Raw genomic sequence first — 72089 nt, forward strand, 5'->3', positions numbered from 1 at the left:
CTAAATGCCTTGTAGTTAGGTTGCTCTTGATAGTGGATTTTCAGCTGATGATCCCGGATTAGTTAATCCAAGTCACCGAGTGTTGAAGCACTCCAAAGAGCTTAGTAGTCCAAGCAGATCCTAATACATAGACACCATAGGCATATATTTTTAAGGTTCAAGCTATTGGTGTCCAGCTTTGTTTCCTTTTTTTTTGTTTTCTTTGATTCTGCCATCTTTTGGCTATCTTTTTTTTCCTTCTTTCTTTTTATTTTTCTTTTGAACCAAGGATTTTCTTATTGAGATTCATAGACAGTAGATCACTCTATTCTTAGAAAAAGATATCCTAGCCCTTTATTCACTAAAAGTGAGTTTTTATACAATCACACACATACCACCACTTACTATTATTCTACTTCTTTCTAACAGAGAACTATCTCATTTCTCAATCAAACACTTCTTTTATTGAATTAAAGATGCAGGGGACAGAACATGCTCTTAGTCAAGTGAAAGTAAACACACAAGCACAACTTAAACTAGCTTACTTATTTTAAGATAAATTTGACTCTGTCTGAACTCAATGAACACTTTAGCAAGACACAAGTCAAAGCATTTTTCAACAGCAAGAGTTAAGTATAGATACAACCTATTGGTTTGCAGTTCTTTTGTCCTTCCTTCTGTTGTGCCCCTTTTGAGTTATGATGCATAATGTCTTTAAATGGTGGTTAGTTTCCTGCACAAATCTCAAAAGTTGCTTGCTTCTCAAGCCCTTAGGTGATTGGTTAGTATGCATGAATTGAATGTGGCTTTTGGATTTAATTTGGTGTGGGAACACCAAACTTAATTCCTTGCCACTTCCTTTGATGCAACAGATTAACTATATGTAAAATCTTGTGTCCTTGCTAAGGTTTATAAAACTAAAACTAGAAAGCAATTAAATGGTTGAATGATTTGTCTGATTGCTTAGAGCTAGCTTTGTGCAGGAAGTAAGAATGTGTTTTTAAGTGAGATTTTGGTGGAACACCAAACTTAGAATGCTTCATTCTCTCTTAATTTGTTTTGGTGTGGAACACCAAACTTAGCTCCTTGCGATACATGCCAATTATTCAACCTTTTTATTGAAAATGCTACGAAAAAGATAACTACCTCAGGTTGGGTTGCCTCCCAACAAGCGCTCTTTTATTGTCATTAGCTTGACCTCTTCTGTTTTTGCTTCAAGGAGGGTTTAGGCTCTGGACCTCTGTTTCTTTGTTCCATTGCCCCCCTAGGTACAGCTTAGCTCTATGGCCATTTGCTGTAAACCGATTCTTTGTTGCTTCATCTAGCAATTCAATACTCCCATAAGGAAACACCTTAGTCACCAAGTATGGACCTGTCCACTTAGACTTAAGCTTGCCAGGGAATATCTTGAGCCGTGAGTTATACAAGAGAACTTGTTGTCCAGGTTTGAACTCTTTCTTCAAAATCTTCCTGTCATGCCATCTTTTAGCTTTTTCCTTGTATATCTTGGCACTTTCATAGGCTTCTAGCCTAAACTCATCTAGCTCATTCAGCTGCAACAATCTTTTTTCTCCTGCTGCTTCAGAATCCAGATTTAGAAGTTTGGTGGCCCAAAAGGCTTTGTGCTCAAGCTCTACAGGGAGATGACAAGATTTGCCATATAGCAATTGAAATGGGGATTTCCCAATGGGAGTTTTGAAGGCTGTTCGGTATGCCCAAAGTGCATCTTCCAACTTCCTAGCCCAATCCTTTCTTGTGCTACCAACTGTCTTTTCTAGGATCTTCTTCAGTTCCCTATTTGCTAATTCTGCCTGTCCATTAGTTTGAGGATGATATGGTGTGGCTACTTTATGAATAACTCCATATTTGTGGAGAAGTTTCTCCATTTGTCTATTGCAAAAATGACCACCTCCATCACTGATGAGACTCTTGGGTACTCCAAATCTAGTAAAGATGTGCTTCTTTAGGAATTGAAGAACAATTTGTGCATCACAGGTAGTTGTGGCTATGGCTTCCACCCATTTTGAAACATATTCCACTGCTACCAAGATATATTTGAATGAATAAGAGGGGGGAAAGGGTCCCATGAAATCAATGCCCCATAGATCAAACAATTCTACTTCCAAAATGAAGTTCTGTGGCATCTCATTCCTTTTTGTGTATCCTCCTGCTCTTTGGCATTCATTACATTGGTGGACAAACTCCCTGGCATCTTTGAAGATGGTTGGCCAATAGAACCCACTTTGTAGTATCTTTGCTGCTGTTCTTTCTGGACCAAAGTGTCCGCCGTATGTAGAGCCATGGCAATGCCACAATATATCTTGCATTTCACTCTCAGGGACACATCTTCTAATTATTCCATCAGAACATCTTTTGAACAAATAAGGTTCATCCCACAAGAACTTCCTTGCTTCATTGATCAGCTTCTTCACTTGTTGCTTAGTGAATTCTTGAGGTATCTTCCTTCCCACTTTGTAGTTAGCTATATCGGCAAACCATGGTGTTTGTTGGATCAGCATAAGATGTTCATCTGGGAAGCTTTCATTCACAGGTAATGAAGCCTTTTGGATTGTTTCTCGTGGCAGCCTTGACAAATGATCAGCAACTAGATTTTCGGTACCTTTCCTGTCCCTTACCTCAATGTCAAATTCTTGTAAGAGTAGAATCCACCTGATGAGTCTTGGTTTGGCATCCTGTTTTGTCATCAAATACTTGAGAGCAGCATGATCAGTATAAACCACAACTTTAGATCCTATCAAGTATGATCTAAACTTATCAAATGCATAGACTACAGCCAACAATTCCTTCTCTGTTGTAGTGTAATTTTTTTGAGCTTCATTCAATACTTTACTTGCATAATATATGACATGATGCAAGTTTCCCTTCTTCTGTCCAAGTACAGCACCAATGGCAATCTCACTTGCATCACACATGAGTTCAAATGGCAAATTCCAATCCGGAGGTGTGATAATTGGTGCTGTTGTGAGTTTCTGTTTTAAAGTTTCAAAAGCATGCTGGCACTCTTTATCAAAAACAAAAGGTTGATCAATCATCAAAAGGTTGCTCAAAGGTTTGGCTATTTTAGAAAAATCTTTGATAAACCTTCTATAAAATCCTGCATGCCCCAAGAAACTTCTAACAGATTTCACATTAGTTGGTGGAGGGAGTTTTTCTATTATCTCAACCTTTGCCTTATCAACCTCTATCCCTTTTCTTGAAACTTTATGACCAAGAACAATCCCCTCGGGTACCATAAAATGGCACTTCTCCCAGTTTAAAACCAAATTAGTTTCTTGGCATCGTTTCAAGACAAGAGTTAGATGGTTTAAGCAAGTATTGAAACTATCACCAAAGACAGAGAAGTCATCCATAAAAACCTCTAAGAATTTTTCAACCATATCTGAGAAAATGGAAAGCATACACCTTTGAAAAGTAGCTGGGGCATTGCACAATCCGAATGGCATTCTTCTATAAGCAAAAACTCCAACTGGGCATGTGAATGAAGTCTTTTCTTGGTCCTTTGGGTCCACCACTATCTGATTATACCCAGAATATCCATCCAAGAAACAATAATAAGCATGGCCAGCCAACCTTTTGAGCATTTGATCAATGAATGGAAGTGGGAAATGATCTTTGCGTGTGGCATCATTCAGCCTTCTATAGTCAATACACATCCTCCACCCTGTCACAGTTCTAGTCGGAATGAGTTCACTTTTCTCATTAATAATGACTGTCATCCCTCCTTTCTTTGGTACCATTTGGACTGGGCTTATCCACGAGCTATCGGAAATAGGGTATATGATTCCTGCATTCCATAATTTCATCACTTCCTTCTGGACGACCTCCTTCATTGCAGGGTTGAGTCTTCTCTGAGGTTGAATCACTGCTTTGGAATTGTCCTCCAAAAGAATCTTATGCATGCATACTGTGGGGCTGATGCCTTTTAGGTCATCAATGGTCCATCCTAAGGCATCCTTGTGAGTTCTGAGAACATCAAGAAGCTCTCCTTCTTCTTTCTTTGTCAAAGACGAGTTGATGATCACTGGGAGGCTTTCTGAAGTGCCAAGAAATGCATATTTGAGATGAGAGGGTAATGGCTTCAGTTCTTGCTTTTGCACCTCTTCTTTCTTGCCGGGTTTCACCTCTTTGCTTATGACGATCTCGGCTACTTGTTCTTCTATTGCACTTTGATCTCCTTCTTGTTCTTGAGAACTTTCTTCCAGCATTTCTTCCACCAAACTCTCTATCATATCCACTTTTACATAATCCTCTTGCTCAGGGCTATTTTGCATTGACTTGAAAACATTTATGATCATTTGTTCATCATGGACCCTGAAGACCATTTCTCCTTTTTCTACATCGATGATGGCTCTTGCTGTGTATAAAAATGGCCTCCCCAAAATGATTGAGTCACTTCCTTCTTTTTCAGTATCCAAAACCACAAAATCTGCTGGGAAGATAAATTCCCCAATCTTTACCAACAGATTTTCCACAATTCCATTGGGTGTCTTAATGGATCTGTCAGCCATAACTAAAGACATCCTGGTGGGTTTAAGTTCTTCTATATCAAGTCTTCTCATCATTGAGAGAGGCATTAAATTGATGCTGGCACCAAGGTCACAGAGGGCTTTGTTGAGAATTATTTTTCCAATGGTGCATGACACTACAAAGCCCCCCGGATCCTTGAGTTTTGGGGGAATACCCCGCTGAATCACAGCACTGCATTCTTCGGTTAGTAATATGGTTTCCTTCTCAAGCCAACTTCTCTTCTTATTGATAAGGTCCTTCAAGAACTTGGCATACAAAGGCATTTGCTCAAGTGCTTCAGCTAGAGGGATATTGATTTCCAGCTTCTTGAAGGTCTCAAGGAATTTGTGAAAATGTTGATCCTTAACCTCTTTGTTGAATCTTTGAGGATATGGCAATGGAGGTGTGATGCTCTTTTCGATTTGCTGCTGTCCTTGAGTCTTTTCCTTTGAGCTATGTGGCTGGTTCTCCTGTTCTTTGAGTTTCTCATTGCTTTTGGTTGGCACCACAACTTGCTCCTTAGCTTGATCTGCTTTTGTTTGCTTCTCATCCTCTGTTGGTTCTTTGATGCTCTCTTTTTGTTTCTTTGTAGTTTCATTGTTGCTCATCAATATTCTCCCACTTCTCAATTGGATTGCCTTGCATTCCTCCTTGGGATTTGGGATTGTGTCACTAGGCAGTGAGCTTGAAGGTCTCTCAACAGACATTTGCTTAGAGATTTGCCCGATCTGCCTTTCTAGGTTCTTTATGGAGGCCTCATGGTTTTTGTTGGTCATTTCTTGGAGTTTCATCATTTTTTCTATCATGGTTTCCAAGTTGGTGATTCTGTGGGGTTCAGGTGGTGCTTGTGGTGGGTTATGAGCTGTGGTTGGTGGATGATAGGAATTTTGATTAGTGGATTGGTATTGGTTGAGGTTGGGGTAATTGTTTTGAGGTTTTCTATAGGTATTTTGGTTGGTTTGCTGCTGGTTGAAATTTTGATTGTGTCTTGGGTTGTTTTGGTTTGTGTTTCTCTGCCATGGTTGTTGGTTTTGGTTGTGAGTATCTCCCCATCTGAGGTTGGGGTGATTCTTCCATGAGGGGTTGTATGTATCACCATAGACTTCATTTGGATTAGAGTGCATGTACTGAACTTGTTCTTACTGTTGCTCTTCTTGAACTTCTTCATTTTGTCCCCATGTGCCTGATGGTTGGCTAGTGTTGACTGCTGCAACTTGAAGGTTGTCAATCCTCTTGGTCATTTGCTCAAATTGTTGTTGAATTTGCTGCTGCATTAATTTGTTTTGAGCCAGGATTGAATCTACTCCTTCTAGCTCCATTACTCCTCTTCTCTGTGATGGTTGGCGACTTCTTTGATGAGTAAAGAAGTATTGGTTGTTGGCCACCATATCAATAAGTTCTTGAGCCTCCTCTGCAGTTTTCATGAGTTGCAAGGAACCTCCAGCTGAGTGATCCAAGGATTCCTGAGACTTCAGTGTTAAGCCTTCATAGAAGTTTTGCAGCTTCTCCCATTCATTGAACATGTTGGAAGGGCACTTTCTGACTAGAGCCTTGTACCTCTCCCATGCCTCATAGATGGGCTCATTTTCCATTTGTGTGAATGTTTGTACCTCGGCCTTCAACCTTATAACTCTCTGTGGTGGATAAAACTTGGCAAGGAATTTGGTTACCAAGTCATCCCAATTGTTGATGCTGTCTCTTGGAAATGATTCCAACCATTGAGTAGCCTTATCCCTGAGAGAGAATGGGAATAGCATCAATTTGTAGCTGTCAGGAGGTACTCCATTAGTTTTGACAGTGTTGCATATCCTCAGGAAGGTGGATAAGTGTTGATGTGGGTCTTCAAGTGATCCTCCACCAAAAGAGCAATTATTCTGAACCAAAGTGATGAGTTGTGGCTTAAGTTCAAAATTGTTTGCATTGACATTTGGAGCCAAGATGCTGCTTCCACAATGTCTAGGATTGGCAAAGGTATAGGAAGCCAAAACTCTCCTCTGAGGTGGATTGCCATTGTTGTTCTCTGCTCCTCCTGGTGGATTAGTTGAATGTTCCTCCATCTCATGAAATTCTTCTTCTGATTCCTCTTCTCCAACAATATTTTTCCCTCTTTCAGCTCTCCTTAACCTCCTGAGGGTCCTCTCATCTTGTTCATGAAGGTTTAGTGTGGTTCTTCGTGTACCTGACATACAAGCATATCATAAGAAATGTACACACCAATGATACTTCAATCTACTGCTAAATTGAAGGTTTAGTTAGTTTAAGCAAAAAGTCAAACAGTTAGTGGGTTAATCAAAAATTAAGAAAAAGTGCTTGATCTAAATAACCACCTCACTTAATCATTGTCAATCTAATCAATCCCCGGCAACGGCGCCAAAAACTTGATGGGAATTATTTTGGTTGAGGAATTGAATCTCTCCCAAAAACAACACCAATCTAACCGGCAAGTGCACCGGGTCACATCAAGTAATAAAAACTCACGGGAGTGAGGTCGATCCCACAGGGATTGAAGGATTGAGCAATTTTAGTTTAGTGGTTGAATTAGTCAAGCGAATCAAGATTTGGTTGATTGAGTTGCAGAAGTTAAATTTGCATTGAAAGTAAAGAGAACAATAATTAAAGTGCCGAATCTTAAAGAACAAGAAATTAAATGGCAGAAACTTAGATTGCAAGAAATGTAAATTGCAAGAATCTTAAATGACAAGAAATTATAAATGGCTTGAAATGTAAAGGGGATTGGGACTTGGATTTGCAGGAATTGAACAAAGAAAAAGTAAATTGCATCAAACAGAAGAGTAAATGGGAATTGGAATTGAATTAAATTCAAACGGACAAGTAAATGAACAATTAAAGTAAGAAACAGAAAATTGAAATGGTAAATTTAGATCTCAGGTCCCAGAGACTAGAAAACTGAGTCTAGATCTCAATGCCTTCCTAGATCCAACAAGAACAATCGAAAAGGAATTGTAAATTGCAGGGAATTAAATGAGAAAGCAAGTAGCAGAAATGGAAATTCAATTTGCAGTGAAAGTAAACAAGATCCAAGGTGAGATTGAAACAGAATTCCTTCAATTCTCCTACCCAAGATCCAAGACAAGTGTAATTCAAATTGAAAGCAATTAAAACTAAGAGGAAGAGAATGGAATTCTCCTTCCCCAAACTAAGAAACTAAAGATCACTCTCTGTAAATGAAAAATAAAAGGAAAGCTCTATGAAAAATTCTAAAAAGGGAACTCTCTGAATAAATTGAATCTAAGCCTATTTATACACTTTCTTCAATTGATCTTCAAGCCTTGAATTGGGCCTTTACTCTTGATGGAATTGGGTTGAAAGAGGCCTTGGTTGATTGCTCTTGAAGCTTGGAGAGAAACCCAAGTGAACCAATTAAACCGGATGTGAGTTTTGCAAAGTTGGGTTTAAAGTTAGCCTCAAAGTTAGGGGGCTAACTTTGAGGCCAACTTTTTCTAGCAGCAAACATCTCCTCCTGCCATTCACGTTGGTGCCAACGTTAGGGGGCTAACTTTGACCCTAACGTTGGCCTTGCTTTGTGTTGGAGTGGCGCCAACGTTAGCCTCCAAGTTAGGGGGCTAACGTTGGCGCAAACGTTGCACACCCTGGAGAACAATTCAAATGCCAACGTTAGCCTCCAAGTTAGGGGGCTAACGTTGGCGCAAACGTTGGCATACCCTGGGGAGAATTTCTCATGCCAACGTTAGCCTCCAAGTTAGGGGGCTAACGTTGGCGCTAACTTGGTGCACCCTGGGAGGAATTTTTAGCTTCCAACGTTAGCCTCCATGTTAGGGGGCTAACGTTGAGGCTAACTTCAAGTCCAAAAGTTTGTGCCAACGTTTGAGGGCTAACTTCAACTCCAACTTCATTTATTCCTGGTTCAATTTCACTTGATTCATTGTCTTCTCTTAGCTTCTAGCCATTCCTTCTCACTTCAATCCTTTTCCAAGCTTTCTTCACCTATCATAAATCAACCAAACAAATCAAAGCTATGCTTGAAATCATGAGATGATCATTCTATCCTAATATGCACCAATTATGGCATCAAACCTCATGAAATTGCATTAATTTATCTATGGTTGATTCAATCAAAGGAAGCATGAAAATCTACCTAAATTGGCTTGCTTAAGCCTCAAGAAAGTGCATAATTCAAGTGAAAACAAAAGAAAAAGACTAGTGAAACTAGGCTAAGATGACTTGTCATCACCTGCCTACTTTACATTTTCTCTCTGCAAGCAAAGCTAAGCCCAATAAAGAGGATAACTGCTTCAAACTCAAGATTCAGAGGCCCACACCCAAGATTTGAAGAGCCAACTAGAAGATTAGAAGAATAGTATATATAGGAGTAGCTTTGAATTGATTGGGGGTTGGAAACTTTAGGAGCCTTGGGCATAGAACTACTCTCTGTATTTTACTTTCTCTGCAACTTTTAGTTTTACTTTCATGATGTATTCTCCATTTTTGTTTTCATTTTCCAGAGCTATGAACAACTAAACCCATTTCATTGGGTTAGGGAGCTCTGCTGCAATTTGATGGATCAATATTAGTTTTCATTCTTCTTCTTCTATCTTTTCTCTTGATTTTACTAGAAAGCTTTCAATCTTCATCCAATTGGGTAGTTATCTTGGAAAAGAAACTATTCATACTTGGATCTCTTCGGAGCCTTGGAAGAGGAATGAAGAGATCATGCTAGAAATGCTTTCTCATGCTGGACCAAATTGGGTTTGGATGGATATGTGACTATAATCCTACCAACACTTGATTTGGGAATGCATGTGGTATAATCAGTGACCATACTTTATCTCTTCTCATGAGCAATTGACCAAGGAATTGGCTATTGATCAAGATTTGAAAGACTGGATTACCAAGGAATTGGAATTCGATCACTTAAGATTGCCAAGGAGATCAATGAATGCATTGATTGAGGAAGAGATGAAAATGAATTTGATCTGGAGAATGCAACATCTCCTAAGCCCAATGAACTCCCCATTTCTGATCTTACCCATTCTCTTTAATTTTTTCCATTTACTTTTATGAGCATTTCTCCCATTCCCATTTAAGATTCTCCTATTTACCTTCCGCCATTTACATTCAGCTCTTTATTTCTAGCATTTACTTTTTCTGCTATTTACTTTTTCGTAATTTAAATTCTCTGCAAATCTCAAATCAAATTCTGGTTCGCTCAACTAGAACATTCCTCTAATTAAAGTTGCTTGATCAATCAATCTATGTGGGATTCGACCTCACTCTATAGTGAGTTTTTACTTGACGACAATTCGGTACACTTGCCATTGGGAAATTTGTTAAGAGACAAGTTTCCATGCATCATGAAGGTGTCAAGTGAAAACTTGAGACTGAGCGGTTAAAGTTGTGATCCAAAGCAAAAAGAGTGTGCTTAAAAACCCTGGACACCTCTAATTGGGGACTCTAGCAAAGCTGAGTCACAATCTGAAAAGGTTCACCCAGTTATGTGTCTGTGGCATGGATGTATCCGGTGGTAATATTGGAAAACAGAGTGCTTTGGGCCACGGCCAAGACTCATAAAGTAGCTGTGTTCAAGAATCAACATACTATACTAGGAGAATCAATAACACTATCTGAATTCTGAGTTCCTATAGATGCCAATCATTCTGAACCTCAAAGAATAAAGTGAGATGCCAAAACTGTTCAGAGGCAAAAAGCTACAAGTCCCGCTCATCTAATTGGAGCTAAGTTTCATTGATAGTCCGGAGTTTATAGTATATTATCTTCTTTTTATCCTATTTGATTTTCAGTTGCTTGGGGACAAGCAACAATTTAAGTTTGGTGTTGTGATGAGCGGATAATTTATACGCTTTTTGGCATCATTTTTAGTATATTTTTAGTATATTTTAGTTAGTTTTTATTATATTTTTATTAGTTTTTATTTAAAATTCACTTTTCTGGACTTTACTATAAGTTTGTGTGTTATTCTGTGATTTCAGGTATTTTCTGGCTGAAATTGAGGGACCTGAGCAAAAATCTGATCCAGAGGCTGAAAAAGGACTGCAGATACTGTTGGATTCTGACCTCCCCGCACTCGAAGTGGATTTTCTGGAGCTACAGACGTCCAATTGGCGCGCTCTCAATTGCGTTGGAAAGTAGACATCCAGGGCTTTCCAGCAATATATAATAGCTCATACTTTGCCCGAGCTTTGATGGCCCAAACCGGCATTCTCAATCCGCTCAAGAATTCCCGGCGTTTACCGCCGGAACTGGCACAGAAGTGGGAGTTAAACGCCCAAACTAGCACAAAAGCTGGCGTTTAACTCCAAGAAAAGTCTCTACACATGGAAGCTTCAATGCTCAGCCCAAGCACACACCAAGTGGGCCCAGAAGTGGATTTTTACGTCATTTACTCATTTTTGTAAACCCTAAGCTACTAGTTCTCTATAAATAGGACCTCATGATAAATGTATGCATGCATTGAATAGGTGTTGATTGTTAGAAGAAAATCAAATTTTGGAAAGCATGATTAGAAGAGAATTGAGTGAATTAACCCTTAAACACTTGAGTGAATAGAGCGGATACACATCCGGTGAGGGTTCAAAAGTTCAATTACATGTGTTCACCCATATTATCTATATTCTTGCAAGCTTGAACTCTTTTTTGATAATTCAATACAATTGTAGTTTGGCTTTGATTCCTATTGCCCTAGCTCTTGTGCTTACACATGTTCTCTTGGGAGTTGATTTGTTTGAACTAAGCATTTGCATTCACTTTAGGTAGTTGCATTTAGATAGGTTCATATAGTTTAGTGCATTTAAATAAATGTCATACCCCTTAGTTCCTTCTTATTTTAGCATGAGGACATGCTAAGGTTTAAGTGTGGGGAGGTTGATAAACCCTATTTTTAGGGTTTATCTTGTATTGAAATTAGAGTATTTTGATGACCTTTTCTCGCATTTAGCCTATGAATTAGCATGGTTTTGTAATCTCTCCCGTATTTGTGCTTAAGTGTAAAAATATGCTTTTTAAGCCTTATTTTGATGAATTCTAATTCCTCCTTGATTCCATAAGATACCTTGATGTGTTTGCTAGTGATTCCAGGATTGAAATAGGCTAGGCATGGATCAAAGGGAGCAAGGAAGGAAGCATACAAGTGGAGAGAAGCATAAAAAGTCAAAGAAGTGAAATTAGCCAAGCACGCGCACGCGCACATTGCAAAATCGGCCAGGGACGCGCACGCGTACCGTGCACGCACCCGTCGAAGTCTGCACATGACTTCATTAAAGCAACACGTGCCTGGCGATTTGGAAGGGTTTCTGAACCCATTTTGGCGCCAATTGCTGATAGAAAGGAATAAAAGGATCAAGGATTGAAGGGGGAAGGGGGCTATCAATCAATCTATCATAGAGCATCATTAGTTTTAGTTTAGAGTAGTTTTAGAGAGAGAAGCTCTCACTTCTCTCTAGAATTAGGATTAGGTTTAAGTTAATCTCTCTTCTTAGATCTAGGTTTAATTCATGCTTTAATTCACTTCTCTTTTATCAAGTCTTAATCTTCTCCTCTTCCTCTTTCTAGTTATGTGCTTTAATAATTGTAATTCTTCACTTTGTTTTGGATAGATTGTTGCTCCTTTGTTTTCTTTCAATAATGCAATTTGAGGTAATTCATGATAATTGTGGTTTCCTTGAATTGTTGTTGTTAATTTCTTTGCAATAATTGTTGTTAGATTTTGTTCTTGTTGTTGATTTACTATGCTTTCCTTTTATGCCTTCCAAGTGTTTGATGAAATGCTTGGTTGGATTTTAGAGTAGAATTTTATACTCTTGACTTGGAAAGGTAACTTAGGAACTCTTGAGTTACTAATGTCCAAGTGATTGATGATTAGGAGCCATTTACTCTAGTTCTCACTAATTGAATTAATGGAGAGTTAAGACTTATGAACTAGGATTGATATAGCTCATTTGACTTTCCTTTACTACTAGTTAGAGGATGATTTAATGAGATTAATCCTTGTCAATTCTCATATTGTGGTTAGTGATTAGGATAGAGATCTTTGACCACCAACCCTTGCCAAGACCTTTTTAGGCCTTAGTTTACTTTCTTGCCATTTACCTTTCATGCTTCATATCAAAACCCCAAAATAACTCACAACCAATAACAAGACACTTTATTGTAATTCCTAGGGAGAACGACCCGAGGTTCCAATACTTCGGTTTATAAATTTAGGGGTTTGTTTTAGTGACAAACAACTTTTTGTATGAAAAGATTATTGTTTGGTTTAGGAACTATACTTGCAACGAGAATTCATTTGTGAAATTCTAAACCATCAAAAATAAATTCATCAAAATGGCACCGTTGCTGGGGACTTGCAATGGTGTTATGTTGTTGGTTATTGTATATATGTGAATATTGTGAATAGCTTGATTTTTGGATTGTTTGTTAGTTTTTGCTAGTCTTAGTTTTGTTTCATTATTTCTTATTAGTTTTTGTTTCTTATTTTCTCTTGCTACCATGAATTCTCACTTTGGCTATGAGTGTGATTACAACTATGTTGTAGGTGATGAGAACTTCAATGAGAATGTGTATCAAGGATGGGACAATCAAAGGTGGGAGGAGCCATATGCGTATGATCAATCTTCATGGCAACAACCCCCACCAATGCACTATGAAGAAGAGCCATTCTATGATGCATATCAATCCAATGGCTATGGTGAATCACCTTGTGACTTTCAAGAATCACAACCATATGCCTATGAACCATATCCTCAACATAACTCTCAACCATACTCACAAGCCTCTTTTCACCAACCACCTTTATATGACCCTAATCCATATCCATCCTACCAACAACCATATGAACCATATATAGAGCCACCACAATTCCAACATTAACATTTTCAAGAGCCACCTCCTCCACATTATTACCAAGACGAACCACCCCCAATATATGATAATTTTCAACCACAAGATGAATTCTACCTTCCACCACAACCTCACATGGAAGAATATTCATGTCCATCGATCCAAGAGCCATATGATCCCTATCATGATATCCAAGTGGAACAAGAGTCAAGGGATCGTCTCAAGGAAGCATTGGATCAATTTCAAGCAACTATGGAGTGTGTTGTGCAACAAGTGGAAAGAGTGGAGAATATTGAACCACCACAACTCTACCAAGAAGAACCATCTTTCCAAAATGATGAAACCTTCCGTCCACCCCAACCTCCAATGGATGACATCCTTGGTGTTCTTGTTCAAGGGCAAGAAGAGATGAAAAGGGATGTGCAAAATTTCATGGCCGCCTTGGATGAGGTAACAAATCAATTAGCCTCCCAATGCTTGAACACTCAAGGAACTCCCATGGCTACATGTGGAGAATCGAATGAAGAATATAGCATGAAGGAGAGATTGGAAATTCCGGTGGAAAATGAGGGAAGTTGCTTTGTATTAGAACAATTGGAGGAAGCTTTAATTGTTGAAGACAAGGAAGAAGTGGTAGAAGACTTAGGAGATGCGGAGCCTCCATGGGAACATAGAGTTGAAGAAAACCCCTCCAAGATGATTGAAATTGATGCTAGGGAGGAAAGTGCACACCTTCCAAGGCATATTCCATATGAAGACTTGGATGGGATAGAGAAAAAATTGAGTTTCCTTGGTGATGAAGAGCAAGCATCAAGTCCTAGGGGTGGAGAATCCTTTGAACTTGAAGAACCTTCTCCTGGTGCATTTCAAAATGTTGTGGAGGTAAACTTCTTTCACCCTCCTAATTATAGTTTGATTAAGGGAAAATGTTTAGATAAAATTGTTAAACAAAGGATTGAGATTAAGAGATCTTGTGAAGAGGTGAAAATCCCTAGAAATAGAAGAACAAGGGTTGGCTATGCTTTGTCAAGATCTTTGGAAGCATCTTTGCCTAGGTTGCCATCTACACCTTCATTTGAGTGGGTGAAATTCATTTCTATTAGCTTTATTATCCCACTTGAATATGGTTTGCTTGAAACGGATGGTCAACTTCGGATGCTTTGTGGGATGAAGCGTAAGCGAAAGATGTTTCGTGGTTGGCGTTGCAAATCAAGGCTCATTTTGGTTGATACTTCAAGAGTTGAATACAATGGTGGGAATAGTGCTCAAATAGATGGGTCTAGGAGGATTGTTGGGCACTTCATAGAGAATTCATCTTGTTCACCACCCGGATGGACCAATAATGATGATCAACTTCTAGAAGGGTGTGAAAATAAAGTGTGGGACCCCGGATCACAAGAAGAGGATCAACTTTGGGAGCCCCAAGCTTGTGAAGAACTCCATCAACACTTGGCTCAATCCATGAGAAATCTTGGGGCGCAATGGAGAACCAAGCATTGGTGGGAGTTCCAAGACGAGTACAAGCACAAGCCACCATGACAATGAGCTCCCCAAAATGTCCAACTTAAGGACTTAAAATAAAAGTGCTAGGTGGGAGACACCCCACCATGGTAAACTCTTTCCACTCTCTTTTAATTTTACTTAATAAGTGATTTGAGTTGCCATTGTAGGTAGATATTTCATATAAATTTGTTTGTAGAACTTAATTGTTAGCATAGTCACATGTATGTTGTGTTTAGTAGTAGATGAATAATATCAAATTGCATTTTTTGTGAATTGTATGATGGTTGATTGAATAAAGAGTTGTGAGCAGTATAGGGAGCACCTGAGCACAATTTTTCTGCTTAAAGGGCAATATAAAAAAAAGGGGTGTTAGACGCGCGCGCACGATGTAAGCGCACGTGCCCCTGAGTAGCTGCATCATCACCCAAATTACAGAGAGCTGGGCCTCTCTTGGGCAAACACTATGCCCTGAGCCCAACACAACCCACGCAAATGCGCACTACGTGCGTGCGCGCCGATCACAAAAACAAGGAAGTGCACGCGGACGCACACCTGCCGCGCCCGCATTGATCTGCTGCTGCAACTTCTGAGCCAATATCCAGAGAGTTGCACTGGATCTGGGCCAACTTTAAGCCCCCAGCGCAACTCATCTCACGTGGACGCGCATTTGCCGCGTGCGCACCCATCTAGAAAAAGAGGAACGGACGCGAGCGCACGCATCGCGCTTGCGCGCCTTATGATAAACTGCCAATATACGCGGACGCGCACTTGCCGCGGGCGCGTCCCCTGGTTGATGCCGCCATTCCGAGCCTTTGTCCAGAGAGTTGGGCGCGCACCGCGCCCACTCTAAGCCTCCAGCCCAACTCAATGTACGCGTGCGTGCACTGTACGCGCACGCCCCTCTATATAGTTTCCCCGTCCACGCTTCAACGCACTGTACGCGCACGCGTAGGTCCCTAATGTCATCAATGTACGCGGAAGCGCATTGCGCAAGCCCGCATCGATTCAAAAGGAAGATAACCCTAGTGCGCGATGAGCACTGCGCAGTCGCGCACCTCTTCTCCCTATCACCATCTTCTCTCCCCTTTCTCCCTCCCACCACCCATCATCGCCGGCGACAATCACTCGGCGGCCGAGCCCTCTCTCTTTCTCCATCAACACTTTCCTCCTCACTCTCTCCATCTCTCATCTCACCTTCTCCACTCACTCTTCCCTCTACTCTCCCGAGCACCGCCACCACTGCTCCGCCGTGACCGCCACCCTCCGCGGCGGCGTCCTGCGCCCAGCTCATTTTTCTGCCGCCCCTACTTCCCATTTCCATTTCTTTTCACTCTGCTCCTAAGTTCCATGCTTCAATTCTGTGTTCATTAATTAGAATTACTGTTAGCTACTGTTAGTTCTCTGTTAGTTAGTTAGAATTGAAATTGTGTATGTTAGGTTAGATAGAAATAATTGCTGTTAGGTAGCTAGGTCTGGATAGAGAATTCTAGGCCTGATAAGTGCTCCATTTGTGCATATTCGCTGTTTATTTACTTGGCTGTTGTATGCTGATTTCGCATTGCTATGTATGCAATTTGTGTTGCTGGGTTTATTTCACTGCTGCTGTGCTTAATTGATGTCGTATTCTTGCTGCTTATGCTATGTTGCTATCCGGGAACGTCCAATTTTAAGCAGGGATGCTGCCCAATTTTCAAGAAATCTATTTTCATTTTAGTCTCTATTGAAAATTTGTGCTAATTTCCGTTTCCTTTTGACTTCCGAGATTTGCACCAATCATTGTGAACATGATTTCTATGTCTAGCCATAACTCCTCTTTTATTGGGGCTAAATATCATCATACCACTAATCCACCTTTCTATCTCACTAATTTCTTTAACCATTTAACTTCTACTCTCATTTAACCCTCTTTAACCATTCTTTCAAAAGTATGATGATTTTATTGCTTAATGAGTAAGAGTTGTTGACTTTAGTGAACACTGCATTCTTGGTTTACTTGTTCACTTATGCTTACTTGTTCACCAATTTTTTCAAAGTTCAGTTCACATCGTGATTGATTATAAGCCAATTGATATCCTGAACATGCTTTATTTGCTTCGTGCTAAGTGCTTCATTGCTTATATTCTATCATACTTTTCAGGATGTCGGATAAAGGAAAAGCCATAGCCACTACTTCCAAGAAAAAAAACATTCCACACCCTCTATTCCCTCCATTTACAAGAATTATGCTAAGAATCCGTTGAATGAAGAAGAAAAGGAAAATCAGTTGCTACCTTCCACCAATCCAACAAAGTTTCCCAAACTTTACTGTGAGCTTCGCCTTCCCAAGTATCGGACGACGAAACTGAATACTGAGAAGAAGCTTGTCCTTCACAATGATGTGAGACGAGCCATTACTAGTCGCATCCTAGAGTTGGGTATGGACTTTGTTGATAGAGATTTGGGAGATATCAACATTTCTTGGGTTAAGGAATTCTATTGCAGCTTCTTCCGTCCTACTCTGGATTCAGTACAGCTACGGGGTAGAGAGGTTATGATCACTAAGTCAGCCATAGAGGAGGCATTGCAGTGCCGACATCATACTGATGGAACCTGCGCTCATCAGCAGGCTGAGATAGCTATTCACAGCATGACCTTCGACTATGAGGCGCTTAAGCGCGTGATTGCTATACCAGATGCTCTTTGGGTCATGGATGCGAACAACACTAAGCCTAAAGGGGTGCTTGATGAGCGGATAATTTGTACGCTTTTTGGCATTGTTTTTAGTATGTTTTTAGTATATTTAGTTGAGTTTTTAGTATAGTTTTATTAGTTTTTAGTTAAAATTCACTTTTCTGGACTTTACTATGAGTTTGTGTGTTTTTCTGTGATTTCAGGTATTTTCTAGCTGAAATTGAGGGACCTGAGCAAAAATCTGATTCAGAGACTGAAAAGGACTGCAGATGCTGTTGGATTCTGACCTCCCTGCACTCGAAGTGGATTTTCTAGAGCTACAGAAGTTCAATTGGCGCGCTCTCAACGGCGTTGGAAAGTAGACATCCTGGGCTTTCCAGCAATATATGATAGTCCATACTTTGCCCAAGATTTGATGGCCCAAACCGGCGTTCAAAGTCACCTTCAGATTTCCCAGCGTTAAACGCCGGAACTGGCACCTAAATGGGAGTTAAACGCCCAAACTGGCACAAAAGCTGGCGTTTAACTCCAAGAAGAGTCTCTACACAAAAATGCTTCATTGCTCAGCCCAAGCACACACCAAGTGGGCCCGGAAGTGGATTTTTATGTCATTTACTCATCTTTGTACACCCTAGGCTACTAGTTCTCTATATATAGGACCTTTTACTATTGTATTTAAGGCTTTTGATCATGTTTTTATGATTGAACCCTCTTTGGGAGGCTGGTCTCACGGCCATGCCTAGACCTTGTTCTTATGTATTTTCAACGGTGGAGTTTCTACACACCATAGATTAAGGTGTGGAGCTCTGCTGGACCTCGAGTATTAATGCAATTACTATTGTTCTTCTATTCAATTCCGCTTGTTCCTTGTCCAAGATATCACTTGTTCTTCAACTTGATGAATGTGATGATCCGTGACACTCATCATCATTCTCACTCATGAACAAAGTGACTGACAACCACTCTTGTTCTACAAGCATACGAGGCTCTAGTGTTTATCTCTTGGATTCCTGATACACGATGCATGGTTGATCGCCTGACAACCGAGTGCTCGCCTGACAAACGAGCCAGCCATTTCGTGAGATCAGAGTCTTCGTGGTATAGGCAAGAACTGATGGCGGCATTCAAGAGAATCCGGAAGGTCTAACCTTGTCTGTGGTATTCTGAGTAGGATTCAATGATTGAATGACTGTGACGTGCTTCAAACTCCTGAAGGCGGGGCGTTAGTGACAGACGCAAAAGAATAACTGGATTCTATTCCGGCCTGATTGAGAACCGACAGATGGATAGCCGTGCCGTGACAGGGTGCGTTGAACATTTCCAATGAGAGGATGGGAGGTAGCCACTGACAACGGTGAAACCCTTGCATAAGCTTGCCATGGAAAGGAGTAAGAAGGATTGGATGAAGACAGTAGGAAAGCAGAGAGACGGAAGGGACAACATCTTCATACCAATGATATACATAAGTATCTCTATCTTTATCTTTATGTTTTATTCATATATCATCTATACCCATTTGAGTCTGCCTGACTAAGATTTACAAGGTGACCATAGCTTGCTTCATACCAACAATCTCCGTGGGATCGACCCTTACTCACGTAAGGTATTACTTGGACGACCCAGTGCACTTGCTGGTTAGTTGTGCAAAGTTGTGTAGTGAATCACAATTTCGCGCACCAAGTTTTTGGCGCCGTTGCCGGGGATTGTTTTGAGTATGGACAACTGACGGTTCATCTTGTTGCTTAGATTAGGTATTTTTCTTCAGAGTTCTTAAGAATAAATTCTAGTGTTTCATGATGATCTGTTGAAGTCTGGCTGGCTGAGAAGCCATGTCTAATCTTATTGGACCGAGGTTTCAACTGATCATCACAATAGCTTGTTGATTTCTATCAATCTTGCTATTGGAGCAATGATCTGCTAAGGCTTGGCTGGCCATTGGCCATGTCTAGTGTTTTGGACCGAAGCTTTCTTTGAAAGCTTGGCTGGCTGTGAAGCCATGTCTAATTCCTGGACCGGAGTCTTAGACTAACATTGCAATGATTCCTGGAATCCAAATTGAGAATTCTGAAACCTTTATTTTCTATTTTCATATAATTTTCGAAAAAGCACAAAAAAATTTATAAAAATCATAAAAACCAAAATATTTTATGTTTCTTGTTTGAGTCTAGTGTCTAATTTTAAGTTTGGTGTCTTGCATGCATTGTTTATTTGATCTTGGTTCTATTTCAAGTCAATAGTACAGGGAACTGAAGATTCAGAACATGCAGCAGAGGAATTACACAGAAAAAGCTGGGCGTTCAAAACGCCCAGTGAAGAAGGACAGACTGGCGTTTAAACGCCAGCCAGGGTACCTGGTTGGGCGTTTAACGCCCAAAAGGTAGTGCATTGGGCGTTAAACGCCAGAATGTGCACCATTCTGGGCGTTTAACGCCAGGATGGCACAAGGGGGAGGATTTTGTTTTCAAAATCAATTTTTTTCAAGTTTTCAAAGTTTTTCAAAATCAAATCTTTTTCAAATCATATCTTCTCAATCAAATGTTTTCAAAATCAATTTCTTTCCTTTTTCAAAGATACTTGCTAACAATTAACGATTTGATTGAAGATTTTAAGTATGTTGCCTTTTCTGTTGAGAAAGGTTTAATGTCTGAATCATAACTTTTCTTGTTAGCCAAGTCATTAATTTTTAAAATCAAATCTTTTTAAAATTGTTTTCAAAATCATATCTTTTCAATCATATCTTTTTAAAACCATAACTTTTCAATCATATCCTTTTAATCACATCTTTTTCAAAACAGTTTTTAATCATATCTTTTTGATTTCTAATTTCAAAATCTTTTTCAAAAATTACTTGATTTCTTTCCCACTCTTGATTTTCGAAAATCAATTAAAGTTTTTCAAAAATGTTTTCAAATATTTCACTTAATTTTCGAAAATTTCTTCCTCTCTTCCCACATCCTTCTATTTATGGAGTACCACTCCTTCTCAATGCACAATTCGAACTCTATCTAATTAAGTTCGAATTCTTCTACCTCTTCTTTCTATTTTTCTGTTCCTCTGACACCTCAAGGAATCTCTATACTGTGACATAGAGGATTCCACATTTTCTTGTTCTCTTCTCTTTCATATGAGCAGGGGCAAAGACAAAAGCATTCTTGTTGAAGCTGACCCTGAACCTGAAAGGACCTTGAAGCGAAAGCTAAGAGAAGCTAAGGCACAATTCTCTGTAGAGGACCTAACCGAATTCTTCAAAGAAGAAGAACACATGGCAGCCGAAAACAACAACAATGCAAGGAAGGTGCTGGGTGACTTTACTGCACCTACTCCCGACTTCTATGGGAGAAGCATCTCTATCCCTGCCATTGGAGCAAACAACTTTGAGCTTAAGCCTCAATTAGTTTCTCTAATGCAACAGAATTGCAAGTTCCATGGACTTCCATTGGAAGATCCTCATCAGTTCTTAGCTGAATTTTTGCAAATCTGTGACACTGACAAGACTAATGGGGTTGACCCTGAGGTCTACAGACTTATGCTATTCCCTTTTGCTGTAAGAGACAGAGCTAGGACATGGTTGGACTCACAACCTAAAGAAAGCCTGGACTCTTGGGAAAAGCTAGTCAATGCCTTCTTGGCAAAGTTCTTTCCACCTCAAAAATTGAGTAAGCTTAGAGTGGAAGTCCAAACCTTCAGACAGAAGGATGGAGAATCCCTCTATGAAGCTTGGGAAAGATACAAACAATTGATCAGAAAGTGTCCTTCTGACATGCTTTCTGAATGGAGCATCATAGGTATTTTCTATGATGGTTTCTCTGAACTATCCAAGATGTCTTTGGATAGCTCTGCTGGAGGATCTCTTCATCTGAAGAAGACGCCTACAGAAGCTCAAGAGCTAATTGAAATGGTTGCAAATAACCAATTCATGTACACTTCTGAAAGAAATCCTGTGAACAATGGGACAAGTCAGAAGAAAGGAGTTCTTGAGATTGATGCTCTGAATGCCATTCTGGCTCAGAACAAGATATTGACTCAACAAGTCAATTTGATTTCTCAAAGTCTGTCTGGAATGCAAAATGCACCAAGCAGTACTAAGGATGCTTCATCTGAAGAAGAAGCTTATGATCCTGAGAACCCTTCAATGGAAGAGGTGAATTACCTAGGAGAACCCTATGGAAACACCTATAATTCTTCATGGAGAAATCACCCAAATTTCTCATGGAAGAATCAAGAGAGACCTCAACAAGGTTTCAATAACAATAATGGTGGAAGAAACAGGTTTAGCAATGGCAAGCCTTTTCCATCATCTTCTCAGCAACAGACAGAGAATTCTAAGCAGAACCCCTCTGACTTAGCAACCATGGTCTCTGATCTAATCAAAACCACTCAAAGTTTCATGACTGAAACAAGATCCTCCATTAGGAATTTGGAGGCACAAGTGGGACAGCTGAGCAAGAAAGTTACTGAACTCCCTCCTAGTACTCTCCCAAGCAATACAGAAGAAAACCCAAAAGGAGAGTGCAAGGCCATAAGCATGGCCGAATTTGGAGAGGAAGGAGAGGAAGTGAACGCCACTGAGGAAGACCTCAATGGGCGTGCACTAGCCTCCACTGAGTTCCCCAATGAGGAACCATGGGAATCTGAGGCTCAAAATGAGACCATAGAGATTCCATTGGACTTACTTCTGCCATTCATGAGCTCTGATGAGTATTCCTCCTCTGAAGAGGATGAGTATGTCACTGAAGAGCAAGTTGCTAAATACCTTGGAGCAATCATGAAGCTAAATGACAAGTTATTTGGAAATGAGACTTGGGAGAACGAACCTCCTTTGCTCACCAAAGAACTGGATGACTTGTCTAGGCAGAAATTACCTCAAAAGAGACAAGATCCTGGAAAGTTTTCAATACCTTGTACCATAGGCACCATGACCTTCAAGAAGGCTCTGTGTGACTTAGGGTCAAGTGTAAACCTCATGCCTCTCTCTGTAATGGATAAGCTAGGGATCTTTGAGGTGCAAGCTGCAAGAATCTCATTAGAGATGGCAGACAATTTAAGAAAACAAGCTTATGGACTTGTAGAGGATGTTTTGGTGAAGATTGAAGACCATTACATCCCTGCTGATTTCATAGTCCTAGAGACTGGGAAGTGCATGGATGAATCTATCATCATTGGCAGACCCTTCCTAGCCACAGTAAAGGCTGTGATTGATGTTGATGGAGGTGAACTGATCATTCAAGTGAATGACAAATCCTATGTGTTTAAGGCTCAAGGATATCCCTCTATCACCATGGAGAGGAAGCATGAAGAGCTTCTCTCAAATCAGAGTCAAACAGAGCCCCCATAGTCAAACTCTAAGTTTGGTGTTGGGAGGCCACAACCAAACTCTAAGTTTGGTGTTGAACCCCCACATTCAAACTCTAAGTTTGGTGTTGGGAGGTTCCAACATTGCTCTGAGTATCTGTGAGGCTCCATGAGAGCCCTCTGTCAAGCTACTGACATTAAAGAAGCGCTTGTTGGGAGGCAACCCAATGATTATATTTTATCTATTTTCCTTTGTTATTTTATGTTTTTTGTAGGTTGATGATCATAAGAAGTCACAAAATCAATTAAAAAAGCAAAAACATAATGAAAAACAGGAAGAAAAACAGCACACCCTAGAGGAGAACTTGCTGGCGTTTAAACGCCAGTGAGGCTAGCAGTTGGGCGTTTAACGCCCAGTCTGGCACCATTCTGGGCGTTTAACGCCAGAAAGGGGCACCAGACTGGCATTAAACGCCAGGAAAGGGCAAGAACCTGGTGTTAAACGCCAGAAATGGGCACCAGCCCGGCGTTTAACGCCAAAATTGGCTCAAAACGTGATTTTGCATGCCATTTGGTGTAGGGATGACTTTTCCTTGACACCTCAGGATCTGTGGACCTCACAGGATCCCCACCAACCCACCACTCTCTATCTTCTTCTTCACCCATTCACCAATCACCTCAATACCTCTTCCCCAAAAACCCTTCACCTATCAAAACCCATCTTTCTCTTCACCACTCACATCCATCCTTCATAAAACCCCACCTACCTCACCTTTCAAATTCAAACCACTTTCCCTCCCAAACCCACCCATACATGACCGAACCATGAGCCCCCCCTCTCCTATATAAACCCTTCTTCACCCCTTCATTTTCACACAACCTAAACACCACTTCTCCCCCTCTTTGGCCGAACACAGCCATTCCCTTCTTCCTCATTTCTTCTTCTTCTACTCTCTTCTTTCTTCTTTTGCTCGAGGACGAGCAAACCTTTTAAGTTTGGTGTGGTAAAAGCATTGCTTTTTGTTTTTCCATAACCATTTATGGCATCCAAGGCCGGAGAAACCTCTAGAAAGAGGAAAGAGAAGGCAAAAGCTTCCACCTCCGAGTCATGGGAGATGGAGAGATTCATCTCAAGGGTGCATCAAGACCACTTCTATGAAGTTGTGGCCTTGAAGAAGGTGATCCCCGAGGTCCCTTTTTCACTCAAAAAGAGTGAATATCCGGAGATCCGACATGAGATCCGAAGAAGAGGTTGGGAAGTTCTTACCAACCCCATTCAACAAGTCGGAATCTTAATGGTTCAAGAGTTCTATGCCAATGCATGGATCACCAAGAACCATGATCAAAGTGTGAACCCGGATCCAAAGAATTGGCTTACTATGGTTCGGGGGAAATACTTGGATTTTAGTCCGGAAAATGTGAGGTTGGCATTCAACTTGCCTCTGATGCAAGGAGATGAACATCCTTACACTAGAAGGGTCAACTTTGATCAAAGGTTGGACCAAGTCCTCACTGACATTTGTGAAGAGGGCGCCCAATGGAAAAGAGATTCAAGAGGGAAGCCGGTTCAATTGAGAAGGCATGACCTCAAACCCGTGGCTAGAGGATGGTTGGAGTTTATTCAACGCTCAATCATTCCCACTAGTAACCGGTCCGAAGTTACTCTAGACCGAGCCATCATGATCCATAGCATCATGATAAGAGAAGAAGTGGAAGTTCATGAGGTTATAGCCCAAGAACTTTATAAGGTGGCGGACAAGTCTTCTACCTTGGCAAGGTTAGCCTTCCCTCATCTCATTTGTCACCTCTGTTATTCAGTTGGAGTTGACATAGAGGGAGACATCCCCATTGATGAGGACAAGCCCATCACTAAGAAAAGGATGGAGCAAACAAGAGACCCCTCTCATCATGAGATCCCTGAGATGCCTCAAGGGATGCACTTTCCTCCACAAGACTATTGGGAGCAAATTAACACCTCCCTAGGAGAGTTGAGTTCCAACATGGGACAACTAAGGGTGGAGCACCAAGAACACTCCATTCTCCTCCATGAAATTAGAGAAGATCAAAGAATCATGAGAGAGGAGCAACAAAGACAAGGAAGAGACATTGAGGAGCTCAAGCACTCCATAAGACCTTCAAAAGGAAGAACAAGCCGCCATCACTAAGGTGGACCCGTTCTTTAATCTCCTTGTTCTTTATTTTCTTGGTTTTTCGAAAATTTATGCTTTATGCTTGTCCATGTTTGTGTCTTATGATCATTAGTGTCTATGCCTTAAAGTTATGAATGTCCTATGAATCCATCACCTTTCTTAAATAAACAATGTTCTTAATTAAAAAAGAGAAGAATTGCATGAAATTTTGAATTTTATAACAGTTTAATTATTTTGATGTGGTGGCAACACTTTTTGTTTTCTGAATGTATGCTTAAACAGTGCATATGTCTTTTGAATTTGTGGTTCATGAATGTTGGCTCTTGAAAGAATGATGAAAAAGGAGACATGTTACTGAGGATCTGAAAAATCATAAAAATGATTCTTGAAGCAAGAAAAAGCAGTGAATACAACAAAAAAAAAAAAAGAGAAAAACGAAAAAAAAAAGAGGAGAAAAGAAAACGAAAAAAAAAAGAAGGAAAAGAAAGAAAAAGAAAGAAATAAAGTTGTGATCCAAGGCAAAAAGAGTGTGCTTAAGAACCCTGGACACCTCTAATTGGGGACTCTAGCAAAGCTGAGTCACAATCTGAAAAGGTTCACCCAATTATGTGTCTGTGGCATGTATGTATCCGGTGGTAATACTGGAAGACAGAGTGCTTTGGGCCACGGCCAAGACTCAATAAGTAGCTGTGTTCAAGAATCATCATACTTAACTAGGAGAATCGATAACACTATCTGGATTCTGAGTTGCTAAAGAAGCCAATCATTCTGAATTTCAAAGGATAGAGTGAGATGCCAAAACTATTCAGAGGCAAAAAGCTAAAAGTCCCGCTCATCTAATTGATACTGATCTTCATAGATGTTTTTGGAATTCATTGCATATTCTCTTCTTTTTATCTTATTTGATTTTCAGTTGCTTGAGGACAAGCAACAATTTAAGTTTGGTGTTGTGATGAGCGGATAATTTGTACGCTTTTTGGCATTGTTTTTAGTATATTTTTAGTATATTTAGTTGAGTTTTTAGTATATTTTTATTAGTTTTTAGTTAAAATTCACTTTTCTGGACTTTACTATGAGTTTGTGTGTTTTTCTATGATTTTAGGTATTTTCTGGCTGAAATTGAGGGACCTCAGCAAAAATCTGATTCAGAGACTGAAAAGGACTGCAGATGCTGTTGGATTCTGACCTCCCTGCACTCGAAGTGGATTTTCTGGAGCTACAGAAGCCCAATTGGCACGCTCTCAACGGCGTTGGAAAGTAGACATCCTGGGCTTTCGAGAAATATATGATAGTCCATACTTTGCCCAAGATTTGATGGCCCAAACCGGCGTTCAAAGTCACCTTCAGATTTCCCAGCGTTAAACGCCGGAACTGGCACCTAAATGGGAGTTAAACGCCCAAACTGGCACAAAAGCTTGCGTTTAACTCCAAGAAGAGTCTCTACACGAAAATGCTTCATTGCTCAGCCCAAGCACACACCAAGTGGGCCCGGAAGTGGATTTTTATGTCATTTACTCATCTTTGTACACCCTAGGCTACTAGTTCTCTATATATAGGACCTTTTACTATTGTATTTAAGGCTTTTGATCATGTTTTTATGATTGAACCCTCTTTGGGAGGCTGGTCTCACGGCCATGCCCAGACCTTGTTCTTATGTATTTTCAACGGTGGAGTTTCTACACACCATAGATTAAGGTGTGGAGCTCTGCTGTACCTCGAGTATTAATGCAATTACTATTGTTCTTCTATTCAATTCCGCTTGTTCCTTGTCCAAGATATCACTTGTTCTTCAACATGATGAATGTGATGATCCGTGACACTCATCATCATTCTCACTCATGAACAAAGTGACTGACAACCACTCTTGTTCTACAAGCATACGAGGCTCTAGTGTTTATCTCTTGGATTCCTGATACACGATGCATGGTTGATCGCCTGACAACCGAGTGCTCGCCTGACAAACGAGCCAGCCATTCCGTGAGATCAGAGTCTTCGTGGTATAGGCAAGAACTGATGGTGGCATTCAAGAGAATCCGGAAGGTCTAACCTTGTCTGTGGTATTCTGAGTAGGATTCAATGATTGAATGACTGTGACGTGCTTCAAACTCCTGAAGGCGGGGCGTTAGTGACAGACGCAAAAGAATCACTGGATTCTATTCCGGCCTGATTGAGAACCGACAGATGGATAGCCGTGCCGTGACAGGGTGCGTTGAACATTTCCAATGAGAGGATGGGAGGTAGCCACTGACAACGGTGAAACCCTTGCATAAGCTTGCCATGGAAAGGAGTAAGAAGGATTGGATGAAGACAGTAGGAAAGCAGAGAGACGGAAGGGACAGCATCTTCATACGCTTATCTGAAGCTCTCACCAATGATATACATAAGTATCTCTATCTTTATCTTTATGTTTTATTCATATATCATCTATACCCATTTGAGTCTGCCTGACTAAGATTTACAAGGTGACCATAGCTTGCTTCATACCAACAATCTCCGTGGGATCGACCCTTACTCACGTAAGGTATTACTTGGACGACCCAGTGCACTTGCTGGTTAGTTGTGCAAAGTTGTGTAGTGAATCACAATTTTGCGCACCAGTGCTCTTTGCTCATCTGACTAGAGAGGCCAAGACTTGGCAGATGATATTTGCCCACTACATTTTGCCCACCACTCACTTTTCTGAGATGCCTATGGAGATGCTACTTTTGATTGGTTGTGTTTTTGAGGGAAAGGAGGTTTATTTTTCTCGACTGATTCGGCGGTGTATGTTGCGAGCACATATTCGTGGCCTACTCCCGTTTCCCACCTTGGTTACCAGTATGGCCGCCTTAGCTGAGGTCCCCTGGTTGGATGATGATGTGATACCACCACCCCCAGATGGCGATCACAAGCAGGTTACTATTCCTTGGGGTGGTTAGGTGCACGAGAAGCCCCCGGTTAGACGCCGATCTAGGGCTAGAGCAGTGGTCGGGACGGCTGGACCTTCAGCAGCCCCGTTCTCCTCTACAGCAGCAGCTCCATCTTCTTCGACAGCCCCTTCTTCAGCACATGAGCCGACTTACCTACTGGTTCAGCGTCTGTTTCGGTTCTTGGAGAACGAAAAGTGCCAGATCATATGCCGACTGGATCGGATGGATCAGGCACTCATCTCCCTGGGCGTTGAGTTACCTCCGCTCCCAGACTCTCCAGCCTCCGATGAGCAGGATCATCAGGAGGAGGATGTTGATGAGCTGACTCAGCAGGATGCACCTCCAGCTGCAACTGACGCCACAGAGACTCTGCAGCCCCATGAGGAGTCGGTCCCACAGCCTCAGACAGAGTCAGCACCTACCGTTGTACCTCCCCCTGATCCTCCGGTTTAGCATCGAGGACGATGCTCGATCTTAAGTGTGGGGAGGTCACCGGTAGCATCATTAGAGGACCGGTGAACATTTTGGACACTTTCCTAGTTATCTTACTTTGCATACCTTTGTATATATTTGATGCATTTTGAGTTTATTTTGGATACTCTTACTATTTTGGTTCGTTTTGGATACCTTTACTGCTTATTTTGGATTTTAGATGTTTTGGATGCTTTTGGATATTTTAGATACTTTAGATGCTAGATTCCATACTTTTAGTTGGATTTTTCTTTATATACTTTTGCATATCCTTCTTTTTAGCTTATAGTGTGATTAGAAATCATGTTTGAATTGCAAAAACTTAGTCACCCTTTTTGCATAAGAAATTGTTTTAAGTGAAAAAGGAAAGGGTAAACTAAGGAATTTTTGAATCTTTTCAATCACAACAATGCTTAGTCAAATATTGAGATTTTCCAAGAAACTTAATTATAGGGCATAGGGCACCAGCCTAATTGATTGAAGAAAATTTTTGGTGAAACTTGCTTGAATTCCTACTTTGTGAAGCATGTATTGAGCTTAGAACACAAGCTTGTGAGACTTGAGCCTATTGATGTGGTTACATTTTATAACCACTTATCTTCCATTCTTGTGTGCAATTGTTCTCTTTCTATGATTATGATCCTTGATTTGCTTGATTCTATATGTCCATTTATTTCTTGTATTCATGCATTTGTATGATTGAGGCCATTATTTCATTAGCCCACTTACCCAAATAGCTTACCTTTTACTCTCCATTATTAGCCAATTTTGAGCCTATGCTTAACTAACTTGTTCTCATTTTAGCACATTACAAGCCTAAGGTGGAAAACCAATGAAAGTCCCTTGCTTGGATCTTTGATTAGCCTAGGCTAGTGGGAGTGTTTATTATTCGAAGATGGTGAGGCTTGGGAACATTGGATGGGATAAAAAGGGTAGTACACTTCCATATTTAGGAATTGGGAATATATTCATGTATTGATTGAATGTATAAGACCTTATGCAATTGATGTCCTTGTGCAAAGAATAAAAAGAAAAGAAAAAAAAGTAATATAGAAAAAAAAGAGAAAAAAAAGAAAGAAAGAAGAAAATGAAAGGAAAGCAACCAAAGGGGACAAAATGCCCCAAGGTGAAGTTCAATAAAAAGGAATCAATGCATAAGTGTTACGAATCAAGAAATAAGATGCATGAATATGTAAGAAAAAGTGAAGAATGGGTAGTTAGAATAGTTTAAACTTATATAGGTCGTTATAAAGGTTAGGTGGGAAAGTCTATGCTAATCCAAGATCTAAACTCTAGTCCACTTAACCATAAATGATCCTACCTTAACCCTAACCCCATTACAACCTAAATGAAAGACCTCATGATAAATGTATGCATGCATTGAATAGGTGTTGATTGTTAGAAGGAAATAAAATTTTGGAAAGCATGATTAGAAGAGAATTGAGTGAATTAACCCTTAAACACTTGAGTGAATAGAGCGGATACACATCCGGTGAGGGTTCAAAAGTTCAATTACATGTGTTCACCCATATTATCTATATTCTTGCAAGCTTGAACTCTTTTTTGATAATTCAATACAATTGTGGTTTGGCTTTGATTCCTATTGCCCTAGCTCTTGTGCTTACACATGTTCTCTTGGGAGTTGATTTGTTTGAACTAAGCATTTGCTAGTGATTCCAGGATTGAAATAGGCTAGGCATGGATCAAAGGGAGCAAGGAAGGAAGCATACAAGTGGAGAGCAGCATAAAAAGTCAAAGAAGTGAAATCAGCCAAGCACGTGCACGCGCACAAGGCGCTTGCGCGCACATTGCAAAATCGGCCAGGGACGCGCACGCGTACCGTGCGCGCACGCGTCGAAGTCCGCACATGACTTCATTAAAGCAACACGTGCCTGGCGATTTGGAAGGGTTTCTGAACCCATTTTGGCGCCAATTGCTGATAGAAAGAAATAAAAGGATCAAGGATTGAAGGGGGAAGGGGGCTATCAATCAATCTATCATACAGCATCATTAGTTTTAGTTTAGAGTAGTTTTGGAGAGAGAAGCTCTCACTTCTCTCTAGAATTAGGATTAGGTTTAGGTTAATCTCTCTTCTTAGATCTAGGTTTAATTCATGCTTTAATTCACTTCTCTTTTATCTAGTCTTAATCTTCTCCTCTTCCTCTTTCTAGTTATGTGCTTTAATAATTGTAATTCTTCACTTTGTTTTGGATAGATTGTTGTTCCTTTGTTTTCTTTCAATAATGCAATTTGAGGTAATTCATGATAATTGTGGTTTCCTTGAATTGTTGTTGTTAATTTCTTTGCAATAATTGTTGTTAGATTTTGTTCTTGTTGTTGATTTACTATGCTTTCCTTTTATGCCTTCCAAGTGTTTGATGAAATGCTTGGTTGGATTTTAGAGTAGAATTTTATACTCTTGGCTTGGAAAGGTAACTTAGGAACTCTTGAGTTACTAATGTCCAAGTGATTGATGATTAGGAGCCATTTACTCTAGTTCTCACTAATTGAATTAGTGGAGAGTTAGGACTTATGGACTAGGATTGATATAGCTCATTTGACTTTCCTTTACTACTAGTTAGAGGATGATTTAATGAGATTAATCCTTGCCAATTTTCATATTGTGGTTAGTGATTAGGATAGAGATCTTTGACCACCAACCCTTGCTAAGACCTTTTTAGGCCTTAGTTTACTTTCTTGCCATTTATCTTTCATGCTTCATATCAAAACCCCAAAATAACTCACAACCAATAACAAGACACTTTATTGTAATTCCTAGGGAGAACGACCCGAGGTTCCAATACTTCGGTTTATAAATTTAGGGGTTTGTTTTAGTGACAAACAACTTTTTGTATGAAAAGATTATTGTTTGGTTTAGGAACTATACTTGCAACGAGAATTCATTTGTGAAATTCTAAACTATCAAAAATAAATTCATCACTCACCAATGAATTACATAGGTATCTCTATCTTTATTTTATGTTTTATTCATCTTTTAATTATCAATCCTCCATAACCATTTGAATTCGCCTGACTGAGATTTATAAGATGACCATAGCTTGCTTCATACCAACAATCTCCGTGGGATCGACCCTTACTCGCGTAAGGTTTATTACTTGGACGACCCAGTGCACTTGCTGGTTAGTTGTGCGAAGTTGTGATAAAGAGTTCAGATTGCAATTGAGCGTACCATGTTAATGGCGCCTTTGATGATCACAATTTCGTGCACCAATGTTTAAGATTTTTTATTTTATTTTCAAAAAATTCAAAAGAAAATATATAGTAAAATCATAAAAAAAAATTTTGTGTTCCTTGTTTGAGTCTAGTATCAAATTTTAAGTTTGGTGTCAACTGCATGTTTTTAATTTTTCTTAAATTTTCGAAAATTCATCATGTGTTCTTTCTTGATCTTCAAGTTATTCTTGATGATTTTCTTTGTTTAATCTTATAATTTTCTTGTTTTGTGTCTTTCCTTGTTTTTCTTGTGCATTTTCGAATTCATCATGTCTAAACATTAAAAATTTCTAAGTTTGGTGTCTTGCATTTCTTTCTTTTCTTAAAAATTTTCAAAAATATGTTCTTGATGTTCATTATGATCTTCAAAGTGTTCTTGGTGTTCATCTTGACATTCAAAGTGTTCTTGCATGCATTATTTGTTTTGATCTTAAAATTTTATGTTTTGTGTCATTTTGTTATTTTTCTCTCCTCATTAAAAATTTAAAAGTCAAAAAAATATCTTTTCCTTTTTCTTCTCATAAGTTTTGAAATTTTCAGTTGACTTGGTAAAAAATTTTTTTAAAATTTAGTTGTTTCTTGTTAGTCAAGTCAAAATTTCAAAATAAAAAAAGGGGGCTCAAAATATAAAGCAGAGGAATCACAGAGAAAAGAGCTCACTGGCGTTAAAACGCCAATAAAGAGGCACTTTGAGCGTTAAACGCCAGAATGGCTATCATTCTGGGCGTTTAACGCCAGTAAAGGTATCATTCTGAGCGTTAAACACCAGAATGGGCAGCGTTAAAATGCCCAGTAAAGAAGGATTCCTGACGTTTAACGCCAGCCAGGGTATCTGGCTGGGCGTTAAACACCCAAAGAGGCAGCCAAATGGGCGTTAAACGCCAGAATGGATAGCATTTTGGGCGTTTAACGCCAGAATGACACTAGGCAGGTAATTTCTTTTCCAATTCAAATTCTTTCAAATTTTCATATTTTAATTCATAATTTTAAAATATTATCTTTTTCATATCACATTTTCAAAAATCCTTGCTAATAATTAATGTTTTGATTATAAAAATTGCAAGTTTGTTACTTTCTTATTAAGAAAGGATCAATCTTTAAAATTCTAGAATCATATCTTTTAGTTTCTTGTTAGTCAAGTCATCAATTTTAAAAACAAAATCATATCTTTTTTATTTCAATCATATCTTTTCAGATCATATCTTTTTCAATCATATCTTTTTAAAATTTTAATTTCAAAATCTTTTTCGAACTTCTTATCTTTTCAAAATTATTTTCAAATCTTTTTCAACTAATTACTATTTTTTATCTTTTTCAAAACCACCTAACCACCAATTTTCGAAAATTACTAATCACTTTTTCAAAAATCTTTTTAATTAACTAATTGTTTTAGTTTTAATTTTTGAATACACTTTCTCTCATCTTTCTCTATTTATTTGCTAACACTTCTCTTCTACTTATAATTCAAACCCTCTCTCTCCCTCTGTGTTCGAATTCTTCTTATTCTCTCTCTACCTCATTCCCCTATTCTTCTTTCCTTCTAACACCTCAAAGAATCTCTATACTGTGACATAGAGGATTCCATTACTCCCTTTGTTCTCTTCTTTTTCATATGAGCAGAAACAGGGATAAAAACATTCTTGTTGAAGATGATCTTGAACCTGAAAGGACTTTGAAGAAGAAGCTAAGAGAAGCTAAAGCAGAACACTCCGGAGAGGACCTTACAGAAAATTTCGAAAAAGAAGCAGACATGGCAATTGAATCCAACAACAATGCCAGAGATGCAATGAAGATGCTTGGTGAATATACTGCACCAACTTCTAACTTCTATGGAAGAAGCATCTCAATTCCTGCCATTGGAACAAACAACTTTGAGCTTAAGCCTCAATTAGTTTCTCTAATGCAGTAGAATTGCAAGTTTCATGGACTTCCATCAGAAGATCCTCATCAGTTCTTAGCTGAATTCTTGCAAATCTGAGATACTTTTAAGACCAATGGGGTTGATCTCGAGGTCTACAAACATATGCTTTTCCCCTTTACTGTAAGAGACAGAGCTAGGACATGGTTGGACTCACAACCTAGAGAAAGCTTGAACTTTTGGGATAAGTTGGTCAACGCTTTCTTGACCAAATTCTTTCCACCTCAAAAGTTGAGCAAGCTTAGAGTGGGCGTCCAAACCTTCTGACAGAAGGAAGGTGAATCTCTCTATGAAGCTTGGGAAAGATACAAGCAATTAACAAAAAGGTGTCCTTCTGACATGCTTCCTGAATGGAGCGTCATATGCATATTCTATGATGGTTTGTTTGAATTGTCCAAGATGTCATTGGACCATGCTGCTGGTGGATCCCTTCATCTGAAAACCCCTGCAGAAGGCCAAGAACTCATTGAGATGGTTGCAAATAAACAGTTCATGTACACTTCTGAAAGAAATCCTGTGAATAATGGGATGACTCAGAAGAAATGAGTTCTTGAGATTGATACTCTGAATGCCATATTGGCTCAGAACAAAATATTGACTCAGCAAGTCAATATGATTTCTCACAACCTGACTGGATTGCAAGCTGCATCTGTCAGTGCTAAAGAAGCCTCCTGATAGGCGAAATTGTGATCATCAACAATGGCTCCAAAGACTTGGTGCTCTCAAACATGAATCACACTTTGTCACAACTCCACTCAACTAACCAGCAAATGTACTGGGTCGTCCATTTAATACCTTACGTGAGTAAGGGTCGATTCCACAGAGATTGTTGGTATGAAGCAAGCTATGGTCATCTTGTAAATCCCAATCAGGCGGATTCAACTGTATTAAGAAATTATAGTATACGCGAAGAAATAAAATAGGATAGAGTTACTCATGTAATTCAATGGTGGGAATTTCAGACAAGTGTATGGAGGTGCTGTGCTCCTTCTGAATCTCTGCTTTTCTACTATTTTTATCCAATCTTTGTCACTCCTTTCTATGGCAAACTGTATGTAGGGCATCACTGTTGTCAATGGCTACATCCCATCCTCTCAGTGAAAATGGTCCAAATGCTCTGTCACAGCACGGGTAATCATCTGTCGGTTCTCGATCATGTTGGAATAGAATCCCTTGATTCTTTTGCATTTGTCATCACGCCCAGCAATCGCGAGTTTGAAGCTCGTCAAAGTCATTCAATCCCGAAATCCTACTCAGAATACCACAGACAAGGTTAGACTTTCCAGATTCCAATGAATGCCGCCATCAATTCTAGCTTATACCACGAAGATTCTGATTAAGGAATCCAAGAGATACGTGCCCGGTCTAATATAGAACGGAAGTGGTTGTCAATCACGCGTTCATAAGTGAAAATGATGATGAGTGTCATGGATCATCACATTCATCATGTTGAAGTGCAACGAATATCTTAGAATAAGAATAAGTCGAATTGAATAGAAAATAGTAGTAAGGATCCTTTTTACCCTTGCCTTTTGGTTTTAAGGGCTATTGGATTTTTCTGCTTGCTTTTTCTTTATTTCTTTCTATTTTTTTCGCCAAATTTTTTTTCGCTATTCACTGCTTTTTCTTGCTTCAAGAATCAATTTCATGATTTTTCAGATTGTCAATAACATTTCTCTTTGTTCATCATTCTTTCAAGAGCCAACAATTTTAACATTCATAAACAACAAGATCAAAAATATGCACTGTTCAAGCATTCATTCAGAATAACAAAAAGTATTGTCACCACATCAATATAATTAAACTAAATTCAAGGACAATTTTCGAAATTTATGTACTTCTTGTTCTTTTGAATTAAAAACATTTTTCATTTAAGAGAGGTGAAGGGTTCATGGAATTATTCATAACTTTAAGACATAGTTACTAACTACTAATGATCATGAAGTAGAGACACAAAACATAGATGAACATATAACATAAAAACCGAATAACAGAAAAAAAATAAGAACAAGGAATGAGTCCACCTCAGTGGCGTCTTCTTCTTGAAGGACCAATAATGTCATCAAGCTCTTCTATGTCCCTTCCTTGCCTTTGTTGCTCCTCCCTCACTGCTCTTTGATCTTCTCTAATTTCATGGAGAATGATGGAGTGCTCTTGATGTTCCACCCTTAATTGATCCACATTGTAACTCAAATCTTCTAGGGAAGTGTTGAGTTGTTCCCAATAGTTGTTGGGAGGAAAGTGCATCCCTTGAGGCATCTCAGGGATTTCTTGATGATGAGCTTCCTCATGCATTTCTTGAGATCCGTGGATGGTCTCTCTTGTTTGCTCCATCCTCTTCTTGGTGATGGGCTTATCCTCGTCAATAAGGATGTCTCCTTCTATGATAACTCTAGCTGAGTAACATAGATGGCAAATAAGATGAGGAAAAGCTAGCCTTGCCAAAGTAGAGGGCTTATCGGTTATTTTGTAGAATTCAAGGGGGATGACTTCATGAACTTCTACTTTCTCTCCATTCATTATGCTATGAATCATGATGGCCCGATCCACAGTAACTTCGGATCGGTTGCTAGTGGAGATGATGGAGTGTTGGATGAACTCCAACCATCCTCTAGCCACAGGCTTAAGGTCCAGTCTTTTCAGTTGAACTAGCTTGCCTCTTGAGTCTCTTTTCCATTGAGCTCCTTCCACACATATGTCCATAAGGACTTGGTCCAACCTTTGATCAAAAGTGACCCTTCTAGTGTAGGGGTGTTCATCTCCTTGCATTATAGGCAAGTTGAATGCCAACCTCACATATTCCGGACTAAAATCTAAGTATCTCCCCCGAACCATTGTAAGATAATTCTTTGGGTTCGGGTTCTTACTTTGATCATAGTTCCTAGTGATCCATGCATTGGCATAGAACTCTTGAACCATTAAGATTCTGACTTGTTGGATGGGGTTGGTTAGAACTTCCCAACCTCTCCTTTGGATCTCATGTCGGATCTCCGGATACTCATTTTTCTTGAGCTTGAAAGGGACTTCGGGGATCACCTTCTTCTTGGCCACAACATCATAGAAGTGGTCTTGATGGGCTTTGGAGATGAATCTTTCCATCTCCCATGACTCTGAGGTGGAAGCTTTTGTCTTCCCTTTCCCTTTTCTAGAGGTTTCTCCGGCCTTAGGTGCCATCAATGGTAATGGAAAAACAAAAAGCTTATGCTTTTATCACACCAAACTTAAAATATTGCTCGCCCTCGAGCAAGAAAAGAAAGAAGAGAAGAAGAAGAAGAAGAAAATATAGAGGAGAGGGGGAGAGGTGTATTCGGACAAGAAGGAGAAGAGAGGGTTGTGTTGTGTGAAAATGAAGAAGAATGGAGGGGTTTATATAGTGAAGGGAGAGGGAGTAGGTTCGGCCATTTAGGGTGGGTTTGGGTGGGAAAGAAATTTGGATTTTGAAGGTAGGTGGGGTTTATGGAGAATAGTGGATGGATGTGAGTGGTGAAGGGGTGATTGGGAAGAGAGATGGAGGTGATTGGTGAAGGGTTTTGGGGAAGAGTATTTATTGGAAAGAGAGGATGAATGTTGAGAAGAGGGGAGAATATGGTAGGTGGGGATCCTGTGGGGTCCACAGATCCTGAGATGATCCTGTGGGGTCTACAGATCTTGAGGTGTCAAGAATTTACATCCCTGCACCAATTAGGCATGTAAAATGCCTTTGCATGCAATTCTGGCGTTTAAACGTCGAAGTGATGCATGTTCTGGGCGTTCAACGCCCATGTGCAGCATGTTTCTAGCGTTGAACACCAGTTCCATGCTTGTTTCTGGCGTTCAGTGCCAGCTCTCCTTAGGGTGCATTCCTGGCATTTGAACACCAGGGTGTTGCTTGTTTCTGGCATTCAACGCCAGATCCATGCTCTGTTCTGGCGTTGAATGCCAGCCAGATGCTCCTTACTGTGCAATTTTTCTTCTGCTGTTTTTGATTCTGTTTTTAATTTTTATATTTTTTTCGTGACTCCACATGATCATGAACCTAATAAAACATAAAAGAAAAATAAAATAAAAAATAAAATTAGATAAATAAAAATTGGGTTGCCTCCCAATAAGCGCTCCTTTAATGTCACTAGCTTGACAGTGGGCTCTCATGGAGCCTCACAGGTGATCAGGTCAATTTTGTATAGTTCCAACACCAAACTTAGAGTTTGGTTGTGGGGATTCAACACCAAACTTAGAGTTTGGTTGTAGCCTCCCAATACCAAACTTAGAGTTTGACTGTGGGGGCTCTGTTTGACTCTGTACTGAGATAAGCTCTGCATGCTTACTCTCCCTTGTTACAGAAGGATAGCCGTGTGCCTTAAACACAAGGTAGTTCCCATTCAATTGAAGGACTAATTCTCCTCTGTTAACATCTATCACAGCTTCTGCTGTGGCTAGGAAAGGTCTTCTAAGGATGATGCATTCATCCTCCTCCTTTCTAGTGTCTAAGATTATGAAATCAGCAGGGATGTAAAGGCCTTTAACGTTTACTAACACGTCCTCTACTAATCCATAAGCTTGTCTTACTGACTTGTCTGCTAATTGTAATGAGAATAAGGCAGGCTGTACCTCAATGATCCCCAGCTTCTCCATTACAGAGAGTGGCATAAGATTTATGCCTGACCCTAGGTCACACAGAGCTTTCTCAAAGGTCATGGTGCCTATGGTACAGGGTATTAAGAATTTCCCAGGATCTTGTTTCTTTTGAGGTAAAGTTTGTTGAACCCATGTATCAAGTTCACTAATGAGCAAGGGAGGTTCACCTTCCCAAGTCTCATTACCAAATAACTTGGCATTCAGCTTCATGATGGCTCCTAGATAGTGAGTAACTTGCTCTCCAGTTACATCTTCATCCTCTTCAGAGGACGAATAATCTTCAGAGCTCATGAATGGCAAAAGGAGATTTAATGGAATCTCTATGGTCTCTATATGAGCCTCAGATTCCTTTGGATCCTCAATAGGGAACTCCTTCCTGCTTGAGAGACGTCCCATGAGATCTTTCTCATTGGGATTCGCGTCCTCTCCCTCCTCCTTGCATTCGGCCATATTGATTATATCAATGGTCTTGCACTCTCTTTTTGGATTCTCTTCAGTATTGCTTGGGAGAGTATTAGGAGGGATTTCAGTGATTTTCTTACTCAGTTGGCCCACTTGTGCCTCTAGATTTCTGATGGAGGACCTTGTTTCATTCATGAAACTTAGAGTGGCCTTAGACAGATCAGAGACTAAATTTGCTAAGTTAGAGGTATTCTGTTCATAATTCTCTGTCTGTTGCTGAGAAGATGATGGATAAGGCTTGATATTGCTGAGCCTATTTCTTCTACCATTATTAAAGCCTTGTTGAGGCTTTTGTTGATCCTTCCATGAGAAATTTGGATGATTTCTCCATGATGAATTATAGGTGTTTCCATAAGGTTCACCCATATAAGTTACCTCTGCCATTGCAGGGTTTTCAGGATCATAAGCTTCTTCTTCAGAAGATGCCTCTTTAGTATTGTTGGATGCATTTTGCCATCCATTCAGATTTTGAGAAATCATGTTGACTTGCTGAGTCAACACTTTGTTCTAAGCCAATATGGTATTCAGAGCATCAATTTCAATAACTCCCTTCCTCTGAGGCGTCCCATTATTCACGAAATTCCTCTCAGAAGTATACATGAATTGGTTATTTGCAACCATCCAATAAGTTCCTGAGCTTCTGCAGGCATTTTCTTTAGGTGAATGGAGCCACCTGCAGAGTGGTCCAATGACATCTTGGAAAACTCTGTAAACATGTCAGAAGGACACTTTTTGGTCATCTGCTTGTATCTTTCCCAAGCTTCATAGAAGGATTCACCATCTTTTTGCTTGAAGGTCTAAACATCCACTCTAAGCTTGCTCAGCTTTTGAGGAGGAAAGAATTTATCCAAGAAGGCCGTGACCAGCTTATCCCAAGAGTCCAGGCCATCTTTAGGTTGTAAGTCCAACCATGTTCTAGCTCTGTCTCTTACAGCAAAAGGGAAAAGCATGAGCCTGTAGACTTCAGGATCTATTCTATTCGTCTTAATAGTCTCACAAATCTACAAGAACTCAGTTAAAAACTGGTAAGGATCTTCAAATGGAAGTCCATGAAACTTGCAGTTTTGCTGCATTAGAGCAACTAATTGAGGTTTCAGCTTAAAATTGTTTGCTCCAATGGCAGGAATTGAGATGCTTCTTCCATCAAACTTAGACGTGGGTTTAGTAAAATCACCAAGCATCCTCCTTGCATTATTGTTGTTGGGTTCGGCTGCCATCTCTTTCTCTTGTTCGAAAATTTCAGAAAGGTTGCCTCTGGATTGTTGTAATTTAGCTTCTCTTAGTTTTATCTTCAAAGTCCTTTCAGGTTCCGGATCAGCTTCAACAAGAGTGCCTTTTTCCTTGTTCCTGCTCATATGAAAGAGAAGAGGACAGAAAAAAGAAGAAGAATCCTCTTTGTCACAGTAAAGAGGTTCCTTATTATTGGTAGAAGAAAAAGGGAATAAAGAAAGGAGAATCCAAACACAAGGGTAATGATAGGGGCAGTGATTTGAGATGAAGAGGGGTGAAGAGAAGTGTTAGTAAATAAATAGATAAATAGAAGAAGAGGAGAGGGGAAGAATTTCAAAAATTAATTTTGAAAAGGAGTTAATGATTTTCGAAAATTAAATATGATAGAGAATTAAAATTAAAATTTAAAACAATTAGTTAAAAAAGAATTTTTTTTGAAAAAGAGGGAGGTATTTTCGAAAATTAGAGAGGAAAAAGTAGTTAGGTGGTTTTGAAAAAGATAAAAAACAAACAAAAAGTCAAATAGTTAGTTGAAAAAGATATTAAAATCAAATTTGAAAAGATAATAAGATAAGAAGTTAGATAAGATATATTTTTTTATTTGAAATCAAATTTTTGAAAAAGATAAAATTTTGAAAAAGATATAATATGAAAGATAAGATAAGATAGATTTAATTTTTTTTTAAAAATTAAAATTAATTATTTAACTAACAAAAAACTAAAAGATAAGATTCTAGAATTTAAAGATTGAACCTTTCTTAACAAGAAAATAACAAACTTCAAATTTTTGAATCAATCACATTAATTGTTAGCATAATTTTCAAAAATAAAGATAAAACTAAGAAAAAGATTTTTGAAAAACATTTTTAAAAAGAAATTTTCGAAAATTAGTAAGAAAAAATGAAAAAGAGTTGATTTTTGAAAAAGTTTTGAAAAGATAAGATTTTTAAAATTGAAAATTTGACTTAACTTGTAAGAAACAACTAATTTTAAAATTTTTTGACTAAGTAAACTCAAATTTTCGAAATTTTGAGAGAAAAATAAGGAAAAGATATTTTTTTGATTTTTGAATTTTTAATTATGAGAGAGAAAATCATAAAAATAACCCAAAACATGAAAATTTTGGATCAAAACACATAATGCATGCAAGAACACTATGAATGTCAAGATGAACACCAAGAACACTTTGAAGATCATGACGAACATCAAGAACTTATTTTTGAAAAATTTTTTATGCAAAGAAAACATGCAAGACACCAAACTTAGAATTCTTTAATGCTTGGACTCTAACAAAAGAAAAATGCATATGAAAAACAACAAAAGATACAAAACAAGAAAACATCAAGATCAAACAAGAAGACTTACCAAGAACAACTTGAAGATCATGAAGAACATTATGAATGCATGAATTTTCGAAAAAAATGCAAGAAAAAGATGAACATGCAATTGACACCAAACTTAAAAATTGACACTAGACTCAAACAAGAATCACAAAATATTTTTTATTTTTATGATTTTATTATTTTTTTTGTATTTTTATTATTTTTTTTCAAAAATATTCTTTAGGAAAACAAAAAAGAGAAAAAAAATTTGAAAGATTTTTTTGAAAAATTTTTGAAATTAAAACAAAAAGAAAATTACCTGATCTGAGCAACAAGATGAACCGTCATTTGTTCATACTCGAACAATCCCCGGCAACGGCGCCAAAAACTTAATAGGCGAAATTGTGATCATCAGCAATGGCTCCAAAGACTTGGTGCTCTCAAACATGAATCACACTTTGTCACAACTCCGCTCAACTAACCAGCAAGTGTACTGGGTCGTCCAAGTAATACCTTACGTGAGTAAGGGTCGATTCCACAGAGATTGTTGGTATGAAGCAAGCTATGGTCATCTTGTAAATCCCAGTCAGGCGGATTCAACTGTATTAAGAAATTATAGTATACGCAAAGAAATAAAATAGGATAGAGTTACTCATGTAATTCAATGGTGGGAATTTCAGACAAGTGTATGGAGGTGCTGTGCTCCTTCTGAATCTCTGCTTTTCTACTGCTTTTATCCAATCTTTGTCACTCCTTTCTATGGCAAGCTGTATGTAGGGCATCACCGTTGTCAATGGCTACATCCCATCCTCTCAGTAAAAATGGTCCAAATGCTCTGTCACAGCACAGGTAATCATCTGTCGGTTCTCGATCATGTTGGAATAGAATCCCTTGATTCTTTTGCGTTTGTCATCACGCCCAGCAATCGCGAGTTTGAAGCTCGTCACAGTCATTCAATCCCGGAATCCTACTCAGAATACCACAGACAAGGTTAGACTTTCCGGATTCCCATGAATGCCGCCATCAATTCTAGCTTATACCATGAAGATTCTGATTAAGGAATCCAAGAGATATGCGCTCGGTCTAAGATAGAACGGAAGTGGTTGTCAATCATGCATTCATAAGTGAGAATGATGATGAGTTTCACGGATCATTACATTCATCATGTTGAAGTGCAACGAATATCTTAGAATAAGAATAAGTCGAATTGAATAGAAAATAGTAGTAATTGCATTGAAACTCGAGGTACAGCAGAGCTCCACACCCTTAATCTATGATGTGTAGAAACTCCACCGTTGAAAATACATAAGTGATGAAGGTTCAGGCATGGCCTAGAGGCCAGCCCCCAATACGTGATCACATGATCAAAAATACAATCCAGGATGAATAATACAAAGGTAAAAAGTTCTATTTATACTAAACTAGCTACTAGGGTTTACAAAAGTAAGTAATTGATGCAGAAATCCACATCCAGGGCCCACTTAGTCTGTGCTTGGGCTGAGCTTGAACAATCCACGAGCTGAGGTTTCTCTTGGAGTTGAACGCCAAGTTGTAACGTGTTTTGGGTGTTCAACTCTGGTTCGTGACATGTTTCTGGTGTTTGACTTCAGAATGCAGCATGGAACTGGCGTTGAGCGCCAGTTTACGTAATCTAATCACAAATAAAGTATGAACTATTATATATTGCTGGAAAGCTATGAATGTTTGCTTTCCAACGCCGTTGAGAGCGCACCATTTGGAGTTTTGTAGCTCCAAAAAATTTATTTCGAATGCAGGGAGGTCGGATTCCAACAGCATCAGCAGTCCTTTGTCAGTCTTCTATCAGAGTTTTGCTCAGGTCCCTCAATTTCAGCCAGAAAAATACCTGAAATAATAGAAAAACACACAAACTCATAGTAAAGTCAAAAAATATGAATTTAGCATAAAAACTAATGAAAGCATCCCTAAAAGTAACTAGATCATACTAAAAACTACCTAAAAACAAAGCCAAAAAGCGTATAAATTATCCGCTCATCACCTCCTCTAAGGAGAAGCTTATGACCCTGAGAATCCTGCAATGGAAGAGGTGAATTACATGGGAGAATCCTATGGACACACCTATAATCCTTCATGGAGGAATCATCCAAATTTCTCATGGAAGGATCAACAAAAGCCTCAACAAGGCTTCAACAATAATAATGGTGGGAGAAATAAGTTTGGCAATAGCAAACCTTTTCCATCATCTTCTCAGCAACAGACAGAAAATTCTGAGAAGAGCCTCTCTGTCTTAGCAAATATAGTCTCTGATCTATCTAAAACCACTCTTAGTTTCATGAATGAAACAAGGTCCACCATAAAAAATTTGGAGGCACAAGTGGGTCAGCTGAGTAAAAGAGTTACTGAAACTCCTCTTAGTACTCTCCCAAGCAATACAGAAGAGAATCCCAAAAGAGAGTGAAAAGGCAGTGATTCCTAGTGAGAAAGACCTCAAGGGACATCCACTAACTAATAAGGAGTTCCCTATTGAGGAACCAAAGGAATATGAGGCTCGTACAAAAACAATAGAGATTCCACTGAACTTACTTTTTCCATTCATGAGCTCTGATGAGTATTCTTCCTCTGAAGAGGACGAAGACACTGTTGAAGAGCAAGTTTCTCAGTATCTAGGAGCAATCATGAAGCTGAGTACCAAGTTATTTGGTAATGAGACTTGAGAGGATGAACCTCCATTGCTCATCAATGAACTGAATACCTGGATTCAGCAGATATTGCCTCAGAAGAAACCGGATCCCGAAAAGTTCTTAATACCTAGCACCATAGGCACCATGACCTTTGAGAAGGCTCTATGTGACCTGGGGTCATGTATCAACCTCATGCCACTCTTTGTAATTGAGAAACTATGGATCTTTGAGGTACAAGCTGCAAGAATCTCACTAGAGATGGCAGACAAATTAATAAAACAGGCTCATGGACTTGTAGAGGTTGTCTTAATGAAGGTTGAAGGCCTTTAAATCCCTACTGACTTCATAATCCTAGACACTGAGAAGGATGACAATGAATCCATCATCCGTGGAAGACCCTTCCTAGCCATAGCAAGGGCTGTGATTAATGTGGACAAAGGAGAGTTCGTCCTTTAATTGAATAAGGACTACCTTGTGTTTAAGACTCAAGGATCTTCTTCTGTAAACATGGAGAAGAAGCATGAAAAACTTCTCTTAATACAGAGTCAGATAGAGCCCCACATTCAGACTCTAAGTTTGGTGTTGGGAGGCCAGAACCATGCTCTGAGCATATGTGAAGCTCTGTAAGAGCTTCATGTCAAGCTATTGACATTAAAGAAGCGCTTATTGGGAGGCAACCTAATTTTATTCATCTATATTAATTACTTTTCCATTGTTAGTATATGTTTTATTTAGGTTGATGATCATGTAAAGTCACAAAAATAGCTGTAGAATTAAAGTGGAATCAAAAATAGCATCAAAACAGCACACCCTGGAGGACAAACTTACTGGTGTTTAAACGCCAGTAAGGATAGCAAAATGGACGTTTAATGCCCAGTCTGGCAGCATTCTGGGTGTTAAACGCCAGAAATGGCACACAGACTGGTGATTAACGCCAGAAAAGGGTGTCTGGTGTCTGGCTGGCGTTAAACGCTAGTAAGGGTAGCAGAATAGGCGTTTAACGTCCAGTCTTGTAGAATTCTGGGCGTTAAATGCCAGAAATGGGCATTAGCATAGTGTTTAACGCCAGAAATGGCACACAGTGGGCATTTAAATGACAGAAAGGTGCAGGGATGAGAAATTCTTGACACCTCAGGATCTGTGGACCCCACAGGATCCCTACCTACCCCAACTCACTCTCTCCCTTCTTCAGACCTTTCCATAACACTCTTCCCCAAACACCATTCTCCTATCAAATCCTACCCTCTTTCCCATAATCTCTCCACCACTCATATCCATCCAATATTTTCCAAAATAAACCCCACCTACCTCACCATTCAAATTCAAAACCATTCCCCTCCCAAACCCACCCCTGCTCACACGGATTCCCTATCTCTCTTACCCTATAAATAACCCTCTACACTCCTTCATTTTCACACATCACCAACACTTTCTACCCCCTTTGCCGAACCCTTCACACACCTCCATTTCCTCCATTTCTTCTTCTCCTCCTTCTTTCTTTCTTTTTTTGCTCGAGGACGAGCAAACCATTTAAGTTTGGTGTGGAAAAAAGCATTGATTTTTGTTTTTCCATAAACATTATGCACCTAAGACCGGAGAAACCTCTAGAAAGAGGAAAGGGAAGGCAATTGCTTCCACCTCTGAGTCATGGGAGATGGAGAGATTTATCTCAAAGGTCCATCAAGACCACTCCTATGAAGTTGTGGCCAAGAAAAAAGTGATCCCCGAGGTCCTTTTCAAGCTCAAAAAGAGCAAATATTCGGAGATCCGACGAGAGATTCGAAGAAGAGGTTGGAAAGTTCTCACCAACCCCATCCAACAAGTCGAAATCTAAATGGTTCAAGAGTTCTATGCTAATGCATGGATCACTAAGAACCATGATTAAAGTGTGAACGCGAACCCAAAGAATTGGATTTCAGTCCGAAAACCGTGTGGTTGGCATTCAACTTGCCAATGATGCAAGGAGATCTTCATCCTTTCACAAGAAGGGTCAACTTTAATCAAAGGTTGGACCAAGCCCTCATGAATATCTGTGTAGAAGGAGCCCAATAGAAGAGAGACTCCAAAGGAAAGCCGGTTCAATTGAGAAGGCTTGACCTCAAACCCATGGCTAGAGGATAGCTAAAGTTCATCCAATGCTCTATCATTCCTACTAGCAACCGGTCTAAAGTAACTGTGGATCGGGCTATCATGATCTATAGTATTATGATTGGAGAGGAAGTGGAAATTCATGAGATCATACCTCTAGAGCTATAAAAGGTGGCTAACAAACCCTCCACTTTGGCAAGATTAGCCTTCCCTCATCTCATCTGTCACCTATGCAATTCAGCCATAATTGTCATAGAGGAAGACATCCTCATTAAAGAGGACAAGTCCATCACTAAAAAGAGGATGGAGCAAACAAGAGAGCCCACTCATGGACCTCAACAAGAGCACGAGGAAGTCCCTCATCAAGAAATCCCTGAGATGCCTCAAGAGATTCATTTTCCTCCACACAACTATTGGGAGCAACTCAACTCCTCTTTAGGAGATTTGAGTTCCAATATGGAGCAACTAAGGATGGTGCACCAAGAGCACTCCATTATCCTCCATGAAATTAGAGGGGACCAAAGAGCCATGAGGGAGGAACAACAAAGGCAAGGAAGAGATATTGAGGAGCGTAAGCACTCCATAGGATCTTCAAGAGGAAGAACTAGCCACCGTCACTAAGGTGGACCAGTTCTTTAATTTCCTTGTTCTTATTTTTCTATTTTTCGGTTTTTATGCTTTATGTTTTGTATATGTTTGTAGCTTTATTACATGATCATTAGTGTCTAGTGTCTATGCCTTAAAGCTATGAGTGTTCCATGAATCCTTTACCATTCTTAAAAGAAAAATGTTTCTATTTGCAAAAGAATAAGAAGTACATGAATTTTGAATTCTATCTTGAAATTAGTTTAATTATTTTGATGTGGTGGCAATACTTTTTGTTTTCTGAATGAATGCTTGAACAGTGCATATTTTTTATAGTGAAGTTTATTAATGTTAAAATTGTTGGCTCTTGAAAGAATAATAAAAAAAGAGAAATGTTATTGATAATCCGAAAAATCATAAAATTTATTCTTGAAGCAAGAAAAAGTAGTGAAAAACACAAAGCTTGCAAAAAAAAGGTGAAAAATAGAGAAAAGGAAAGAAAAAGAAAAAGCAAGCAGAAAAGCCAATAGCCCTTTAAACCAAAAGGCAAGGGTAAAGAAAATCCAAGGCTTTGAGCATCAGTGGATAAGAGGGCCCAAAGGAATAAAATCCTGGCCTAAGCGGCTAAATCAAGCTGTCCCTAACCATGTGCTTGTGTCATGAAGGTTCAAGTGAAAAGGTTGGGACTGTGTGGTTAAAGTCGTGATTTAAAGCAAAAGAGTGTGCTTAAGAACTCTGGACACCTCTAACTGGGGACTCTAGCAAAGCGGAGTCACAATCTGAAAAGGTTCACCCAGTTATGTGTCTGTGACATTTATGTATCCGGTGGTAATACTGGAAAACAAGATGCTTAGGGTCATGGCCAAGACTCATAAGTAGCTGTGTTCAAGAATCAACATACATAACTAGGAGAATTAATAACACTATCTGAATTCTGAGTTCCTATGGATGCCAATAATTCTGAACTTCAAAGGATAAAGTGAGATGCCAAAACTGGTCAGAAACAAAAAGCTACTAGTCCTGCTCTTCTCATTGAAACTAAGCTTCATTGATGTTTTGGAATTTATTGTATATTCTCTTATTTTTATCCTATTTTGTTTGTGGTTGCTTGGGGACAAGCAACAATTTAAGTTTGGTGTTGTGATGAGCAGATAATTTATACGCTTTTTGGCATTGTTTTTAGGTAGTTTTTTGTATGTTTTAGTGACTTTTTTAGTATATTTTTATTACTTTTTATGCAAAAATCACATTTCTAGACTTTACTATGAGTTTGTGTGTTTTTCTGTGATTTCAGGTATTTTCTGGCTAAAATTGAGGGACCTGAGCAAAAATCTGATTCAGAGGCTGAGAAAGGACTGCAGATGTTGTTGGATTCTAACCCTCTTGCACTCAAAGTGGATTTTCTGGAGCTACAGAAGCCCAATTGGCGTGCTCTCAATTGAGTTAGAAAATAGACATCTTGGGCTTTCCACCAATGTTTAATAGTTCATACTTTGCCCGAGTGTTGATGGCCCAAACTGGCGTCCAAACGCCTACCAGAGACCTTTTTCTGGCGTAAAACGCCGAAACTGGCACCAGAACTAGAGTTAAACGTCCAAACTGGCATCCAAGCTGGTGTTTAGCTCCAAGAATGGCCTATGCACATGAAAGCTTCAAAGCTCAGCATAAGCACACACCAAGTGGGCCCGGGAAGTGGATTTCTGCACTATCTGCACTTAGTTACTCAATTTCTGTAAACCCTAGTAACTAGTTTAGTATATATAGCACTTTTTACTACTATATTTAGGGGGCGGGCAGATTTTGAGAATTATCTTATGCCACTTGGGAGGCTGGCCATTCGGCCATGCCTAGACCTTCTTCTCTTATGTATTTTCTACGGTGGAGTTTCTACACCTCATAAATTAAGGTGAGGAGCTTTGCTATTCTTCATGAACTAATGCAAGTATTATTGTTTCTCTTTCAATTCACGCCTACTTCTTCTCCAAGATATACTCTCATACTTAATTCAGTTAAGTCAGAATGAAGGGGTGACCCGTGACAATCACCAACTATCTTCGTTACTCGCTTAGCCAAGATCCGCGTGCCTGACAACCACAAGCGGTCTACATAATGTTCAACATAGTCATTGGACGACAGCCGGAGTATAGTCTCTTGGGTCTCTGATCCACGGATTTGACTTGCCTCTCCTGACAACAGAGCTTTCAAATCTGTGAGATTAGAACCTTCGTGTTATATGCTAGAACCAATTGGCAGCATTCTTGAGATCCAGAAAGTCTAAACCTTGTCTGTGGTGTTCCGAGTAGGATCTGGGATGGAATGACTGTGAAGAGCTTCAAACTCACAAATGTTGAGTGCAGTGACAGTGTGCAAAAGGACAGAGAGATCCTATTCCGACGCAAGTGAGAACTGATAGATGATTAGCCGAGCACTAGCTGTGCCTGGTATTTTTCTTCCGACACGAGAAATCCGACAGTTGATTAGCCGTACAGAAACCATAGCTAGACCATTTTTACTGAGAGGATGGATGGTAGCCATTGACAATGGTGATCCACCAACATACAACTTGCCATGGAAGGGAGCACGCATGATTGGATGAAGACAAGAAGAAAGCAGAGGTTCAGAAGCGACAAAGCATCTCCAAACGCTTATCTAAAATTCCCACCAATGAATTACATAAGTATCTTTATTTTAATTTACGTTTTATCTATCTATCAATTATCAAAACTCATAACCAATTGAATTCGCCTGACTAAGATTTACAAGATGTCCATCGCTTGCTTCAAGCCGGCAATCTCCGTGGGATCGACCCTTACTTGCGTAAGGTTTTATTACTTGGACGACCCAGTGCACTTGCTGGTTAGTTGTACCGAAGTTGTGAAAAGTGTGATCATAATTCTGTGCACCAACCATGCTACTCTCAAGTACTTTTTTCCAAGCAGGACTATAAACCAAGATTGGTAAAATGGGTATTGCTCTCGCAAGAATTTGACATAGAGATAAGGGACAAGAAAGGGTTAGAAAACTAGGTGGCTGACCACTTAAACTGGATTGAACCTGCTGCAGGGACGTTCCCTCCCACTACTGAGATATTCGAGACCTTCCCTGATGAACAACTCTTTGCAGTGCGCAAAGCACCTTGGTTTGCCGACATTGCAAATTACAAGACGATAAGGTTCATCCCCAAGGAATACAGTAGACAGCAAGTTCTAAAATTCATCCATGATGCCAAGTACTACTTGTGGGATGAACCATACCTTTTCAAAAGGTGCTCGGACGGTATAATTTGCCATTGCATATCTGAGGACGAAACATAGCAAATCATATGGCATTACCGTGAAACTAAATAAAATCTAACTAAAAACCACTAAAAAATGTTGGAAAAAGGGTATAAGATGCTCACGCATCAAGAACCATTCAGACCTTAGAAAATATGTTGAGAGCATATGTTTTGGAATAACCCAGAAGCTAGGATAGGTATATGTCATTAGTGGAGTTTGCCTATAACAACAGTTATCATGCGAGCATAGGGATGGCTGCTTATGAAGCAATGTATGGACGAAAGCGTCAATCACCTCTGTGTTGGTATGAACTTGGAGAATCAAGTGTGTTAGGTCCTGAATTGGTAGCTAAGACAACGGAGAAGATCAAGAAGATTAGAACCAGAATACTCACTACACAAATTCGTCAAAAGAGTTATACAGATCAAAGGAGAAATCCGTTAGCGTTTGAAGAGGGTGAACATGTATTTCTGATACTTACCCCCATGATGGGCATTGGACCAACAATTAAAACAAAGAAGTTAAATTCTCGATACATTGGCCCATTTGAGATCTTGAAGAAGATCGGTTCTGGCGTATCAAGTGATGTTGCCACCGAATCTTTCAAATTTGCATGGTGTGTTCTATGTTTCACAACTATAGAAGTTAGAGACTGATATGAGGAAGGACTATCCACAATTATTTACAGGTGACTAAATTTTGAGGACAAAATTTTAAATAAGTTGGATAGGATGTAAACCCGGACAAATCGTAATTAATTAAATAATAAATTAAATGTGGGCAAAAATAATTAGAAAATTTAGCAATTGTAATTTGACAATTTAATTATGATATTCGGACTCACTGAATTATTCTGAGTCAGAAAACATAGTTTTTTGCGTAAAAATGTGCACTGAAAATTTGATCTGGCAGTACCTGCTGAGATCTATCCGATACTGCAGTTGAAAAAATTAATTATGAGTGAAAAATGTTAAAAAGTTAAAATTTAGGTTTGAGAAGGTAAAAATATTTAAAATACAAATTAAAATGCTAATCTTAAAGGATTTGGCTCAAAATGGGGCCAAACGAGCAATATATGTGAACTAGGCCCAAGTTGAGCCCAAGCCCGACATATATAATCCCTAACTTAATGCAGTTCAACACCAACAACACACTGATTTACACACTCATGCTGAAATTGAAGAAGATAGGGTGAAGAGAGAAACCCTAAGCTCATAAACATTAAATCCATCATAACTTCTTCTCTGGTGATTCGATTACCACACCGTTTGCGACCACGCGAAGCCCTTCTCATCCTCTTCATTTTTATCTAAAAAGATTGGTAAGCTTTTTAGGTTCTCTTATCCCATTTTCACAGAACATGTGTAATTCAAAATTTAGTTATGGGTTTTGAGAAATCTTGTGATTTTGGTTGTTTAAGGGTACTCTAGTATGAGCTATTGATAATTTTCATCAACCAATTCTGTGAATTAAGGTAAGAAATTCTCAAACCCTTGTTATTCATGAATTTTATAAACCCTATATTGATGTATGTATGAAATTGTGTGTATTAGAATATTGGGTATACATTTGGAACCTGGAAATTGCTTGTGAAAGTATTGGGTGGAGCTTGGAGCTTAGACTTGGTGAAATTTTTCAAGCAGAGAGCATGATTTTGACTTCCAAGAGGTACAATTTTAGTTTTATTTAAATACCGTATAATGTAATGTGAAATCTTAGGTTAGATGCCCCAAGGATTAAGTTTGAATTGGGTATTTGGATGGATTTGATATTTGTAGATGGTATGTGGTGGTAATTGATGTTTTGGATGAGGATTGTGTATTTTTGCATAGTTAATATGTTTTGAAAGTTTATAAATTGAATGATGATTATATATTTATGTGTTGTGTATTGAATTGATGAATTTAGGCTGAAGGCTGTGATTTTTGGCCGAAGGCCAGAAAAAGGTAAAAATCGTAAGTGATGATTGAATTGTGTGATAATGCATGAGATTGAATGAAGAATTGGTATAAAATGTATGGAAATTTAAATGATTGGTGAAATAGTGAAAAATGTGGATTTGAGGTGTGATGTTGGTGAATTTGAGTTGAATTGTATAAATGGAGTAGTTTTGAATTTGGTTGAGTATGAATATATGAGTTGAGTTAGTCTGGACTCCTTTTGATGTGTTAAAACTGATTTGGCTTGTGAACAATTGGAAGAATTGGTAAATGTGTGTTTTTGGTTAAAATTGATTTTCGGCCAACTTTGGCGGGCCGTAACTCGGTCCTCTAAGTTGGAAACTTTTAAAAATTATATTTTTATGAAAATTCATTTATCGATCTTTCCAGCAGTTCAAGAATGGTTGAAAAATGAATTTTGTAGAAAAAGATATGAATGTTTGAATTTGGGGCTGAAAAGCTGGTTTTTACACCATATCAGCTTTCTCAAGTTCTGATATAGGTTGCATACACAAGTTTATCAAAATGACGCTCATGCTTACACGTGCAAACCCCACTGTCCAAACCTTCCGCATAAGCAAAGGTGGTCTGTGTACGTGAGTTTGGAAATTTTGCACTCATGCGTACGCGAGCATGTGCATGCGTTCGTGACCAACCTGTTTTTCTAGAAAGTGAATTTTTAAAGCTTTTAACCATTCTTCGAGCCTTTTAAGCCTTTGTAAACCTCAATAAGAGTCTAGAGCCAGTGTAATTAAGGATGGAAGAGTTAGGGACAAAACCAAAAGAGTTGAGTTAGTGAAATTAAGGAAAATGAATAAAATGTGAAGGGATATATGATGGATATGAATGTGATGATTGATGATGATGATGATGAATGAGATCAATTACGATTGAATATAAGTAGAAATGAGATTGAAGTTGAGATTGTCCATGAGATTAATAATGAGATTGATGTTGAACATGATTCTGATTTTAATACACCTTCCTGGATAGATGTAGTGGCATTAATCCACTTGCTCCGGGTTTGGTTTGAGTCTCCTGGGGTAGATGCAGTGGTTTGCCCCTACTTGACCCCGGTTGAGAATGACATGAGATATGAGATTTTATCTGAGTTTTAGATTTTCCTAGGTAGATGCAATGGGTCGACTCCACTTGTTTCATGTTGAGATTTGACATTCTGTTGACTCTTCGACATAAGTTGTGACCGGATACTTTAACTCCCTGGATTCCCCCAATGAGATGAGAATTTAATTATGAATTATTATGAATATATGCATAGACTCTTGGGGATGCGCACTTAGGGACTATCGAGGATTCGCTACCGGATATGTCGGGTTGGCTTGATAACCAACAGATGAGACTCATTGGCCATAGGACAGGCATACATCATTTGCATATGTTTGAATTGTTTGAGTTTGCTTAATTGTATTTGGTTTGCCTAATTGTACATGTTTACTTATCTGCATTGTTTGTGTTTGTACAACTGAGAGGTCCCTTATGCTAGTATCGATTGACGCTGAGGGCTAGTGTTGATTCTGATTATGGTTTTGTTTTGATTAGAGAATTGAGAAAGAATGAAAATTGTTGATTTAGACTTAGAAATCCCTTATGATAGTTGCCAAATTATGGATTAGAGAGAACTTAAGATGGATATAATGTTGTGTGGAGAATTAAGATTGCTTAGGGAGTTCGTGTTGCCTTATGCAATATTTATTTGGCAATTTTCTAGGAACCCATTGGTTGGGGGTTCTCATTCCGTATATATCTCTTGTTTTTCAGATGCAGGTCCAGGTGCTCAGCGGTGAGCTGTGCTTCATCTGAGAAATGGCGAAGATCATTGGATTTCTACTTTACTTTTGTTTAGAATCTCACTTTACTTGTTTTGAAAAACTTATATTATGTATTTATTCCTTTTGAAAACTTGCCTATAGAGGCCTTTATGTAATTTTGGGGGAGATAGAAAATATTGTTGTCAAATTGATTTTATTCTATACCTTAGCTGGCCTAAACTTCGCAGATCACCACTAGTGGCTATTTAATTACGTTATACACTTATATCCCATTTTTATCTGATTTCTCTTTACTGCTTTATCTTTATATTGCTTTCCAAACGTGCTTTACCTTTTGTTTTATCGATACGTGAGTGTTCCAATTCACGATTTTATTTCACTCCTTTTCAAACTTCTCGTTTAATACTTCCTTTCAACTTATATATATGTATGTATGTATGTATGTATGTATGTACTCTAAATCCACCTGGATGAACATAAGGATTTGAATATTAGGGTATTACAGTTTTGCCTCTGCAACAGGTGATAATTTAATTTAGATTATTTCCAATTTTTTTCTCATGATAGATTCCTTGATGTTGTTTATGAGAATTTTATTATTGATTTTATTTCAATGTTGTTTATTGTTGATTAGTTTATGTGTTGATTAGAAATAAATATGGCTGAAGACTGATTTGGTTATGTTCATCTTTCTTGTGTTTATGTTCCCGTTGATTACTCTTTTAATGTGTTCAATATATGTTATTTTCAGCACACTGTGAAACCTAGTTCAATATATGTTATTATTCAAAGAAATTAGAAAATCAAATTTTATAATTTAGGCAAAGGAATAAGTAAAATACGAATTTTGACACTAATTTTAAATATTTTGGCCCAAAGTTGGGCCAACAAACTGAACCAGTTGGACCGAGTCCATAATTAGGCCAAAGGCGCAACATATATAAACCCAAAATTAGGGATTCATCCACTCAGCCTCTCTCTTTTATGTGAAACACGCTGAGGAAGAAGGAGATGTAGCAAAAACACCCAAACCCTTGTTCCCAAATATTCAATCCTCAATAACTTTTAATTCGGACATTCGATTGACAAGCCGTTAGTGGTCACGCGTTCGTCTTAAAATTCTCTTCAAAACCACATAAGAAATGCGGTAAGAAATTTGATATTTTGTGCCCAATTCTCACCCCCTTTAATTTCATGATTTTGGGTGTTATATGTTGAGGGATTTGCTGTTCTTGAAGATTTAGTTGAACTCTAGCAGTGAAAAATCACTGAGTTTAGTCCATTTGACCTGTGGATAACAGTAAGGACACCCTATTGTGATATTGTGTGAGTTTGACTATATTCTTGTTGATTTGGAGTCCAATTTTGCGATTTGGAACGAGATTCCAGTGTTGGACCTTGCAGAGTTAGAAATTGTGACTTGGAACCTGTAAAAGGGAAGCGTTTTGAGGTATTCTAGGCTTAGGAAGGAATCGGCCAAGGTATGGTTTTTGTCGTAGCTAATATTTAATATCACGTGAAAACTTAGGCTAGAAGACTATAAGATAGGGATGAATTGAATGATTTATGTACATGGTATATGGGTTGTGTATGAGGGATATGTGAGTTGTATGTATCGAATTTATGATTTTTGATGAGGATATGAGTTTGTATGTGAAATGATGATTTTGATGAGCATGAGATTATGATGATGTTGATGATTGTTAGTGGTTATTGTGAGAAATTATGAATGAAATGATTGAATGTATTGGAAGGTATGGATGTTGGTGTGTTGTGGAGTGAATGGAGAGTGTATCAATATGGATGGTCACTTTTAGTGTTGTTTTGGTTATAACACTTTGGTTCAAAGTTGAGAAAATTTGGAAAGTTATGAATTTTGTAACTTTTGGTAAAAGCTTATTTTTGTCCAACTTCAGTAGGCCATAAATTGGCTTCCAAACTTTCAAATTTTGTAAAACTTATTTTGAATGAAAATTGGATCTGTTAAGTTTATGCCGTTCAAAGAACAGACTAAAAATAATTTTTAATGAAAAAGTTATGCACCTTTAAGTTTGGTGTGTATAACTTGAATTCTGCAAACTTAGCAGCTTTTTTGAAAAATACAGGGCATCCATACGCAGACACATGCTTGCTTATGTGAGAATTCTTTCTGTTTCAACACCCTTACATATGCATGGGGTGGACACGTACGCAAGTTTGGCAAATTCTACAATCATACGTACGCAAGATGTGTGCGTACACGAGAATGCCCAGATTTGAACTTATGCGTACACGAGTCACCCCCTCTGTTTGGAGAACCCGCGTGCGCGGGAGGTGCTCGTGTATGCGAGATTGGCTAAAATCAAAACCGTGTGTACGCATAGGGTGGCATGCGTATGCATGACCACCCTGTTTTGGAAAAATAGTATTTTTGAGTTTTAATCGTACTCACTAGCTTTCCAAACCTCTTTTACACTTGTTTAAGGTCCGTTAGTGAGCGTTTAAGCCTTAGAATGAGGATGAGTATGTTAAATAAGTTGAGGGGATGTTGGGAAGGTGATGGGGGTAAATTTGATTTCCACACAATCTAACCGGCAAGTATACCGGGTCGCATCAAGTAATAAAACTCACGTGAGTGAGGTCGATCCCACGAGGATTGATGGATCAAGCAACTTTAATTAGGTGATAAATTTAGTTAAGCTAACAGTGGTGAATTGAGTGAGATTTGAACTAATGGAATGTAAATTGCATCAAATGTAAAGGGATTGGGTGCAGGAAAATTAAAGAAAGCAGTAAATCAAAGCAGGAGTAAGCGACAGAAAGAAAGACTCATCAGAGCTTAGAGATATCATAATCCATAATGAATCAAATGGGTCTTAACTTCCTTCTCAATCATATGAATAGATCTATGGCGGATTGAAATTGATTGGATCCCAATTCCTTGGCAATCCAATCTCTCTAATCACAATCAATGTTGCGAATTCCTTGATCTAATTGTCATGAGAAGAGGTTATGCATGTTCTCTCATCCATAAGCCACACAAATTCTCAGGATCTCAATTCCTCCCGAATGGTGTTGATCAAGAGATTTATGAGAAATAGAGCTTCAGTTCTAATTTCCATGATTCCCCTTCCGAGGTTCACATGGAAATTCACAGATTCAAACCCCCTTCTGGAGTGAATGGATCTCAATCAAAGCAGAAGTTATTTCTTAGCTATCCAGATGAATTGAGAAGAAGAAGAATTTTAGTTAATTCATGTGAATCATAACAGAGCTCCTCCCTCTAATGAGTTGGGGTTTAATGGATCATAGCTCAAAGAACAAATGTAGAAAATGTAAATTACAGGAAATTAAATCAAGCTCAATGGGAACAAAAATGTAAAATTGGCAGAAATGAAAAGTGCAGAAGAGAATTGCAGAATTGAAATTGCATAAAGCTGAATTGAATTCAATACTGAAATGTAAAAAGTGCAGAAATGTAAAAGTATTTGCAAGAGCCTTCTACTCTACTCCTACTCCTACTCCTACTGCTGCCTACTGCTAACGTAGCCTACTGTCTCCTCCTAACTAACGGTTCTCACCCCTCTCTTTGAAATGAAACTGATGCCTTTATATAGCTTTTCTAAACTACAAATTGAAATGAAATTCAAAACCAATTACAATTAAATGAAATTCCCATTCTAAATGATCCTTGTGGTCTTCATTGAGTGATTTGAGTGGGCTTTGCTTGCTGTAGTTCAAATGGGCTCATAGTGAAATTAATTGAACAGAAATGCACGTCCAGGTGAGCGTAGCGTTCATTTAGAGAACGGAACGTTCATGCACCCACGCGTATGTGTGCTATACGCTTGTGCGTCCCTGGTGCTTTGCCTCATCGACGTGTACGCGTCATCTACGCGTACATGTCCCTTGCAGCGTTTGCTTTGAGAACGTAGCGTTCGCGAAATGAACGCTCCTTCCACGCGTACGCGTCACCACGCAAATGCGTCCTTCTTCACTATTGTCACATCCACGCGTACGCGTCATGCACGCGTACGCGTCGATGGCTAATCTTCAATTCCAAACTTCGCTCTTTGTCGCAGGTGTTCTTTGATAACGAATGTAGTGTTCTTGCTGAGTGAACGTTGATCTCCCACCCACGCGTGCGCGCCATGTATGCGTATGCGTGGATTGCAAAATTATTATTTGCGTGTCCGCGTCCTGTACGCGTATGCGTAGCGTTCTTGGCCTGAGAGCACTTCTTCCTTGATTAATCATGGGCCACGCTTTTAAAAGTGTGCCCAAATTCTACAGTGTGTGAAAAATTCTTCATTTGAGCTTATTTTGTGCTTGTTTTGCTTCTTTTTTCACTTATTTCCTACAACATTTATAAAATCAAAAGATCAAGGAAATATACTATTTAAGCACAAAAACACTCAACAATTAAGCATTAATCATTAATTTCTTGTATGAAAAAGTATAGAAAAACAAGATATAATGCCCAGTCATCAGAAGGATTTGCAAAGTGATAACTGAATTATTGAGGTGTTGGTGATGTTGAATGAGAGGCGATTGATAAATATGCTGATTATAATGAGGAATTGTAATTGAATGACGGATGGATTGATGATGATAATGGCATTGAAGAATGATGAATAAAAATATATTGGTGTAAGCATTTAAAATTATTTGAGACATATCACCAGGTAAGAGGCAGTGATGTTGTCCACCTGCTCTGGGTATAAGTTGAGACTTCGGGTAAGATGCAGTGGTATTATCCACTAGCTCCGGGTAAGAGTCGAGACTCTAGGTAAGATGCGGTGGTGTTATCCACTTGCTCTGGGTAAGAGTTTGAGACCCCGGGTAAGAGATAAGTGTTGAGTTCTGTCACCGCTTGCTCTGGGTCGAAAATTTTAATACCGTCTGGGTAAGAGGCAAGAGTGAGGTTGTTCATTTGCTCCAGGTACACGGTCACAATTTGGTCCCATTTGCTCCATATTTGGTGTTCTGTCCAGGGTTAGCTACCGGACATATCGGGTTTGGCTTTATAACCGATAGATGAGACTCATCAACCGTAGGAAAGGCATACATCATATGCATTTGTATGTTTTGCTTGAGTGTGCATTGTCTCTGCTTATTTGCTACTTATTCTACTTGTTGTAATTGCTATTTATACTTGTACTTTCCTTGTCTGTTTTACATGTGTTTGCAACTAAGAGATCTCTCATACTGGCGGAGGTGACACTGAAGGTAGTTCTATCGGTGATTTGGAGGGTTGGAGGAGATAGAAAGTGAAGTGTTAGGTTAAAGTTAGATTTAGAACTTGAATACCTTAGATAACTTACCTAATTTCTAGTTTAGTTGGATCTTTAAGTTGAAATCTGAGTGTCAAAGTTCTAGGATTGCGTCTACCTTTTCCAGGACTTTTTATATTAACTATGTGGGCACCTTTACAATACTGAGAACCCCTGGTTCTCATTCCATATATATATATATATATATATATATATATATATATATATATATATATATTGTTGTTTTTCAGATGCAGGTCGTAAGGCATTTTATTGAGCATTTTGGAAACTCTTAAAAGCGAAGAATTATTTTGGGGGCTTAGTGTTTGTATTTTGTTTATGTTCATATATGTAAATAGAGTCTCCGTGTCTTGTATATTTTATGTTTTATCCCTCTTAGAGGCTGATTTGGAGAAACATGTGTTTATTTTGGAGTTTGAGTTAAACTTTTGAGTTATATATATATATATATATATATATATATATATATATATATATATATATATATATATATATATATATTCTGGCCGGTCTTAGCTTTGTAAGTCGAGTCTGGAGCTTGATATCTATACCTTTGGAGCTTTGATCTGGATATTTATATTTTTAGCCTTCTTTTCAATCTTGTTTATTCTTCCTTTCGTTTTCGTCTATCCGTTATACGTGTATCTAATCGTGAGGGATGCAATTTTCTGTTTCGCTTTGTTTAGTTTCTTTTTCAAGACTCTTAGCTATATTATCCTTGCTCGCTCTTTATATATATATTTTATTTTTAGAGATTATAGCGCCTCCTCACTTAATTTAAGTCATAGATGTAAAACTCTGTACGATTGAGTGTTATAATTAGAATTTTTTACTTTTATTTTCTACTTGAATCTCTTTCCTTTAACTTTAGGTACCATTTAGGCTTCTTAACCATTTACTAGAGTGTGTCCAATGTAATATGAAAAGTTAATCGAAACATACCTATTTAATTTTTTTAAAACACTAGGCTAAATAAAGTTCTTTTACAGCCATTTTAAACTTGATTTGAATTTGAATTTGAATTATGCACTAGAAAATACAGTGCAGTCACGTGAACGGGTGCAGCAATTGAACAATGGCATCTATATATAGGGGGCATTGTTTGTGAACAGATAGTTAGATACTAATAAGGTTTATATAAAAACTAACATATTTTGTAATTTTTTTAAATCATACATCTATTAATTAATTTTAATCACAGAATAAAAAAAATTCAAAAATATAAAAAATAAATAAATAAATCAAAGAGACACAAATTTAAAATTTTCAAAATACTCTTTTAATAATTCTCTCTTATTTTTTTTTATTCTTTCAAAAATCATCGTTTCTCTTAACAATGAAACTTAGTTCAGTTGAAAATATTTCAAAACAATAAAACTTATTAAATACTTGGCTTTAAAAGCAATGAAAACTAAAGGGATTTATATTCAAAATTCTTTCCAAATAACTTTTTAACTGGGCTACAAAAATGATGGATAATAAATAGATATAATATTAGTTAATAAAAACAATAAAAAGATTTTTAAAAATAATTAAGAATGCAAGAGAGAGAGTTTTGAAAAATTTAAATTTGGTGTCTCTTGAACTTTCTTTTTATTTATTCTTTTTGTCTTTTGAGATTTTCTTTTTTATTTTTGTGATTGAAAATAATTAATAAATGTGTAATTTGAAAAAATTATAAAATTAATCTTTTGTAATGATTTTTATAATTTACAAAAAGAGTTACATCATGGTTATTAATTAATTAGATTAATAAAATTAAGTTAGATTAAAAACTAAAATTAACTACGATAAGTCAATTTATTTTATTTTATTTAATAATAATAAAATATATCATTACAGATAATTTACTCTTTAATTTAAAAAAAAATTAAATAGAATTTACTATTTTATATCTATATACAAATATGGTTATTTACACAACTATAGTTATTTACAAAACGTCAGTGACATTTTGTGTTTTTTCAATTAAAATAATAATTTTTTAATAAAACGTCAGTGACGTTTTGTGTTTTAATAATTAAAATAATATTTTTTATTACAAAACGTCAATAACGTTTTGTTCTTTTATGATTAAAATTTTTTTTTTATTACAAAATGTCAGTAACATTTTGTGCTACTACCACAACTGTGTAGAACACTAAAATGATCAAATATTTTTCTATTTCACATTAAAATTATTCATATATAAAAATTTTAGCCACAAATATACAATAATTAATTAAATATCCAAATTTTAATTTACATATAGTACTTTCATAGATACCAATGGGAGACTTTTTTAACTAACAATAATGATGATGTATAGATCAATTTATAATTATTTGCTCACAGGTGATTGACTGTGATACTGATTAGAACTTTCTTGGAATAACAATAATTAAAGAGAGGGAATATATGAATAATTTTATAATCATTACACTTTGATAGGAGAAATTGTTTAAATATTAGTGACGGCCTTCTATTCTCACACTTTGTATCTCGATTAAACGCCAATAAACTCTGTCTCCTACAAATCATATGTAATATTTGTGGGATATGCTTTTCCGTATCCACTAGTTATCACCCATCAGGCATCAATACCTTTATGCTCCTCCTTTCTTAATCCCTGCCTAAGCATTAGAATTATGAGGAATGAATAAGTATCGCTATAAAATTTAGAGTAATTATTTAAATAGTCTTTAAAAATTTTAAAAATAAATATTTTAGTCTTAAAAAAAATTAAAATATAGATCAATTTTTAAATTTTTATTCTGACAAATAAATCAGTTTTTAATTTATTTTTTGGTAAAATAATTACTCAGATCAGTCCACAAAAATTTTAAAAACAGATATTTTAGTCCTAAAAAATTAATATATAGATTAATTCTCAATATTTTTTTCCATCAGACATAACAGTCTTCCTTCAAAAAAATAAAATTATTATTATTATTATTATTATTATTATTATTATTATTATTATTATTAATTACACAATAATACTATACCATATTTTGGATAAAAATAATAATAAATTTATTTATTAGATTTTTATGTATGTATTTATAATATAAAAAGTATATATATATATAGTTGCTTAATATTGATAATAGTAATAATAATATTCAATAAAATTATTAGAGATTATTTTATAAAAAATTTAAGATTAAAATTATTAGATATTTTTGTATTTAATATAATCAAAAGATGTCTTATTTTAAAAAATATGTTTGTATTAAAAGAAAATGTTTTAATTTGGATTTCAAAGCATCATTATTCACCTTATTTTTTTGTTTTTAACGAAAAGAGTATATTAATATTCTAGTGTCGTCGTTCACATGCACAAAACTAAGTGAATAATAATAAAGGTCAACATATAGTAAAAGTAAAATAGATGGGGGGACTGTTATGTCTGACAGAGAAAAACGTTGAAGATTGATCTGTGTATTAAGTTTTTTGGGAGGACTAAAATGTCCGCTTTTAAAATCTTTGGGACTGATCTGAGTAATTACTCTGCTGAAAAATGAATTGAGAACTAATTTGTCCACTAGAGTAAAATCTTGGGAATTGATTTGTGTGTCAATTTTTTTTAGTGACAAAAATATCTGCTTTTAAAATCCTTGGAGACTGATTTGGGTAATTGTTCTAAAATTTATTTGATCTTAATTATTAATATTTAAAAATGTGAGTTAAAAATATACGATTATGCTATATGTATATTAAAATTAGCCACTAAAATTAGTCACTAGTACAAAAATACATGTTGGAATATAAATACATTTTAAAAATAAATTAAACTATATATGTATTTATACACAAATACATTAATAACTGATTTAATAGCTAATTTTAGTGTACAAATAATATTTTTAAAAAATATATTATTGAATTATTAAACTAAAAAATTTGAATTAATAATTAAAAATAATAACTAAAAATAATAAATTTGAATAATTTTTTGAACATATGTTTTAGAATTATTTTTTAAAAATATTTAGGGGGTGTCTTTAATTATAATTCGTACCACAAATTGATATTAGCATGGAAAAGTATATAGAACCAACTTTAAATCAATTAAGAATGAAATAACTTAATTAATTATAAATATAGTAATTAATTTTATTTATTTATAATTTAAAATATTTATTATTAAATATTTCACGATATTTAAATTAAGAAGAGATATAATTAATATCTACATAAAAATTTTAAATTTATCCAAAAATATTTGGTTGGTTTTTAGCTCGAACTATCTTTCCCTAACATTATCGTATTAGCATTTAGCACTAATTATTATGGGACGCGACATTTGACCACTATAAAAAAAGTAGAAAACCGTTATTTATTTATTTATTATCAATATAATTACTCATATTCGGATCTTATGATCAGATATTGACTAATCACTAATATGACCCAATTAAATGAGTTTTGAAACGAGATTCATTCCCAAAATAAAAAACCCATAAAATTTTATGAAAGGACTAAAATATTTGTCACCAACAATTTTATGTCGTTGTAGTTAAAATATTATTATATTCTAATTCTAAAGTAAATACGGAGTATATCCTTCCCTATGATACCGGCCTCAAGAATATAATCCCCACGCTGCTTACATTCTCGCCTTCAACCATTTTAGGTCGACCTAGTTAGAACATTATAAAAATAAATAGTCAAATTAATTTTTAAAAGATCACTTTTTTTTTAATTAGTTATTGAAAAAAATTTTTAATCGAATTTATTTTTTAAAAGTTTTAAATTAGTTATTTTAATTTTTTCGTCACTTTTATTGTTAACAACGTTAAAATTTATTGATAAGATATATTAAGTGACACTACAATACACACCTACTAGTCGTAATTGACGATTAATATAATAAGTTTATGAAATTAGATCAAATCAACCCTAAATTGAGAGATTCCAATCCTTCACGTTCTTCCCTCAATTTCATAAATTTATCATGTTAATAGTCAATTAAAACTACTATATTTGTGTTATAGTATCAATTAACGTGTCACATTAATAATTTTTGACACCGTCAACAAAGAAAATGTCAGAAAGACTAACACAATTAATTTTAAATATTTGAAGGATGAATTTGATTAAAAAAATTTTAAAACTAATTTAAAGAACAAATGAGATTTAACTATTTATTCATTATTATAATTTAACAATAATGCTCCACATCCATGCAAAAAATACATCCAAGTTATCCAAGCTGATTTTGCTAGACGCGCCTCCCCCACCCTCCAACTCGTTTGTGATACACGTGCCTAACATATTAACGTAACAAACTATTAACGTAAACCTTCTCTGCTGCAACCTAAACCTTCTTCTCTGCTCGCGTTCTTCTTCGTTCTTCTCTGCTAGTTCTTCTTCTTCTTCATTCTTCTTCTTCGTTTTGCATTTCATTCAACGTAATAAGTTTCGTCGTTCTTCTCTGCACGCATCCATCTTCTTCGTTTTCTTCTTCGATCTGCTTACGTTAGATTTATCTTCTTCCCATTCTTCTTCGTTTTCTTCTTCGATCTAGACATAGCATTTATCTTCTGAATCAAAATATTGAATGATTCAACTTCAAATCAGTTAAATGAGAGTGATTTGGATTATTCTTCTAAATCCTATAAAGTGGATGAGGTTTTGAATGCAATTGTTAAATTGAATTAAATTAAATTGAATGCACGTAGGTGTTTTAAATTAAATTGAATTGAATTGATAATGTAGACACATGTGTTTTAAATTTGAATTTATATAATGGATAATGTTCCGTTCATTCAGTACTATATAATTGTTTCACCTTAATATGGTGTTCGGTTCATTGTGCAGATAGCTCTTCAAATTTGAGTTTATATAATGGATAATGTTTCGTTCATTTAGTACTATAAATTGTTTCACCTTAACAAGATGTTCAGTTCATTATGCAGAAAGCTATTTGAGTTTGATTTTATATAATGGATATTGTTCCATTCATTTAGTAGTACACAATTGTTTCACCATAATGACATATTCGGTTCATTATGCAAAAAGCTGTTTGAATATGATTTTATATAATTGATAATGTTCCATTCATTTAGTACTATACAATTATTCATCATAATGACGTGTTCGACTCGTTATGCAGACCAGGTGTGTTGTGGATGAACAATTTGTCCTAAAGGTGGGGATGATTTTCAAGACACTAGAAGAAGCCGGAAAGTTCTACAAAAATTATTCCAAACTTACCAGTTTTTCTACCAAAATAAGGAACACGACTCGAAAGGGAGACGAGGTTAAGAATCAACTAATCGTATGCAGTAGAGAGGGGAGGTGGAAATCCAAGATATGCCCAACTCTAAAGACAAACCCCTCAGCCGGGTTAAACTATCCAGCTAGGATTTACGTACACATAATGAAGGACATCGGTCTTTGGACAATTTTCAAAGTTGTTCTGAATCATTCACACCCCTGTTGTCCAGACCGTGTAGAGATGCTCAAACAGCATAGGGAGCTAAGCATGTTCGTGCATCGCACCATCGAAACCAATGAAGAAGCCGTTATCAGACCGAGAAAATCTTACCAATCATTCGTAGCAGCAGCCGGCAGTCATCAGGAACTAAGTTTTATAGGAAAAGACGTGAGGAATTATATCACACAGAAAGTACAGAATGTGTTCGAACAAGACGATGCCAAAGAATTCGGGAAGTACCTATTAAGAATGAAAGAGAAGAACCAAAAATTTTTTTCAAGCTCAACCTCGAAGGCGATCACTCCATCAAACATGCATTCTAGGCTGACGCAAGAAGCAGGGCGGCATGCGAGTATTTTGGAGACATGGTTTCATTCGACACCACCTACAACACAAACAGGTATTCTGTTCAGTCACTTATAGTTTTAGGTTAATTGAATCTACACATTTTGGTTCATAACTGCTGCCAATGTCTATTTTTGCAGGTACAATCTGATGCACGAAAACTTGTCTCTCAACAAATTTCTCTTTGGCAAGTATACCGAATTGTCGTCAAGTAAAAACTCACAATAGAGTGAGGTCGAATCCCACAGGGATTGATTGGTCAAGCAACTTTAGTTGGAAAGATGTGCTAGTTGAGCTAACATAAATTGAGTTGAGAATTGCAGAAAATTTAAATAGTGGGAAAGTAAAGTGCAAAAAGTAAATTGCATAATCTTAAATGGGGATTTGGGAAAATGAGCATGAAGATAAATGGCATAAATTAAAGAGAATGGGTAAGATCAGAAATGGGGGATTCATTGGGCTTAGGAGATGTTGCATTCTCCGGATCAAATTCATTCTCATCCCTTCCTCAATTAATGCATTCATTGATCTCTTTGGCAATATTAGGTGATTGGATCCCAATTCCTTGGTAACCCAATCTCTCTAAGCTTGAACAATTGCCCAATTCCTTGATTTAATTGCTCATGGAAAGAGATGAAGTATGGTCACTGATTATACCACATGTATTTCCAAATCAAAGTGTTGGGAGGATTACATGTCACTATATCTGTCCAAACCCCAATTTGGTCCAACATGAGAAAGCATTTCTAGCATGATCTCCTAATCCCTTTTCCAAGGCTCAGAGGAGATCCAATTACAGAGAGTTTCTTTTCCAAGACAACTAACCAATTGAATTAAGATCGAAAGCTTTCTAGTAAATCTAGAGAAAAGAAAGAGGAAGAAGAATGTAAACTATAATTGATCTATCAAATTACAACAGAGCTCCCTAACCCAATAAAAGGGGGTTTAGTTGTTCATAGCTCTGGAAATGGAAAATGGTAGAAAAGAGTACATTCCCCAGTAACTAGAAAAGTGCAGAAAAGTAAATATACAAGGTGTAGTTCTCCAAATTGCCAAGCTTCTTTCTAGTTCAAAACTACTCCTATATATACTACTCTTCTTGATCTTCTAGTTAGTTCTTTAAGTCTTGGATATGGGCCTTTGATCTTGAGTTGAAGCAATTACAATCTTCAATGGGCTCAGCTTTGCTTGCAAAAAAGTGTGAGTTAGGCATGGACGTTAGTTAGGACGTTAGTGGTGTTAACATTAAGTGAGAATGTGGGTTCGAGAACGTTAGTGACGATAACCTTTTCCACTAACGTTCCAACCCACTAGTGATCCACGTTAACTTTAACGTTAGTGGCACTAACGTGACCACTAACGTTGCCATCTTGGTCCTTTGCAAACGTTATTGGCGTTCACCATTTTCAATAACGTTGGCTCTTGGGTCTTCTCCCCACGTTAGAGTTCACGTTAGTGTAACTAACGTGACCCTTAACGTGGGCATGCCTAAGCTTCGAGAGCATTAGTGACACTTACCTTTGTCACTAATGCTCCAAGCGCCCCTCCTTCCCACGTTGGAGTTCACGTTAATTGGATTAACGTGACCCCTAACGTGGTGGTGATTGCCATCTCCAACGTTAGTGACAAAGGTGAGTGTCACTAACGTTGGCCCATCATGCTTAGCTCCATGTTACTCTTCACATTAGTGGTCTTAACGTGACCACTAACGTGGGCACTCTTGGCTTAGTCCAACGTTAGTGACAAAGGTGAGTGTCACTAACGTTGGCGATTGCTTCCTCCCCCTACGTTAGAGTTCACGTTAATTAGATTAACGTGGCTCTTAACGTGGCTAAATGTGCCTTGTGGAACGTTAGTGGCATTCACTTTTATCACTAACGTTGGGGCTTCTCTTTTCCTCCACGTTAGCTACCACGTTAATGTACTTAACGTGGCAACTAACGTGGGCTATGATGGCGTCGAAGGCGTTATTGGCGATCACTTTTTCCATTAACGCTACAAGCTTGTCCCCATTCCATGTTAGTGGTCATGTTAATTAGCTTAACGTGACAACTAACGTGGCTCCTTCTTGCTTCCTTTGTCCTGAAATCAAGCAATTAAAGTGCATCAAAGCTCTGTACCAAGTCATGAGATTATGCATCATCAATTATATCATTCAATTCCTGCCTATTTCTCATGAAATCATGTAAAGTTCACAATGTTTGCTTGAATCAAGGCGTAAGTGTATTTTCATCCAAAACTTGCTTATTTTACTAAGAAAATGCATGAAACTACCCTAAAACAGTAAAGAAAAGGTCAGTGAAATTGGCCAAGATGCCCTGACATCACAATCTGGTTTTTGGTTTTTTGTGGGCAGGAATCAACATGGTCAGTTGACACTTCTCGGATGCGCCTTGATGAAAAATGAGGACATATAGTCATTCAAATGGCTATTCGAGTGTTGGCTCTGTTGCATGGGAGGGAAGGCACCAAAAGGCATTCTGACCGACCAATGCGCATCGATGCAAAAGGCCATTGAGATGTGCATGACAACAACAATTCACCGGAGTTGTAATTGGAACATCATGAAGAAGATCCCAAACAAACTAAACGGCTACAAGAAACACGAAGAAATCGAACAAGAGATGAGCTACGTCGTTTGGAACTTGTTCACAAAAGATGAATTTGACAGAAACTGGGACAATTTTGTTACAAAGTACGGCCTCGGAGGCAACAAGTGGCTCTCAGGTAATTGAGGTTTCAATTCGAATTATTTCCATGCAGTTACTTTTTTGGTTAAAATGTGTATAACTTTCGATTTATCCTAGCTCATGTCTTCGGTTCATTATGTAGAGCTATACGAAGATCGCCATATATGAATTCTAGTTACCCGGAACACCACTTTTGGGCCAGGATGAGAAGTAGTTCACAAAATTGTGATCACACTTTTCACAACTCCGCACAACTAACCAGCAAGTGCAGTGGGTCGTCCAAGTAAAACCTTACGTGAGTAAGGGTCGATCCCACGGAGATTGACGGCTTGAAGCAAGCTATGGTCATCTTGTAAATCTCAGTCAGGTGGATTTAAATGGTTATGAGGTATTGATAATTAAAATATAGATAAGACGCAAAATAGCATAGAGATACTTATGTAATTCATTGGTGAAAATTTCAGATAAGCGTTTGGAGATGCTTTGTTGCTCCTGAACCTCTGCATTCCTATTGTCTTCATCCAATCATGCATGCTCTCTTCCATGGCAAGATGTATGATCCTCTCAGTGAAAATGGTCCGGCTACGGTCTCTATACGGCTAATCAACTGTCGGATTTCTCGTCTCGGATGAAAAATACCAGGCACAGCTACCGCAAGGCTAATCATCTGTCGGTTCTCACTTGTGTTGGAATAAGATCTATTGATCCTTTTGCACACTGTCACTGCGACCAACAGTCGCGAGTTTGAAGCTCGTCACAGTCATCCCTTCGCAGATCCTACTCAGAATACCACAAACAAGGTTTAGACTTTTCGGATATCAGGAATGCTGTCTATTAGTTCTAGCCTATACCACGAAGGTTCTTGGTGGACGAAATTGTGATTCTTGATTAGTGGCTCCTTGGCATGTGCCAAAAAGTTAAACTAACTCAACTAACTGATTACTTCCTTTTCACAATTCCGTTCAACTAACCAGCAAGTGTACTGGGTCGTCCAAGTAATACCTTACGTGAGTAAGGGTCGAATCCACAGAGATTATTGGTTTGAAGCAATCAATATTTATTTTATTAATCTTAGTCAGGATGTCAATAGGATTAGTTTGGATTAAAAGTGAAATTACTGGATTTGATTATAAAAATAAAAGAGGGAACAATGTTACTTTGATTTGCAGCACTGGGGAATATGTTGGAGTTTTGGAGATGCTTTGTCCTTTGAATTTCTACGTTTCCTTGAAGTCCTCTTCTCACACGCCTGGTTCCTTCCATGGCAAGCTCTATGTAGGGTGTCACCGTTGTCAATGGCTACTTCCCATCCTCGCAGTGAAAACTATGCTCACGCACTCTGTCACAGTACGGCTAATCACCGGTTGGTTCCCGCTCCTACTGGAATAGAATCCCTCTTTTGCGTCTGTCACTAACGCCCAGCAGGTTAAAGTTTGAAGCACGTCACAGTCATTCAATCCCGGAATCCTACTCGGAATACCACAGACAAGGTTTAGACTTTCCGGATTCTCATGAATGCCGCCATCAATCCGGCCTATACCACGAAGATTCTGTTGGGGAATCTAAGAGATATTTATTCAGTCTGATGTAGAATGGAGGTGGTTGTCAGGCACACGTTCATGGATTGAGGAAGGTGATGAGTGTCACGGATCATCACCTTCTCCACAGTTAAGCGCGAATAAACATCTTAGATAAGAACAAGCGTGTTTGAATGGAAAACAAAGGAATTGTATTAATTCATCGAGACGCTGCAGAGCTCCTCACCCCCAACAATGGAGTTTAGAGACTCATGCCGTCACAAAGTATGTAATTCAGATCTGAAAATGTCATGAGGTACAAGATATGTCTGTAAAAGTTGTTTAAATAGTAAACTAGTAACCTAGGTTTACAGAAAGTGAATAAACTAAGATAATTGGTGTAGAAATCCACTTCTGGGGCCCACTTGGTGTGTGCTGGGGCTGAGACTAATGCTTTCCACGTGTGGAGGCCTTTCTTGGCGTCAAACTCCAGGTTTTGACGTGTTTTGGGCGTTCAACTCCGGATCATGACGTTTTTCTGGCGTTTAACTCCAGACAGCAGCATGTACTTGGCGTTCAACGCCATGTTACGTCGTCTATCCTTGCGCAAAGTATGGACTATTATATATTGCTGGAAAGCCCTGGATGTCTGCTTTCCAACGCCGTTGAGAGCGCGCCAATTGGACTCCTGTAGCTCCAGAAAATCCATTTCGAGTGCAGGGAGGTCAGGATCCAACAGCATCAGCAGTCCTTTTTCAGCCTAAGTCAGATTTTTGCTCAGCTCCCTCAATTTCAGCCAGAAAATACCTGAAATCACAGAAAAACACACAAACTCATAGTAAAGTCCAGAAATATGATTTTTGCCTAAAAACTAATATTATTTTACTAAAAACTAACTGAAACATGCTAAAATCTACATGAAATTACCCCCAAAAAGCGTACAAAATATCCGCTCATCACAACACCAAACTTAAACTGTTGCTTGTCCTCAAGCAACTAGATAAATAAAATAGGATTTAGCAGAAATTAAGAAGTAATAATATTTTAGAGTTTTAAATGAAGCTCATATTCTTATTAGATGAGCGGGGCTTGTAGCTTTTTGTTTCTGAACAGTTTTGGCATCCCCCTGTATCTTTAAATTTTCAGGATAATTGGCATCCTTAGGAACTCAGAATTCAGATAGTATTATTGACTCTCCTAGTGTAGTATGTTGATTCTTGAACACAGTTATTTTATGAGTCTTGGCTGTGGCCCTAAGCACTTTGTTTTCCAGTATTACCACCGGATACATAAATGCCACAGACACATAACTGGGTGAACCTTTTCAGATTGTGACTTAGCTTTGCTAAAGTCCCCAGTTAGTGGTGTCCAGAGCTCTTAAGCACACTCTTTTGCTTTGGATCACGACTTTAACCACTCAGTCTCAAGCTTGTAACTTGGACCTGCATGCCACAAGCATATGGTTAGGGACAGCTTGGTTTAGCCGCTTAGGCCTGGATTTTATTTCCTTGGGCCCTCCTATCCATTGATGCTCAAAGCCTTGGATCCCTTTTTTATTCTTAGCTAGTGCTCATGGCTTGTTTTTTTTTTTTTTTGAGAACTGCTTTTTCTTGCTTCAAGAATCAATTTCATGATTTTTCAGATCATCAATAATATTTTTCGTGTTCCTCATCCTTTCAGGAGCCAATATTCATCAAATTCAAAGTACAATTTATGCACTGTTCAAGCATTCATTCAGAGAACAAAAAGTATTGCCACCACATATAATTAATTATAGTCTTTATTACTAAGAACTCATAAATATAGATTACTTCTTTATTCTAAAAAAATTCTACTACTTTATTCATGCCTGATGATGATGAGAAAAATAAACTATAGCTTAATTGGAAATAAAATCAAAATAGACATACTAATTACTACTAAATATCTCCTAAGGTGAAAATAAAAAAAAACGCTATCACTAAGTTAAAGCAGGAAAAATTGGAACTCAGCAACCTGTTGTTTTGAGGAGTAGATGCTCCTCTAATTATTCTGGGTGTGGTTCAAGGATTAATTTTTTTGGCGCTTCAGCTCCCTTAGATCACGCCCTTGCTCCTCCTGTTCCTTGAGCAGTTTGCAAATCATGCTACCTTGATTATTCTGTTCTTCCTTTATTTGATCCATAGCTTCTTGCAATCTGGAAATAGAAGCCTCAAGATGTTCCCAATATTCGAATTGGGGCAGTTCTGGGAGGGCCTCTTGTGCTCTCCTCTTGGTTGAATCATCTTGTTGCTGTTGTCTGACCATTGATATTCCAGTAATGGGCTTTTCAATTAGGATATATTCAGTTATTCCCATCTTTACTCCAGCATCTTTGCAAAGCATAGAAATTAGGCTTGGGTAA

The 72089-nt window shown here is 37.9% G+C and overlaps 2 non-coding genes across 2 annotated transcripts; one reads left to right on the top strand and one right to left on the bottom strand.

Annotated features, from left to right (window-relative positions):
- Positions 1–21172: 21172 nt before the first annotated feature.
- On the bottom strand, positions 21173–21280 carry LOC130977608 (small nucleolar RNA R71). Its single transcript, XR_009085294.1, has one exon. It is a non-coding gene; the product is annotated as a small nucleolar RNA R71 (small nucleolar RNA).
- Positions 21281–39278: 17998 nt separating this feature from the next.
- Positions 39279–39382, top strand: LOC130978502 (small nucleolar RNA R71). Its single transcript, XR_009086130.1, has one exon. It is a non-coding gene; the product is annotated as a small nucleolar RNA R71 (small nucleolar RNA).
- Positions 39383–72089: the final 32707 nt, after the last annotated feature.

Source organism: Arachis stenosperma, chromosome 4, assembly GCF_014773155.1.
Source record: "Arachis stenosperma cultivar V10309 chromosome 4, arast.V10309.gnm1.PFL2, whole genome shotgun sequence".
NCBI lineage: Eukaryota > Viridiplantae > Streptophyta > Magnoliopsida > Fabales > Fabaceae > Arachis > Arachis stenosperma.